The 71728-nt window shown below is 42.8% G+C and overlaps 4 protein-coding genes across 9 annotated transcripts in view; all 4 read left to right on the plus strand.

Annotated features, from left to right (window-relative positions):
• Window positions 1-4130: 4130 nt before the first annotated feature.
• Window positions 4131-9438, plus strand: LOC308125657 (cAMP-responsive element modulator-like). The gene is made up of 4 exons (XM_080489567.1): window positions 4131-4222; window positions 6252-6396; window positions 8326-8529; window positions 8679-9438. The coding sequence occupies exons 1-3, from the start codon at window positions 4192-4194 to the stop codon at window positions 8468-8470; spliced, it is 321 nt and encodes a 106-aa protein (XP_080345693.1). The 5' UTR covers window positions 4131-4191; the 3' UTR covers window positions 8471-8529; window positions 8679-9438.
• A 3679-nt stretch (window positions 9439-13117) lies between these two features.
• Window positions 13118-58945, plus strand: ccny (cyclin Y). 5 transcript variants are annotated; one of them, XM_080489464.1, is made up of 13 exons: window positions 13136-13808; window positions 38243-38317; window positions 39974-39994; window positions 41178-41212; window positions 41301-41324; window positions 41790-41890; window positions 41973-42008; window positions 42415-42472; window positions 42608-42727; window positions 46180-46346; window positions 50159-50321; window positions 51144-51309; window positions 58897-58945. In XM_080489464.1, exons 1-12 carry the CDS (start codon window positions 13655-13657, stop codon window positions 51258-51260), a joined length of 1071 nt encoding a protein of 356 aa, XP_080345590.1. In that variant the 5' UTR covers window positions 13136-13654; the 3' UTR covers window positions 51261-51309; window positions 58897-58945. The 5 variants fall into 5 exon arrangements, with proteins under 5 accessions (XP_080345593.1, XP_080345590.1, XP_080345589.1 ...); XM_080489463.1 differs by lacking the exon at window positions 58897-58945 and having other exon boundaries at window positions 51144-54319; XM_080489466.1 differs by lacking the exons at window positions 41301-41324; window positions 58897-58945 and having other exon boundaries at window positions 51144-54319.
• gjd4 (gap junction protein delta 4) lies at window positions 56142-58155 on the plus strand (the record flags this gene model as incomplete). The annotated part of the gene is made up of 2 exons (XM_080489926.1): window positions 56142-56205; window positions 56960-58155. 2 exons carry the CDS (start codon window positions 56142-56144, stop codon window positions 58153-58155), a joined length of 1260 nt encoding a protein of 419 aa, XP_080346052.1.
• Window positions 58946-69137: 10192 nt separating the features above from the next.
• cul2 (cullin 2) overlaps window positions 69138-71728 on the plus strand; it is a 13808-nt gene continuing 11217 nt past the window's right edge. For both annotated transcript variants that reach the window (XM_080489854.1, XM_080489853.1), the window contains exons 1-4: window positions 69138-69242; window positions 70566-70704; window positions 71126-71228; window positions 71333-71427. In XM_080489854.1, the coding sequence (XP_080345980.1) occupies window positions 70586-70704; window positions 71126-71228; window positions 71333-71427 (317 nt within the window). In that variant the 5' untranslated portion in view covers window positions 69138-69242; window positions 70566-70585. The remainder of the gene's footprint in view (window positions 69243-70565; window positions 70705-71125; window positions 71229-71332; window positions 71428-71728) is intronic.

The following is a 71728-nucleotide window of genomic DNA, read 5'->3' on the forward strand; positions in this document are numbered from 1 at the left end:
CACTATATTTTTCCTCTCGAGATGAACTTGGGCTGAACGAAAACATGTTCAGCGCCTCTGCAATAGGGGAAAATAAAGAGCTGCAGGATCATTTTGCATTTCTAATCAGAGGGTAAAGAGTTAAAAGAGTAAAAAAAAGCTTTAACTTGAGCAGAAACACTAATGCATGTAATTTCAAAAAAAAAAAAAAAAAAAAGCATGAAAAAACCCAAAATTTCTTTACTTGAGTGAAAGTTTAGGGCCTGAATAGTTTGTCAAAGGAAATGGAAACACACTTCTGCTTTTTATATTTACATTTAGTAAAAATTTCACTCTGGCGCCAATTAAAATATAAATTTCTTTTTCTAGGAGGTAGAAGCACAACAACTACACGATAATCTAGGGTCGTATTTTACACATGCATATGAAATATAAGTCTAATATTGACAAAGCAGTCAAAGACATTACATTGAACATATTCAGCCTTTTGATCCAAGTAAGGGAAGTGATGAAGCTGAGCTGAGGCCACATTTGATCTGTTTATTGCAGAAATGCTGCATCTTTCATGAAAGTCAATCAGTTTATACGCGAGTTTGAACACTTTTCTAACTCTGAAGTCTATAAAAGTTTGGTAATTTGGTAGGAAGTAACAACATTTGCATGTACAAGAAGGCAAAAATAGTTCAAATATGAATATGTCATAACTGATAATGATGCAGCGTAAAGTCTGAGACAGTCGTGAGTCTATTTTCTCATTTATCTGCAAGAATGAATCCTAACATGTGCGGCAATTACCTGCATCTCTCTCTCTTTCATACATATTGAATCTTATGCGAATAAGAATTAGTGAATTATACAGAGAATATGAACATTGAGTTGTCACACTCCAAAAAAAAAAGCAAAAAACTGAAATACAGCGATATAAAAGCGACGCAGACACAGAAATGAGAAGTCTTCCCGCAAATGAAGTCATCAGTACCTCAGAAAAAGTGGGAAGACATCCCATAATACATTTCGTATGGCCTAAATCTCCCGTGGTGCACCTGTAAAGTTGATGTGTGGATGTTGGTCCGGACCCGCCTGAACCTGTGCAGATCGAATCGTCTTGTTTCCCGATCGCTGCAGGAACACTCCGACTTGCTGCCTATCAAATATTAACGGGAAGGTTTGATGAAAGACGAGGCCGAGCGCCGTTACACTGGTCCTGCTTTTTGATACTATCGATCTCTCGGCTACACATGGGCGAAGTTTTTTTTAGATTCCACCCTCTTTTTAATCTCTCACTGCACGTGAGGACAGGCCGCAGCCGCACACGTCTCCTTCTTGACACACAAATCTACTCACATGCAATCTTTTTCACCAAAAAGAGCCTTTTTTCACAATTTTCCACCGATTAAAATTTGTCTGGAGCCTCAAAACATGTTAATTATCTTAAAAAAAAAAAAGCTATACATTCAAAAAATAAGGTTGCATTAACGAAGCGTCACAAGTAGAGTTTACATTCATTTTAGCACATTTTTAGTCATTGTGGACATTTTTAGAAAAACCGGACAATTTTTTATAATGGATTTTCACGCTTTAGTCATTTTATACATCTTTGCTATTTTAGACTCTTTAGCTATTTATCTGTTTAAAACCGCTTTATATTTCGCGACTCTTAGAGCAGTTCTAGCTCCACTACAATTTGTTCAGTTTTTTCTTTATTTTTCTTCTTTTTTTTCATTTGATTTCTTTTAGTTTTTTTTTTTCCCATTTTTTTCCTTTTTGCATTTTTTCCCAAAATGTTTTCCTTTTTTTTGTTTCTATTTCCCTTTTTTCTTGTTTTTACTTTTCATTGTTTCTTTTTCCTGTTGTTTTTCTTTCCTTTTTTTTTTTTTATCTTTTTCCTTTATTTTTATTTTTTCCTGTTCTTTGACTGTATCATATTAATCTTCACTTTCTTAAATGCAATTCAAAAACCTCAAAAGAAATCATTCACATTTAGAACAATTAACCTTTTTCAAGTCTTGGTTTTAAGTCAGAGGTCTTTGGTCCAGCAGCTGTTTTCAGTATCTTGCTCTTGACACTGGTTTCACATTGACACTCTGGATCAGTGTGGTGTGACATGGAGGCCGCCGGCCTGTTAATCCATCCAGGTGTCCTGCAGCTCAGGTTTCTTTTTAATTGGCGACTTCAGCTCATCTACACTGTCCCTCTGTCGCCTGGCGTCTTCCTCTCCAGCAACGGCACACAGATTCTCTGCGGGGTTCGGGCCGGGCCGACGTCCACTGCTCGGACGGTAACGCCTCAGACTGTAAAGCAGTGATGAGGAGTCATGACGCTGGTGGCAGGTGGAACAGGAAACCAGCTCGTCCGTGGACCGTGCTCACTCTCCACTCTCCTTACACATTTGAAAGCTGATTTACAAATCGGCAGCAGTGACTTTCATGTGAAAAGAGGACTTTGGTCAAGTGAGGTAAGACTGTGAACATAGTATTGCAGTATGTGAACCGCAGCACTCAGCTTCTTGCTGTCTGTAAATGTCTTTTGAACGAGTCAGCAGTTTCACTCATGATGGCATTAGAAAGTACTCAACCTATCCCAGATATGTCCATTACTCAGACTGCACATGTCTTTATTTTCTTGCATGCTCAGCATGAACCCACAAACAGTAGGAGACAGTGTTACCGAGTACTGCCTGCAGAGGGCGCCAGCGGCTGAGTACGAACTGACTCACTGCTGCTGGGAAGCGGCAAACTCATCCACACAATGACTTCATTCATTTCTGAGTTCATTTCGAAGACAAACACCGCAACCAACAAGACAAAACCAAGTTTCTGAAACGGACAAAGGCTTGTTTTTATTGTAAGATCATTTTAACATGCCACTCAACAAAACGCATTTGAACAGAGCCTGAGAATGTGTAAGAACTGGGTTTGAAGGGCTGTTCTGTGTATTTAAGAAACCACTGATCTTTTGGGATCTCTTGGATTTACAAATGGCCAAAATGCCATGTCGATACCAAAGGTCAAAGGAGAATCCCTGAAGATGATGGAGCTGCTGTTTAACCAAAATTGGACAATAGAAGATATTAAAAAAAACGCTGCCTGGTCTGATGAATCTCCATTTCTGCAGCCACATTGAAATGATAGTCAGAATTTGGCAGAAACAACACAAAAGGATGGGTCATGGGGCAAACAGATAGAGACAGACATCTGCACGCACTCACGGGCAGTTTCAGGTCACCAATTAACCCGTCATGCATGTTTTGGGATTTCTGTATAATGAATCCATGACCTTCTTGCTGCGAAGCAAGGGCTCTAACCACTGCGCCTCGTGTGAATAAATCCAATCACTTTGACGGAAACGTGTCCATATTGTAGACTTTAAGAGTTTGCTGGGGGTGCGGGGGCATTTCAATGTATTTTGCTCCAGAAGTTTTCATTGAAATTGGATTTATGTTGAGATTGTAGTCATTTTCAGCAGAAATTGTTTTGATTTTGTGAAAATATAGACATTTTCGTCACGTATACTCTGCGCCGCAACAAGGAAAAACGTTCAGGTTTAAATGTAAAGCTTATTATAGCACTATTTCACCGGTCCAGGTCACTCAAGATGAAATGGTGCTGAACTAAAAATGAGTTTGACATGTTTGGTAGAAGGTAGGCTTGCAAAACTTATGGACATCACAATGACATCAGCACAATTGTTTTTAGTTTTTAGTTTTTTTAATCATCTCACTTTTGTAAGCCGCACATGAAGAGAAAAAAAGTACATACTGTACATCAGATGCGCCAGTTAATAAATAAGTAAATCAGTGGGATAATATAGTCGCCCTGTATTATTTCTGGCCCAGATGGACTTGGGAGTATAAATTGTGGACATATAGTAGGTGATGTTTTCTTGTTCTGGGGTCCGTGTAATTGAAGCCCAACAAGACCAAACATTTCGAGCTGCAGAAGAGCCGAAGAAAATTCCTCACCAAGGACGAACAGCAGAGCCCCTGACTCATAGCACGGAGAGAGAGAGCGCGCGAGAGAGCGCGCGCGAAAGAGCGAGAGAGAGAGAGGCTGTTGACATCAGGAGGCCAGTGATGTCATGCTGATGTCAATGCCTCTAATTGTAAATTGCACACACAGCCTCGCTGTTAGCTGTGGCAACGCTTCAGAGGGAGAGAAGACTCTGGGAGGGACGGTGTCTCTTGGAAAACGCCCGGGATCCGCTGCGTACAGTATGGCTGTAACTGGGGATGAGACAGAAACAGGTACGTCTCTTTTTCTACTCCCACATCAAATTGCTCCACCTGATAACCAGACATCAGCGGCAAAACACCACAGTTGCGTCAAGATGTCGTGATTTTGGTGAGAAAGCGTGTCTGACGTCACACAGTTGCTTGTGTTCATTTGTTGTTTTTGTCTTTTGAGGGTCTCGTGTTAATATTTGTTGTCTAATAGCGTCAGTGAGTAAAAACAAAAAGTTGCTGATGATCAGAAAGAGTGTTGCTTTTCTGCGACAAGCTGAATTCTGAAACCATATCGAAGCATATTTTTTCCATCTCCTTTCTCCTCTCTCTCTCTCTCTCTCTCTCTCTCTCTCTCTCTCTCTCTCTCTCTCTCTCTCCTTGTCTCTCGCCCACTCACAGCACATAGCAGCAGTGGCTGACGTCACTGCTTTTTCCTGGAACAGACCCCCAGCAGCGACAATGTGAATGAGGCGCACATTGACGTCAGCGGCCGGTGGCGATTTACGCGCAGCTCTTTTTTTTTTTTTTTTTTTTTTTTTTTTCTGCGCGATTCCAGCATACCTCAGAAATGAATCAGCCTCCGTGTCATTACACCGAGGGGCAGCGTGACCTGCCAAAACAGAGCAAACAATCAAACCGAAAGAGACGCTGATAAGAATATCAGGTGTTTCTGTTCACAACTTTTACTTGATTTTTGGTTTTCGAAAAAGGCTTGGATGTATTTAGGAAAATATGACAAATGGTGGGGAAAAATAGGCAAAATATTATTAAATGTGACGGTGTAATTCATAGGTCAATTACCCTAAATTTAAGTCATTTCACTTTCAGTCAAGTTGAAGATACAATTTGATTCTGTTCCCCATGTATTCACAAACTTATTTAGTTATTTACCAGTTTACAGTGTTGGCATGGCAACAACAAAACAACATGGCCGCCTCCTGAGTTCAGAAGAGAGAAACAAAGTCGTTGTCCCAAATATTTCTTTTTTAATTTTATTGAGAAAAACCTTCCAAATGGATTGACACATCTCTATCTAATCTGAGACTAACAATATTTTAATGCATCTCTCAATTCTGCCAAACCCTTGTCATGTTCAATACTCTCAGAAATCTCTCTCTCATTTTCAAGTGGAAACTTTCCCAGCATCGGGTTACTTGTGAATGATCCACTTGTAAGTCAGTTTTGGTAATGGAAAGTAATTCTTGGGTGAATTTCTTGTTCCTGACAATGAAATAGAAACATGAGGTCTTCATCTCTCAGCTCCTGGTCTTCTGGGATTGGTGGCATTTTTTTTTTTTCTTTTTTAAAAGTAGTGGACTTGTTCCTACGAAAGCGTTTTAAAATTTAAGTACCACAATCCAGTTGAGCTGCTAATGAAATTAAAACGTATTTCTAAACTGTTAACCATGTTTACGAAACACATAATTCAAACAGTGTGACTTATTATACAAAAGCTGTGACCAACAGGTTAAAGATTCTTTAATACAAAGTGCTACCCCCACCTCTGCTGCCTTGAATTTGTGAAACTGCTCATTGTGTGTCTGTTGATTGGTCTCGTATCGAAGTTGCTGGAGTGGATCTGAGGCGCTTCCCACCTTGTTCTCAGCACGACTTGCAATTCAGCAGTGGGTGGAATTCGCTCAGCTTGAACACATTTTAGTTAAGAGGTTACAGTCCAATTTCGTTTGGAGTGGGTCAAACCGGTGAAACTGTGCCAAGATAACTTTAAAATTTTAACTTTAAGGTTTTTCTTTGTTGTGGCGCAGAGTGTACATGATGAGAATGTCTATATTTCCTCAACAAAACAAAAACAATTACTCCAGAAAATGACTATAATCTCAACATGAAGCCAAATTTGTTGATGCAACTGGTGCAAAATACAGTGAGATGTCAAAAAAACACTTCTCCCGTCGCTGTTGAACTGTGCATGTTTTTACAATCCCACCCTGACAGCAGCGAGGCGGCAGCTTTTCATTTCAGTCCTCAGCGTCGGTCTCAGTGTTGTGATATGCTTGGTAGAAGGTGACGTATTGTTTTGTGTCTCGCTCAGGGTCCACTGGCGACTTGGCTGTCTGGACGCTGGCCCAATCCACCTCCAGCCTCCCGCAGGGGGGAGCAGGGGACGACGCCCACGCCGCCATCCAACCCATGGAAGCAGCCTTCCAGAAGAGGCAGCTCCGCCTCATGAAGAACAGGTACACTCGACTGGTTCCCTTCAGCGTGGTGGATTACAGGCTCTGGACGACCAAGCAGTCCGGCCCGTCATTATCAGCCAATATTAGCCGATGGCATGATGCACTGATATTAGTGGGAGTACGTCTAATGGCAGTCCGGCTCCGGTGGGTATTTTCAGCACCCGCAGGATAGAGCTCTTATCTCTTCCCAGCCGTGCTGTGTAATCTGCAAACATCTAAATGACAATAGAGGACAACCGGTCCACGTAATGATATGTTTTCAAACCTTTCATCACTACGCCACATGATTCTTGTCCAGCCTGGGTATTTATTCGGCAACACGTAGGATGTCTCCTTGTTATCTGCTCTATAATGTGTGCTCAGAGTGAGGAGAGAGTCCGTTCACATGCACCAGACTTGGGAGTTTAAACATTTGGGTTATTTGAGATCTCTTTGTCTTTGCTGAAAATTATTATTTTTTTTTTTTTGTCAGTTGAGCACCAACGTTTACATTTCTTTGTTGGTGTTGTTTCCTACAAATTGGTAAAATACTGGAATCTTTTTGAAGCGATTATTATCGACATGTAAGTCACATGTACAGACAAACGCAAGTGTTTGACTCCGATACCACAAAACAAATCTGAAAGGTCTGGAGAAATTCTGGATCAGAAGAGCTTCATAATATGTTTTCTGTGAGCAGCAGGAGTGTCGCTGTCAGATGCAGGCCTTGCCTCTGGATTTTCTTTTGGAACGTCTTGTGTGTATTAAATTGACCTCCAGGTTTGCTGATGATATCCTGATTATTAGTCACTTTTACTTTATTCTGCAGGATAGTTGATTCGACTTTCTGAAGCCATCCAGGCCCACAGTGAGCAAATTAGCCTCAAACCATGATGCTCTCTCCGCCATGCTGGATGGCGTCCCCATGTTTGTAGGCAGTGCTGCAGGTCCTCCCCCGATAATTCAACCTTAATTTCATTGGTACATAAAGCATTTCTTTAGTTGTGATGTGGAGGCACAACTTTCTCTTGGGCGACCATGAACCATGTTTTTCTTCTCATGTGCTAGGCTCATGAACATAGATGTCAATGATTCCTTTGAGCCGTCAGGATTTACTTTTGGCTTCTTTTGTGCCTTTATGGTCAACTTGGCCAGGCGGTCGCTTGTAAGGGAACGCCGCCACATCACTAAACGGTCTCCTTTTGTCTGAGTACGAAAAGTCTTTGAGCTTATTCCGCCACCCCTTTCAGCCTTTCTCAGATCAGCATTTCTTGTTCAAAGGTTCTGGTTTGTTTGAGACATGGCTGACATCAGCAAATGTTTGTCGAAACTTCAAAGGTTTTTAACGTTTTCTTCAAATCAGCGTCGTCCCGGACTCGCCTCAAGTCTGTTTTCACTCGTCGCACTTGAGATCTGCTCACTTCTAACTCCAGTTATCTCTTTTTCAGATCAAAATTCAAACTTTTCAGTGAATCTCCCACTGTGAATGTTTAACGAGGACAAATGTGACTGTAATGGTTTTTCCCGCTGAATTAAGCCCTTTGCTCTTTGTCACTACTTGTGACTTAGATACAGATCGGGTCACATTTCATGACCCAAACCGAGACGTTTCGAAGGGTTTACATACTGTACATTCCTGTGACTGTGCCTTGTCTATTCACATTGTGATTTCACTGTAATCATGTAAGATTCTTCATATTTGCTTTTTTGTTTGTTTGTTTATTGCTATTTGATGTGAAGCTTCACCTCAGAGGACTGTAGTCTCTACAAAATCACTGTCATCTTAACATTCTGCACCCACACAAGAGAGTCTCGTCCTTTTTTCTTTTTTTTTTTTTAAATCAAAATATATATATATTTGACTGGAATTATCTCTCTGTTGAATCTGGGAGATTAGCCAAGGCGTTAAGGCTTCTCTTTCTTCGCATTAACTCTTGTTGTTGCTTGCAGGCAGGCTGCCAAGGAGTGCCGAAAAAAGAAGAAAGAATATGTCAAATGTCTCGAGAATCGCGTGGCCGTGCTGGAGAATCAAAACAAGACTCTGATAGAGGAGCTCAGAGTCTTGAAGGACGTCTACCGAGTCAAAACGGAGTGAATCCTGCGATAAGACGGGGGAACTCAGATTGTACAGACTGTGTTGGGTCTGTTTCTGTGGTGAGTCTCGAGGACCGGCACAAAAACAGGCCTTGTCCTCACTGTTAAATGTGTTTACACGATGATGTCAGTGTTTGATGCTCTGTATTATCCATACACCACCACCAGCCAAAAAAACAAACAAACAAAAAAACAAAACCTGTTTACAGAGAGAAACCGGGGTCCTATTGAACAGGCACACTTCCAGGGAAAGAAGAACTCACTACTACGCCTTACCGGAGATGCAGAATCAGATTGACTCGATCAACCTGGAGAAAGAAAAAAAAAAATCTAAAAATGTTCTGCCATCATCCAGACTGCACTGCGTTTGACATTCCTCTCTGATCAATTTCAGCGTCTTAGCTCTATTGAATCACTCTGAAAATGAATGATCTACGTCAGTTTGTTAAAAAAAAGAAGAAAAAAAGAGTTTATTCTGCCACAAACCAAATGTTAAATCATCAGGGCTTCATATTGTTTGATTTTACCACAAAGTTCCTTGCTGGTTATGTGTATTTTTAGATCTGTTGTGCAGCTCTATGAGGATTTCTGTGCTTCTCACTGGTGCCATTATAATTTATTTGGGAATATTTGTGTATGTTTAGCTAAATAAGAGCACACACTTTTTGTGGGAATAGTATTGAACTCTCTTCCTTTTTGTCTGTATTTGGAATATTATTTAAAGTATTTGTAATGATTCACTAGTTGCTGAATCCCATTTTTTCTCCGCACACATTCGATGTTCTCTGTAACACTGTTTCCTGTGATGGTCACACCATTTTTGAAATTATTATTTTTTTTTTTAATTGTTATTCTTTGATCTGGATGTTTTCACGCTTGAAGATGTAAGACCTCGTTATACGTTGCAGGATGTTGAGTTTCTGTGTCACTGACATACACGATAAGACAAAGGACTTCCGACGACTCGACGAAGCGCCACGTTGTCTCTTTTAGCGCCTTTATTATCATCCAACCTGAGTCTCTCAACCTTGGGTTTCTGCTCGGAACACGATGTGCTGTCCTTTCACCAATGACACATTTTCATCGCAGGGATTGCCAGCAAGTTTCTTCCCTCGATGCCGTGGACGTCGCTGGAAAAGCCACGCTGTTATTAACACAGCTAGCATTTAGGAACATTTTCCTCAAAACAACCAGTGGAATGCCGATGCGCAAAGGAAGAAGAAAAAAAAAAAAAGTGGCTTTTTTTTTGTCTTTAAAATGGCAAATTGTGTGATTCTCTTGCCAGACAGAACCCCAGAGAAAAGGTCAAATAATTCTCTCTTGCGAGAATGACCAAAAGCAGAACGACTGCAATGCCATCATTGATTGTTTTCAATGAAAACAAAACACAAGAAAAAAAATACCATTGAGAATTGCTCTGCACCTGGGCCTATTGTGAACTCCTTTTCCTGTCCGGTGCTTAAGAAAACACAGATCATTTCCACTTTGATTGGGACAAAGCTACACTGGAATGTCATGGTTGGGAAGAGGAAGTACAGTCGGTCGTGTCGTCAATCGGTACTCTACATTTCGCATTGGCAAATAAGATTATTTGATCATCGCTCTACCGGTAGACTCATAAAAAATGGTTTCATCACGGTAGAAGGTTTGGTTTTGCTTTGGTGATTCAACATAACTAGGTGAAACCACGGAAATTGGCAAAATCACCTCACACACTTGCAAAGAAACTGTAGAACCTGAATAAAAAGCCACATATACACACAAATAACATAGAAACTCCACATAGAAACCCAGGATTCAAACTGGGGATCATAAGCCACAAGTGCGAAACACTGCACCACTGGGTCGGCGGGCTGCAGGAATATCTGCAGAATTAATAAGCAAGTTGATCCACTAACAAAGGCTCATCGAGTTCTGTAATACCACCATGTGCCACAAGTCGGTACGGCGAGTCAATTTTGGGGCCAGTGGAAGTGGTGGACTAGAAGTTAGAGGGAAGAACTTGGACTCAGAAGTGTGCAGGTTCAAATTCCACTGCTGAGCAAGACTCTTTGAACCAAATTGAATGGGTTCAATATAGAGACGTTGTTTCCCAAAGGTCTTCAATAAATTATACTGTCTTCTTCTTCAGTGTCTCGTTAGCCGGTTGTACAAGAAAGGTTTAACCTAACAAGGACAGACTGGATGACAGAGTGCTTCAGCATCACCCCTATTGCATAAAGGTGGTTTGGCTGAAATCTTACAAAATCAAATCAAATCATTGAAGTAAACTTTGGATTAAGCCATTCTCTTGAGACTAGGGATTTGATCCCTGATGGGGCATTAAAGGTATCAGTCAAATCTGGGGTGCAACTCGCAATGTCTTACTGTGACAATGAATAGATTGAAGTGTGGAAATTGCATTGAAAGAGCGAAAAATAGTCAAGCTAACCATGATCCATAATTGACTAAAACTGTATTTAAAAGCTTCGTTGTTGCTCTCATTTTGGAGGTTTAATCTGTTTTGTAGACTTTTTATTCAACAAGAAGGACGCTCAAATTTCTCTTTTAGGTATATAGTTGCAGTAATAGGGTTTGGAAGCATGTAGAGAGCGTTCAGCCTTTGTCAGCAGGGATAAAGTTGTGTAGAAAAACTTGCAAATGTTCTAAAGCCTGATGCGACTTGAGTGGGTGGCCACTATCAAAATGTGCAATGCAGCTGCAGCACCAGCAGGCGGCACTGCAGCACCACGCCTGACCATCTCCACAATTGAGGAACGCTCAGAAATTCCCCATGAAGTTTCGTCACGCTCCCCTCAACATCCATGCCTGTGTGGGGCTCCAAGTACAGTTTATGCTGCCTGGCAGACCAGGGGAAGCATCTTAATGGATTGGATTCCTCAGAACTCCCCTTTGTTTACATTGACCTCCGCAAAATCCCTCTTAATCCTGCAAAGAGGTTTAGGCTGAGCAGCCATTTTCCTCTGCCACTGACAAAAGCAAAGCCCTGGTTGGATTTGTCAGTCATCAGTCAAGATCAAATAATTAACTGACACACACACACACACACACACACACACACACACACACACACACACACACACACACACACACACACACACACACACACACACACACACACACACACACACACACACACACAGATAGGGGCAGAAACAGAGAGAAAGAGAGAAACTAAAAGGCCGATGTCTCATGTTTGTATAGACAACACACCATCACCAAGGATACATGGCAGCTCACCCACTGATTGAAACTGAAGCCCTCTGATAGGCACTCGTTATTGTAACTATAATAAATGTTCATACATATTATTAATAACAATAAAAGAAATCACGCTCATCTCTCAGAAGTTCCATTCCACTCGGTTCTATGCTCTTGATGATTTATTGCAGCCCCCTAAGGCAGCACCATAATTGTCCATTTATCACACAGTTGAAGCCAAACACTTGAACCGGAACCTTTTCCACCACAGCTGCAGGACTCCACGTTTCCAAGGTGCGTTTTGGGACTCATCAGGGAAATTTCATCTGTGATACGAAGAGTGGTTCGAAAAATCCATTTATTTACCTGAAGGCAGATAAATACATACCGGTCGGCACAATTGTTAAAGATGCTCAATATTTTTAAGTAATATGTAAATTTTTAAATAGTTATTTTAGGGATTTTACTTTTGCTGCAGTTTTGCCCAAATATAATTGGTGGTGTTGTACTCGAGACCGGTCCTGGTCTAGATAGCAGTTCCCAGATCACATTTTCAAGATCTTGGTCTTGACTCAGTCTTAGTCCTCCAAAGTATTGGTCTTGGACCCTTAAGTTCTTGATCTTGTCTTTGGGATGCTGTGGTCTTTGTTTTGACAACAACAATGGCGTTTAAATGATTTAGTAACATCAAAAATGTGTTTTATAAATATTTCTTAAGCCAAAGCAACAGCATGCAAGTGCAGGAAATTCAAATAAATCAGTAATACATTAGATCAAATGCGATAAAGACCAATTAGGGCTAATTTAAAAGAAGTGAGTGTGTTTGTCCTCAGCTGGTCTGAAAATTGAATGAAAAACATTAAATGATGACAGATAATGGGTACATTAATTAAAACCAGATAGGTAAAGGGAGATATGGATGGAAGTGGACAAGAGGGTGCATGAATAGAAATATATGGGTTTTTTTATTCATCAAATCAAAAATGACCTCCAAAAAGAAAGAAAGAAAACGTTACATCTCATGCTAGAGGATTTGAATGTATACCAACACATTCAGTAAAATACAGATCCCAACTGTTTAAATTGAGTAAATTTAATGTTTTGTTTGAACTTGTTATGAAAACCAACAGATTTCTTCCAGACCCTAATTGAAAAAAAAACCGTCTGATATTGATGAAATGATTCTATTCTATTCTATTCTATTCTATTCTATTCTATTCTATTCTATTCTATTCTATTCTATTCTATTCTATTCTTTTGTATCTGTTAAGTAGGATTCATGTTCTAGCATACGGTCATTAAATTGTAAAAAAAAAACAACTCTAAAATAAAAAGTAAAATGATTTTCAATGTCAATATGAAAAAAAACACATCCCATCATTTTTTTTTTTTTCGTTTCGTGCGTAAAAAGCGTCACTCGGCGAAGCTGAAAATTCCCACACTCCTCGCGGCCCTGGAAGGCCTCACGGCAGCGGATGTAGCCGCAGCCGTCTCCAGAACATTGGCCACCATGTAGCGCAGACAGCAGACATTTCTCCCCTTCTGACGAGATAAAACTACTACTTTCTTAATTTATTTTTTTTTATACCCATGTCTGCACACATTACAGCTGCATGGATGTGTGTTAGACGCCTGGACGGGGATTAACGAGCTGCGGGAGTGGACGGTGAAGCAGGAGGAAAGGAGAAAGGGGGCGGACTGCTCGGATGTATTATTATTATTATTATTATTAGCTCTTATTGGTGTGTTTTTTCCTGACATTATGGCTCCTCTCGTCGTGTTTTAGGAGGGTTTAGGAGGGCGTGTAACGCTAACGGACACCGGGGGGAAAGGGGGGTGTGCGGCGGCGATAGTTTGCAGTGAGTATCCGCGTTACCGCCCCGTTTTTTCCTCCGTGCCTGAAAGCAAAAACCAAAAAAACCCCAAAGCGATCGGATAAAGGTTCCGGCCGAGGGGCTCGTTGGCCACACTTCCCACTGTCGCCATGGGGAACACCACCTCCTGCTGCGTGTCGTCCAGCCCCAAACACCGGAGGAGCAACCACTCCCGGCTGGAGCCGTACCGGCCGGAGCCCGAGCTGAGCCGCGAGGACACCGGCTGCAACCTCCAGCACATCAGCGACCGGGAGAACCTCGACGGTAAGGAGGGATGGAGATCGATCACTGATCGCTGGGGTTCATTATCCTGCAGTGTCGTTTCACCCACCCACCATTTAAACCAATAACTCCAGTGTCCTGTGGGTCATTGCACAGATTTCCCAGCTGGTTCCCTGGAAGATCTGACAGCTTCATCAACACTTGCATCCTTATCTGATCACACTCAAACACATTGGCACTTCTGTAGGTCGTCTATAGGTGCTTCACTTCAAGGATGGGCTAACGTGCAGGAATGTCATCCTCTTCACCAAAGGGCTTAAAATTGTGATGGAGAACATCCATCTTCTACACCGCTTCACCCTGTGCTTTCACCTAAATCGCTCTTTTCAACTGCTTCAGCAGTCCCAAGGCGCTTTGCTTCATTCATCACATTCACACGTTCACACACCAAAGCATGCAAGGCGGTCAATCCGTCCGTCCATCCATCCATCCGACACTTTTTGAACCTGCAGACCTTCCGATTCAGAGACGACTGCTCTACCGTCCAGGCAGGGTACACCCTGAACTAGTTGCCAGTCCGTCGCCGGACAACCACACGCACGCATTCACACCAGTAGCGGGGAAATTTAAGGTCACTCGTTAACCCCACATGCATGTGTTTTGATCACCGTGGATCCTGGAGGAAACACCACAAGAACATTCAAACTCCACACAAAAAGGCCCGGTCGGTATTTGAACCCAGACCTTCCCACAGTGAGATATGAGTGCAAACCACTGCGTCGCCGTGCAACACGACAGTCTATGTGAATTCTCAAAGCCAACTTAATGTAAAAGACAAATTGCCTGTTTTAATTAGTCTGTCTCTGTGCGTTTGTCCTGTGATGGCCTGTTGACCTGTCCAGACCAGAAGACGGATGGATTAAATACATGTCTTTATTTCAATGCATGCACTTGATACTTTTTTTCTTCAAAATGTAAAGATTAATACAACAATTGATCAGCTGTGAAACACATGAAATATATATTTTTTCCTGGAAACTGGCTGAAAGTTTCCTGTTCCTACTGTACGTGATGAAACAAGGTACTCAGCGTGAACTAGTTGTAAACAATCTTGCCTCAAACTGAGAATAACCCAGTTTGAGCCCTGGCTTTTGGGGCCTTCCCCTTGTTAGTGTGTGTGTGGTTTTTTTCCTGGTACTCATTTGAGTGTAACTGGTGACTGGGTCAGTGTGTTTGCCTGTTCTCTCCCTGTCCGCTGGTTTCTCCTCACACCTGAGTCGGATTGATATGAACAGTGCAACTGCAGCTTATGTTGCATTTATGAAATGAAGGAACTATTGACATTTTATTACAATCTGTCGTCTTTTCGCTTAAGGCCTATCACCGTTGTTTACAATTGAAACAATTCACTTGAATTAACTCTCAACTTTTCTGTTTTGTCACATTTCTACAATAAATTTGTCTTTTCTATCGCTACGAAGGCAGTTTCTGTGAGAGCTAAAGGAGCGGCGGTAGAGAAACTAAAGAAGCCGCTTGTTTCCCCAGAGCCGCAGGTCGCAGACCCCTGCGATCACACAGAAGGAAGCTGTGTTGAATCCGTTCGCTGTGGGGACTTTTGAATGAGTCTGATGACTTCATCTACTAGTTACGTCAGTTTTGCCGGGTGTCTGTGGGCGGGAGGCATGTGCGATCCCGGGGCAGCGAGGGGTTATTGTGCGTTTCCAGTGGGAGGCGACGTCACGGCGAGTGGTGGTCGGCGCCTGTGATGTGTTCATTCACGTCCTCTGGCGAGCTGAGTGGGACACGTCTGATGTGTCTTTAACGACCTATCAGCCGCCCCCACGACCAACGCGGTGGTTGTAGGAGAGAAAAACCCCACTTTGATCTGTTGGTACTGAGACGTATAGCTTCATCAGACCACCGTTATGACAGTTTTATTGAGGTTTTTAATGCGTCTTGTGGCCTTGACACACTAATGGACAGGAACCCCAGTGATCGGAGAGGGAAGGAAATCGTCCCAACATGCCGCTGGAGTAAAAAAAATGTGCAGTGTCCAGATCGTGAAGCTACTTGTACTTTAAGCAACTCTACTTGTAAATGAATTATCTCTTGAAAAATGCTTTGGTGGCATAGCGGATCGTATTAAAGACGTTTCACTGAGGCACAAGCTTTCTGTTCATAATCAGTGAAGCTTTACCTTCTGAACTGCTTCCTTTTTTTCTTTTCTTTTTTTTTTCAGCAGTTTAGTAAATAATAGATCAGACATCCAGCGGGTAAGATGAGAGATCACTTATGTAAGTTTTAGTAATTCGCTGAATGTTTGAATTGTAACTCAAAGGCTTGAAGGAAGCGGGATTTCTGCCCGAAGCTCATCCCAATGATAACTCTCTGACCTGGTTGTTCCCGGCTCACCAGAGCAGCCTGGCACATCTTTTAGTCCTCTTTCAGCTCCTCTTGGGGATCCCAAGGCATTCCCCGCTCAGACGGGATCTTTATTCTCAATAGCCTGCTCTCTGGCTCTGCCCAGGAGTGTCCTCCTCACTGGATGTGCCTGTATAAAGTTCACAGGGAAGCGAGCGGGTAGAATTCTAATCAGAAGTCGGCACTGCCTCAACCAGCTCCCTCCTGAAGCAACAGTCCAAGCCCCAGTGTGTGGAAACAGTTAGAGGGATGTAGAATTTTTTATTTTTTTTTAATGTCTAACGTCCAATTTCCTCCATGTAGATGGAAGAATACGCAACTTTACAAAAACACTCCTGTCTCCATGTAAACGGGGGGAAAACGCAACTTTTCTGAAACAGTCGCCATAATAACAATCCAACTTGGTCGTCTGTCCGTACGAATATCCGTGTTCTCCCGTTGTTAATGTTTGTAGCGTGCGTGCGTGCGTGCGTGTGTGTGTGTGTGTGGTTTAGTTTCAAAAACAAACAAACAGTGCCGACCCCTGGCCTGGAATGCTAACTACACCCATTTCTGTCATTTCCGTGTAAACAGACATCGTTTTTAAAATGTTCAACTACAAAGATGAAACTTTTCTGAAATGAAAACGCAACAACGATGCGTTGTCGCTCAGTCGTTTAGACACGAGTGATGGGCAGTGGAGCCTGGGAACGGCAGCGTCCAGTCTAGAACGGACACCTAAGTGAAGTCAACCTTCCCTTCCCATTTAAGATGTCTCTTGAAGTTGAACTCTTCAAGCCTGATAACTTTATCCTCCACTTATGTTGCGAAAGATCAATGCGTACTTGTATCAAAAAAGATGAAGCGCAATGTTGTGGTGGCAAAATAATCCGAGGAAGAGACGTCCTTGTTCAATTAGGAATTCTGAACCTCAGAGAAAACTGTAAAGCGACGTATTCATTCATACATACAGGTGATCCTTCAATGTGCACTGAAACGGCTACTCATTGATATCTATAAGATTTCTAAGCATAACCTCAGCATGGACATTCATAAATGTGATAAAGACACACGAAAGACCTCAACTGTCTGTCGAGTCTTGACTGGAAGAATCCAGCAACTTGAAGACTTCAAGACAGACTGGAATAATGTCTTCAATTCATACGGTTAAATATGAATCCATTAGCATTGAAACCACTGCTGTCTTCTCTCCGTTGCCACTGCATGCAAAATGCATTAGAAGTACTTAACTGTTGCCTTTTAAACAGTCGTCAAACTACAGATCAATGATCAGCAAATCCAAAGATAAAGCTTGGCTGAGAGCCCCGTTCGCCCAGACTGAAACTTAAGAGCTCAAGCAGGTCGGATGATACTCATTGTCAGTCCCGATAAGAGGTTTACGCTGTTCTGCGAGTGCTGACCCTTTTGACCCCGTCGCTGGACGGTTGATGGCATTTCCTGGTCGGGAGTCTCGTCTGCGTTTCCTGCGGAGGACGGCGGGTTCTTCTGAGCCAATGAGTAAATTTTGGAAAGTCACATATTTGGCAGGTCATGGTGCCCCGGCTTGGCTACGGTGTAATGTGGAGGACAGTGTGAAGAGTTAATTTGGAAATGTGGACCGACGTCATGTGATGCAACAAGACAGGAGTTGGGTGTTCATCTCAGTCTGCTTGACGTTTGTCATTCTCATTAATATTAAACAATCTCCAAACTGCTGACATCGCTCAATTCTCTTGTCTCCATGCTGCCGATGTTGCTGATTTCAATCAATTAGAATCGATTATTAAAATATTTGTGAACCAATCTAGTCGATTAGTTGGTTAATACATTTTCTTTACTGTAAGCAGTCTTGTTTTGTTTTCAAATTTTCATCCGATCTGTTCCAGAAGCTACCATAGTGTGGCAGTAATGAGTCGCCTGAGGCTGTAATCTACCAGCACAGCAGGAGAAGAAGCAAACAGCCAATAGTTGGACTTGTTTTGCATCGCATAAGCCACAGCGCAGTCAACGCTTAAAGCAAGATGGCGGAGGAGGCTGCCGAAAGATGCAAGAAACGAGAGAAAACGGACGAATCAAGAGAGAAAACTTAACGAAAAAAGCACTTCACACTAAATCTACAAAAAAGAGACGAGGTTGAGACAGCAATTTATATTTTTTCCAATTATTGAGCATTAATTAAGCTCATTGTGTGAGGTGTGTTTCACAGATAATATATAAATAAAATGCCCAATTCTCCTCTCTTTTTCTTTTTCTTCATGAAAATAGTTTCCACATGGCTTACCTGGGTAAACAAAAGCTAAACAAGAAGACAAAACAAATAATCGATTAATCACGAAAGTAATCTACAGATTAATCATGAAAATAATTCTACAGATTAATCGATGAGCAAAATAATCATTAGTTGCAGCCCTAGTACGAGAACCCCGTCGGTATCAGTGCATCCCTTTTGTATTTTATGTTTTCATATAACATCATGTCATGTTGGAGGCAGTGTGTGTCTCGTGCTAAATTAGTTTCCGCTCCAACAAACAACATGATTGTCCCTGCATACAGTGTGTATCTGCCTCTGTGTTGAAGTGGTGGTTGGAAAGGAAAAGGGGAAGGAATCGGCCAGAAGAACTGACCACACACACACACACACACACACACACACACACACACACACACACACACACACACACACACACACACACACACACACACACACACACACACACACACACACACACACACTCCTGGCTGAACAGCCTCCTTCTGAGTACGAGCCGGACTTTCCAGAGGCCACAATCACAGATCAGCAGCTTAATCTCATTTGCCTCAGCGATTGCTTACTGTCTTTACGTTCCACTTTTTTTTTTCTTTCTTTTCTTTCATCAACACTTACCAGTCGGAGATAAAGAGTCTGCAGACTCATGTTTCCCCTCGACTTGCTTCCAGCCCGTCACGCTCGATAGCTATTTTCTTCCCATCGCGGACAGCTGCGCCGAAGCAGGTCTCTCGGGGTCAAACCCGTCACCTGTCTCTGCCCGTGATAAAGACGTGTTGACGACTGAATACACGGGCCTGACGGGTTGTTAGGTTTTATGGTTGCAACACAGAGGTTAAGTGATCGATTCCCGACGCGAGGAAATCTCTGGTTAAATACTGCTGCAGCTCGAGCTGCTCCTCCCTGCATCTGTGGTCACCGAGATTTCACTGGCAACATGCTTTTCCAGTCCTTGAGCATTAATATGAAAAATGCAGAGCTAGTTAAGTAAAGATGCATCTTCTAAAGCCGGTAATAGGCAGCGTTTCAGATGATGTCAGCGGTGACGTGGGTGGAAAGCACCGTGAAACGTAATGCTTTTTTGTTTTTCTTTTCCTGCCGGCCTACTAGGCCTGTATATTTACCTTGGTTTGATAGAGAAATCCTTTGTTTTGGCTCCCTTCCTCATGAACTTTTTAAGGTCATTTCATTCTGTATGTGATAAATACGACAATGCAAGAGACTTCAGGTTTTTTCTTTGCAGAATATATTGAAAAATTAGAGGGTTAAAAAGTAGATACTGAAGCCACACAACGAGTAGAGAAAAAGATTCATCAACTTTTTGAAAACGGTCCGACTCTGTCTCAGGGTGAACGTGGGAAAACAACTTTTTGAAAGCATGTGGCCTCCATTTCCCGTATCCGCGACCGTAGTAAATAGTTCTTCTGCACATGCTCAGTAGATGAACAATAAGTACAGAGTGTCAGGACTCTCAGTTCTTATTCTCCTGGGACTTGGTAGTTTTATCAACTTGGTCGTCTGTTTATACAAATGTCCGTCTACTCCCATTGTTAATGTTTACAGTGAATTGCTCTCCAAACAGCACCCACTGGTGGCTCAACATGACAACTACAACGTTTTCAGCCTTTCTGTCGTTTACGTGTAAACAGACATAGTTTTTTAAACCATTCCCGTGTAAACGCGAAACATTTCTGAATCGAAATTGCAAACAGGATGCGCTTTCACAATGCTGCTGTGTAAATGGGTCCTCAGACAAAGAAAACAGCTGCTTTTTATATAAAAACAGTGGTTTCTTTCGTTGGCCCAGATGTGACAGTGTTGTAATTGAGGCTGTGGTTTGTTCCAAAGAGGAAGCAGCCAGTGTGACAGGAAGCTATACCAAGACGTGCACCCAGCATGAGTCTCTCTGACGACTCAGGGCTGAATGGTTGAACCATGGAAAGGCATGGAATGAAGCTTTTATGTCGTTTTCAGGAGGTAATACACGAGCATTAAATGTAAAATTTGCGATATTTAAATGTATCCACACCCTTATAAGATTTCGGTTAGTGCAGCATATTTTTTGTACCGTCCATAAAGGAGTTTATTTATGAACTTTTCATTCTCCTATGCCATCGTGTCAGCATCATTTGAATATTTCTTTCATATTTTTCTCATAATTTTTCTCTGAAAAAGAGCTCGATGAACACGGATTAGCATTCGATTTCAGATTAAGGTTCAAGGTTAAATATTTTCTTAATCCAAATGGCATTTTGAGGGGCGACGTTTCTCTTAATAGGCTGTGTGCAATTCCCTCAAAAAGGGAAAATCTACATATTCATGTGGACTTTGAAGAAAACAAGGAGAGGGGAGGCGGTATGAGGATTACACTTCTGCATCCATCACAGGACAACATGACTTTAATCACGTCCCTCTACAAGACAGACGTGCACTCTGCCATTTGCAGATCCTCAAAATCAACAGCTGTGCTATTTTTGGTCTCGTTTGATGGGAGCGCGCGCCGCAGCTTTAAGTAAAGGTAAAACTGGGACAGCCGTGATGGGTGGATATAAAACAGATGGATCTCTCACCCTGTTTAGGCTTTACTTAACGTAGACATCTGTAAAGAAGCTGTGGCTCCAGGCCTCACATTGGTCTCTGTCTCATCAGGGTTGAAGTTAGTAATTTCTGGAGCGCACACACACACACACACACACACACACACACACACACACACACATTGATGAGTGTTGCTCGCAGGCTAATTGAAATCTGGATATGGATTATTCATGCCTGGTTGATGAGCCCGGGGAGTCTCCTCGCGATGAACTCCAGACAAGTTGACCTACATCTTGGGGAGTACAATATTATTTTGATTGCTGGTGAGGCGAAAATTGTATTAAATTGGGTTTTTAATATACTTTGCAGTTTCCTCTAATGACGAGCGTCACATGACATCTTTAAGCTGTAACATCTTTGACCATCGTTTCAGAGATGAGAAGGGTTATGTGAATATTTTTCTTTGCTAAACAGTCTTTTTGTTTGTTTGGTTTTTTTGGCAGGCTTCAGCTACAATATATGCTAAAACCAATGATACTTGTAATTTGACCCCATATAGTCGACAACGATCTCTGGGAATGGAGTTTTTTTTGTTTTGCTTTCACATGATAATGTATTGATAATGATTGCTGGAGCCACTGAAATGGAAGAAATGCTGACAACAGTAATTTAATATTGAAATTAGATTTTTTTTTTTAAGGCAACCATATCGTCATGGAGGCAAAGCCCAATACAATGTAAACGTTCAGTCTCTTCGACTTCGCTTCTTTTCGTCGTATCGGCCCACTTAGCATCAGGTGCAGATGACAGTGTAGTAAATGTGCACTTACAACAGTGAGTGGTTCAAACACTGTGGAATCCTCCATTGTTATTCTTGTCTTATTCGCACACACAGACAAGCTAATGACGTGCAGTACTAAAAATTGTTTAAATGGATTGTGCACTTTGAAAATGTTGCACCCTCTCATTGGCACTACTGTGTGCCCCACCCTTCAGCCATTATCAGCACTCTTCAACCCAGGGAAAGAAGGAGAAAGCGTCATAGTTCAGGGACAATGGGCTGCCACACTGCGATGCCCAGAAAGCATCAGAGTCAAGGGTCTTACTCGGGGGCAGCCCAAGCACAGTGATGACCTGTCAGCAGAGGGATTCGAACCTGCAATGCTCCAACCCCAAGTCCGCTTCTGTAACCTCTCTCGTACCACTAGAGGTATAAATGATTGATGGATGGTCAAGGATCTTGTATCAGTTTCTAAAAGTGCTGGATTTTCAACTTTTGTACATTGCTAATTTTTGACTCAGCCATTTGTTGCTTATTACCAAGTTAGTTTACAAGACTAACCGGTAGTTGATGGCTTTTGGTGTCTCACCTTGAGCACGGCTTGGCCTGACTCTTCCTCTTCGTCTTTTATGCTGTGAGAAATCGCTGAGCACGAACGCTGCCGCCTGTTGCTGAAGGTGGAAACACTTTTGTCTTCGATGAATACATCGCGACCGGTGTAACCTCATTTCCTGCTCCAGCATTTGGTTCTGGTTGAAATCGTTCACAAAGAGCAGGTAGCTGTTCAAAGATGGAATCACTTTTTTACCGCACTAACAATTCACTCCGGCTTTTCTCGTGTTTATATCAGCAAATCAGGGGACATTTCCCTTGTTATCCATCCGTCCGTCACTTCTCGCCCCTAAAAGAGACGAGCACACAACTGGTGCTTAGACTGATAAGTAATAAAATTGCGTGAACTTGGTCGTCCATCTGTCAAAGCCTGTTGCTGTTAAACACGCCCGCGAACTCACAGAAACTGTTCACCCACTTCATTGCGTCTTTCCTCTCCTCTCCAAAGCCAACGCCTGCTCCCTGCAGGAATAACAAATCATTTCAGTGGAAATGGGTTTTCATTTTAAAAACAAATCAACTCATTCGCCGAGTGTTAATGAAAATGCAATTGCCTGTGACAATCTCATCCCGGCGGCTCGTTGCGGCGCTCGACTCGCGTGGGAAGACGCAGCCACTGCCCACAAATTACCTGCGTGCCCGATTCCCTCGTCGCACCGCCGTCCTCTGGGAAATTCACAATTCAATAGTGCTCTGCCAGTTCTGATGAAGACAAGAGAGGAAGCCTCCGGATGGCTGATCAGGGACACTCATTAAAATAAGAGATAGTGTCGCAGCTTGTTCCAGCCCCGGTATGAAATCTATACATCCACGGGAGCTCTGAAAGAATCAGAAGCGTACTTCTTTATCACATCTATTGTAGTGAGACGTTGCTCGAAACATGTTTTCAGCGATAAAGATCACATGCTTTTCAAAATGCCGAAATAGACAAAGAATAAAATATAAGAAACAACAAAGCATTGAGACACGTACCAGAAAAAAAAACAAAAAAAACCCAACAGCAGCAATTCCCCACCGTTTAAGCAGCACTTCAAAAAGCACATCCTATTCATCTGCACACATTATTCTGCTTTGCTGAAAGCACAGGCAGCCTCCGAGGGGAGTTTACATCCTATATAGCTTCAGAGAAGACATGATGTAGACGCGAGCAGAAACAAACGTCCTCCACTGTCCTTAATGATCCACCTCGTTGTCCAGGGAATGTTTGGTGCCTCGGCCAAGGGTTGGACAACACCAGCGTTTGACTTTTCCATCCAGAATAAATACCTTTGGGAATTATTTCACGCCGTCTCCGGCAATTTCTTGAGTTCTAATAACCTTTGCATGTCAAATCATGTCAAAGAGACACTGTAATGTGTAGACATTCTGTGCATGCTCATCAGGTGTGTGAGAACAATCATCTGCTTGTGGGCCTGAGATTTAGTCAAAATATTTCTAGAAATTTCTAATAAACAGGCACATAGGTGCTTTGTGATATTTGCAGCTTCCACTGTAAGGATTAGACTAATCCAATCCAATAGTTTTGATGTGATTGTGCACCTGAGCTAGTGAACTAGTCACTGCTTTTTCTCAGAGTCCTGTCTTTGTGTGAAAACGTTGAGACACAAGTTGGCTTGCACTTTTATTTTATCTTGATTGTGCCAGATAGAGGAATATTCCCCCCAAAATACACATCAGCTAAAACAGGATATGGTCATTATAAGGCTAGATGATCACTTCTGGTCTTTCTGTGCTGGAATATGTAGGTAATTTTAACTTTCTAGTCCAAATCTTTGTGTTAAGACCTGAATTGTGAGTTTCATAAAGGAATCAATCCTTGGGGGGTTCCTGAAATCATGCTTAATTAACAGCAGGGGGAAAAAATAAATTCTAACGTAAATAAACACCAGAAGTATATAACACATGGGAAAACATCAACACTTATTAAAGCTAATGGACATAAAACCTGTAAAAGCAGTGGATGATGTCCGACCACCTCCACGCTGAGCTATTAATAGGCTGTTTGAAGTCGGGCCTGACGTTCCCCCGAGACGACAAGGAGCTTCACAATGAGCTTTTCCCTCTGGTCTGCTCCCAGTACATTCTGATCACAGCAAGCTGATTTTGCTTGAGAGAAACAAAGAGGAGCTGAAGGATGTGTTCAGTGGAATTACTTAACCTCTGTTTGTTTTGGTGTGCGCTGTCAGTTCCCGAGCTCGGGCTCTCCGAAAGCGGCCGGGCAGCGAGGCATGGGAAACGCCAGTAGCCTCGGCGAGCCAAGTCTGCAGCGTATTCCCCCCTCAAATCAAGCTTGTTGAGAGGGTTTTTTATTTTTTTATTTTTTTATTTTTTTATTTGTGAGAGCAGGAAGAACTGAAATGTGTGGACGCCTGCAGGTTTGAGTGTGCGAGCAGATTCCCATCGGTGCTGTTGAGGGGCCTCGTCAGAAATCAGCTGGATTAATGCGATCTGTCCGTTTGCATGCAGAAGCAGAGCTTTCAGCTTCTCACACACACACACACACACACACACACACACACACACACACACACACACACACACACACACACGGTCATGAACAAGGCTGTTGGATGCGGCGTTCGGGGCGCAGCTGTCTGCAGGCCACTCGCATTAACAGCAACATTTGCAAGGATGAAAACAGGAGGGATGGCGCTTGTTCCACATGACTGCTACTTCCTCCTTGCCAGGGTTATTCTTTGTTTCCACGTTTGACCTTACCGAGCTCCTTTGGACGAGATTTCAAAGTGGAGAATTGCATTTATCTCGTCAGCTGACGAAGGCCCCGATTACATAACAACTTCAAGCGGAAAACTACAACTTTTCTAAAACATAAATGCAAAAATTATGCGTTTTTACTTGAAAATGGGGCCTGAGTCTTCCTTCACATTTTTTTTTTTTTTTAACAAGGTTTCTTAAAATGAATCATCACTGGAAGACTCCACAGTTCCACACAATTATCTACATTTTGTTATCTTTTTGTCTCCCGCTTTAGTGTTTCTACACGCCTCATTATCCGACCCTGAAATGTCCTCAAGCGATGCTTTATTTTCCAGAACAAACCTGCACATGTTCATATGTTTCTGGGGTTTTTCTTTTTTTTGGGGGGGTTCTTTTTCCAACAGAAGGAGATGATGAACCGACATTCAATCATCACTTTACTTGGGAAGATTATATAGTCACACTTATGATCATCCTTCCAGCTGCTACCAGTACACTGAAGAAGCAAATAATTAAAACATTTTTTTCCAAAGTTGTAAACTAATTCACAGGTTGAATTTCTTGATAGAATAGCTCCTCTGAAAATACCTTTGCATCAGCTCAATTCAGGGACATCAGTATCTGTTGATGCCTTTAGTCTAGGCAAATATTGCTCACATTGAGCAAATTAAAGGGAAAAAATTTGAATCACAATGAGATTAGAATTAATGCAACTTTAAGAATAAAGTGCGAAAAATATTACAATTATAAAATAACTAAGAAGTCTAGAAACAATTGTGTTGCTAAATTAGATTTTAATGTTTCAACCCTGTGATTAAAGCTGAAATTCCGTTTTAAGCTGTTGTTTACGCAGCCTTTCAATTGGAAAAAACAAAAGTTTTGTGTTTACACAGCAGCATTTTAAAAATGATTTTGATTTACACAGAAATAGCATAAACCATGGAAACAACACAGTTATCATAGCAGGCCACGAGTTGTGTGCTATTGGTTGTTTTTGTAATGTAACCACACACATGCAGAGAACAATACGTTGTAAACATGGAATTTACACAGAGACTGAGTCAGCATTTTTGAAAAGTCTGATTTGCAGTGACTTTGAGTAATCCAAAATGCAAAAAATCTTAATTTTCTACTGAAGATATTGGTTTTGTATTCTTGAAGCTCCAGCTCCAGTTCACTCACAATTTTACTTTGAACATTTTGCCTTGCCACCTGTTTGAATTACGATATATTCTAATATGTCATCTGCATTGGAACCTTTAACGCCCAGTTAAGCTTTCACACACTCGCCTATCATCTCCAACCACGCGCATGAGAATCCAGTGTGGCTGTCATGTGACTTCCCTGTGAGGAGAACTGTAATCATATGATGCTCGCCTGTGGAAAATCCACTGGGTGATGAAAGGCCGGAGCTGTGAATGGAGCCCTGCGCTTCCTCCTGTGCAGTCAGGGCTGATTAAGCCCGCTGAGGCCATCAGATGGGACTGTTGGAGTTGTTGTTGGTGATGATTTGGTGAGCAGGTGTGAGAGTAATTACACGCTGCCAGTTGGCTGCTGGAGGTTGACCCCGGCTGCCAGCGTGGTGCAGCAAGCACCTGACAATCATCGACGCATAGCCTGCCTGAGTTTTAATAGGTTACCGCCGTGATTTGGTTCAGTGGCTCTCCCAGCAGCTGTTATTCCTCACGGGGAATCTCTCTTCTTTTTTTTCTTTTTTTTTTTTGTCTGTCACTTCCAGTTACTATCCTATTTCTTTGTATAATTTCTGGGGTTTTTTTTTTTTGCAAAAATTGGAGACCGCTAACCAGATGTGCATGTTTTCCCGCATCACCAAAACACCATTGTTATTCTACCGCTCGTGATGGATCATGCACGTGTGCAAATCCTGACTGTGGGTATGCAGAAACGTCAAGTCGACCGGCAAAGCGGCTCCCTCCACGGCTCAACGCGAGGTAAACCTCACAGGCAGGGAGGAGGGGTGGAGACAGTGGATTGAGAGCAAACAAGGAGCTGTGTGTCGATGTGGGAAGTATTGAGTGATTTCAAGCTGGTGCATCCGAACTAATCCGCTTCCACCGATTGAGAAAATATTTTTATACCAAACCTTTGAGGGGGAAAAAAGGAGTCGATTACTCTATTAAAAGAGAAAATGATTAATTTTGCCCGATTTAAGTATTTTAAACGGGGGCTGTCTTGTCTGTCTGTCTGTCTGTCTGTCTGTCGAGTGGTGGGAATAGTATGGACTAACTGGAACCAGTAGTGCAACTTCACGGATGCCAACTGCTGTTGAACCCAAGTGAAGAAGAAGAAGGGAAAAAGTCCTCAGGGACGAAAAAGCTGCTAATAAGAGAGAGGGAAACCGTCATCAGGCACTACTAGAGCGGTGGGAAATAATGTAGGTAGAACCAGCAGATGGCGGTAATGCAACTTTATGTATGCAAACTGCTGTTCAACTCAGAAGAAGAAGTGTTTTAAACATTATCACCCCTATAATGCAATTTCTATACATGTTTCTTCCAGATTTAACTGGTGTGGACCAAGAGCCTATCTCAGTCCTACTACTTGGCCAGACCTGCATGTTTTTAGAGTTTCACAGGAAGGTGAAGTACCTGAGAGACTCCATGCAGAGACGGGAAGGCCCACAGTTGAGGTAAACGCTGATCCTCCGACAACAACCAAGCATCAATAGAGTATGGACCTATCAGGACTGTGTGCAGTGATTGGATGTACTGTGGAGTTGTTAAAGTACCTTTAACAAAAGGAGTGATGCAGTGAGAGTGAGCACTACATCCAGCATATAGGCCAGCTTTTATATAACCTGGATTCCTAGGTGAGCTCCCCCATGCAGGGGTTGCGTTCGTTTTTCTGTCATTTTCACAGCATCACTATAAGTCTTCCCTCTGTAATCTCATCTATCAAAATGATACACAACATTGATGCTTTAAAAAAAAAACTAACTCTGTAATCCTGACTTCTGCTCCTATGTCGGCTAATTTTCCACATCTTCCTCCGGCAGAGTGGGAGGGATGTAAGAGCGAGCAAGAGCATTGAAAAAGACGTGTAGCGTAATCGACTGTCGTGTATTAGCTCCTGGGTGGAAGTACTTCTCTGGTTTGAAACTGTTTTAATGCAGTTTGGCCTCAAACTTGCTAAAAGTGCTCATGTGTATCATCCTCCAGTGTCATGACATCCATAAAATTACATCTGTCTCGTCTGCTGCTTGCAGAGCCTTTTAGCTGGACGCCGGTACAGGTAATCACTGGGCAAACATAAACATATGGTTATGTTGCATTTTTGAACACTGCACTACATTTCTCAATGTTTCTTTTTCTTTTTTAAATTTCTCCACTCCTTTTGTTGGTAATAGGCCTTTCCTGTCCAGCGTGTCAGAAGAGGGTGTTTAAGTATGGTCACGACTGAGCTTGGTTTGTGTGGGCTCGTAATCGTCGTGAGCCCATATGAGTACTTGGCTACACGCGTCTGTTCTGAAAGACACATGAATGCCTTTAATGTTTGGACAATCCTCAGCATATTAGAAAGCAGGGATTGCTTTTTTTTCTCTCTCTCTCTCTTAATCATCTTACCTAGTGTGAGCATTTATTTCCTCCCGTTTCGCTTTAAGGCCTTTCCACTCTCGGTTGAGGACGAGAGATAAAGGACGTGAAAATGCTGAATACCTTCCTTGAAATACTTAACGTCAAAAGCACTGACAAACGTTCATTGGAAGCTTTGCTACCACTACAAACTTAACTGGAAGCTTTCAGTCTGTGGCAGGTAGCAGGTTAGTTAAGCGAACTGGGAGGATAATGGTTTGAATCCTTGGACCAGCAGATCGTGTTGGAGAAAGTAACAGCCCATTTTTCTTGTTCTCCTCATTAACTGCCGCATTTCTTAAATAAGATATGAAGATATTCCAGCACAGAATGCATGTATGGGTGAACCTTTGACAAGTAGGTAGTCAAATCTTCCACAGGGTCAGAGGCCTTGCCTTTGAGCAAAACCCCAAATAGCCTAGAGTACTACTTGGGTACTGGATAGTGGCTACTGACTGCTCCTTCAGGATGGGTTGAAGGCAGAGAACTCACCGTATTTCTGTGTACATGTGATGAACAAAGTACTTATTTTCTTACGTCTGTGAGAACATCCTTTGGTTAAACCCGGACTTTTGACACTGAACCGACCATAGTGTCACTGCCAGGGTTTATAGGCGTAGACGTCCTGCTCCTCTTTGAGTTTGTGAGTCATCAGCTTTGGACAAATTCCCAGCCAAATCGTGTTCAATCAATTTCAGGCAACATGCATGCCTTTCTTCCCTCCTTTCTATGGTGCGCAGGTTGTCATGACATCACGTTTGAGGCAAAACATTGAGGTCAAGGAAGTGTCTCAGATGATCCCCGTAACTTGATGACAAATCTCCTGCCAGCAGAAAGTCTCTCATCCTTTGTCTTTATTGCCATTCTTCCAGAATGTTCCATGTGAGAGAGGCCTTCCATCACTTGATGACAGCACATTATAATGTATTTTTGAGGATGCCATTGCGCTGCATTGACATTGACTGTTAGTTTTCATCGTGGCCTTTTGACGTTTGATATTTTAGTTGAACAGAGTCACTCTGTTCTTGTGATTGAAATACAGCAGCATTTTTTTACTTGTACTTTGACATTTGACGTGCCCGTCCTGCTTTCTGACTTCAACCAGCTTTTATGTGACGTCATTCTGAGTTGGGGATTGTGATTCCTGAACTAAGTCAAAGGCAGCATTACGTCAGCCATTGTAGCCAACATGGCTCCCTTCTTGCTGTGAGTATGTTCTAGCAGTGTGACATGTAATTTACACCCTCTGGTATTCGCCCACCGTTGGCCCCGTCATGAGGACAAGATGTAAAACTGTGCATAATGTGCAAAAGGGCAGAGTACTCGCAATTTGTGTCCCCAACAACATCGAGCGATTCGAGCAGCGTACAGTACAAGCAGGTGGTCGACGCAGAGGGATAGCGATGGAGTTGTTAAAAGGCAGAAAAAGGCAGCGTCTGTCTGTCTTGGCATTTGATGGGGCCTGCCTGTGATTTGCTTGAAGCCAGCCGTTGCCTGGTTACAAGCGAGCAGAGGATGCAAGGGCTGGGGGAGGAAAGCAAGCAGGAGGGAGGGTTTACAGCTCTCAGCTGGGTGCAGGGTAAATTAGAGCTCTCTCTGCCCATGGACTCGTCAACCCCTAACATCTCCGACTTGTTTGGAACATCTCAGTCCTGCCGTCTTTTCTTCTCCCTGTGTCTTTGTCACAAACGCACAAATAATGATCTCTCTCCCCTGCATGTGTTTCCAGGTCAGAGAGTTTGAAGACAAGTTTGGTCAACAATCATGAACCTTATAGTTATAAAATCTGAGTTCGATGTGTGCTATCATGTCCAGTTGTAATGATTGGGGGCGGCTGTGGATCAGTGGGTAGAGCGGGTTCTCTCAATCGGAAGGTTGCAGGTTCAATCCCTGTTGCAGGTTCAAACTGTTCCCAGTGGATGGACTGAGCGCCTTGCATGGCAGCCGCCTCCATTGGAACACTTTAATGCTCAAGAATTGAAAGGGATGCCATTTAGGCCCCATTTGCACAACATTGTCAAGTGAAAATGCAAAACTTTCAATGTGTCTTTCAACAGTACTCTGAGCCACTGAAAATTCCACTTTTTGAAAACGGTCCATGTTCTCCTCAGGCCTGGTAGTTTTGTAGTTGAGTCACCTGTAATAGTAATCTAACTTTGTTGTCTGTCCATACGAGTATCCTTGTACTCACCATTGGTAATGGTAATAGCATATTGTTGTCTCCATGCAGATGTTTGTAGTTTCATTGCAAAAAACAAACAGCAGCAGCCACTAGAGGTCGAACATGAAAACTACATTGTTTTCAGCGTTTCTGCCGTTTCTGTGTAAAAGCACATCGTTTTCCAAACTTTGATCTGGAAGCGTCAAACTTTCCTTTAACGAATTTGCAAGAAACTTTGCATTTTCACTTGAAACGTTGCGTAAACGGCACCTTAATTTTATAGTAATTATAGTTAATAAGTGAGACCTAGTTTCTTCATGGTTAGTTCAGGTTGGTCTTGAAACTCAAAACAAAAACTTGATACTGTGCTATGTTTGTTATATCGATCAATGTGTAAAACTATAAGACAGTCAATATTGTTGCCACACCACCCAGCCACCGTAGAAGGTAAAGCAAAACAGTTGTGCTTTAACCAGCCTTTGCCTTGATGTGCGTCTCCTTTAAACCAGGGGTCTATTTTCTGGTGAGCTCAGATAAATTTCCCCCCAACCTGTGCTCCCTTCATCATCTTGTCGCTGTTGGCTTGTCTTTGATGAAATATCAGCGGTCTCTTCTGTGATGAATCTGCATCACTGCAGAGCTTTGGTTAGATGTCGGAGATCAATGTCACAAGCTCCAGGCTGCTTGGAGATCTTAGAAAGAGCCGAGAAGGCGCTGCCGGGGGTTTGTGCCATTGTTTGTATGTGCGCTTTCATTTGTGTGTAGACAAAGAGGAAACTGACTCACTGAACATTTGTCTCTCATCCATTCATTCAGCCTCTCGAACAGACAGTAACTTAGCACCGGAGGACGTCGATTTTTGCCAATTCAGCTGGGTTGACCAACTGTTTCAGCGGACAAAATGACACAAATTACCATTGATTCATATTTTCATCGGTTCTTCGAGGAATTCTCACTGTAACTATACCAGACGCCAGAGTCAGAGTGTGTGTGGGATAAGGCTAATCGGGTTAAAAGAAGTGTTATCACACTCAGCAGTGCATTACTAATAATATACGTATGCAGATCACTTATGGTCTATGAAACCACATCTACTGTCCTTATCTTCCCTTGGGTCGGCCAAGCATTACTCAGAGGTTAGAGCTTGTTAGCAGACAAGGTGAGCCCTTATAAGTTATTCTCTAACGATGCTTGATGATTCTTTTGTTGACTGCGTCCTCCTATTTTCATTTTTTTGTTGCCAAAGTCAAGCAGCTCTCAGCATCATGGTGTGCAGCGCTCATAAAGTCTGCTCCGCGGTGGCTGTCGGAGGAATTATGGTTTTACCTTGCTGCCCCAAATTGCACTCAAGAGGCTGTTTTACACCAGAAAATTGGAAAAGGGGATTGGAGAGGAAAGAGTGAACCTACAGTCAAATGAGGTGCTTCTATTGTTTGGGGCTGAGCCGGCTCTTTTGCATTGAAGAAAATTACCAGCGAATCACTGATAAAACCCCCTTTGTAGGCAGATTGGTGTGCAACGTGACAAACTATTTTGTACAAGTGATCCCGGCAGCTTGCAGATTTTTATTTTTCAAACAACACGCTCAGAATTGTGAGCTACTAAAATAGCATCGTTTTTACCGCATCTATTTCCAAGTCCCAGCCACACGTCTCGCGCGTGCCTCCTTAACACTTCAATACGTGATGGTCCCTGCGCCTCCCGCTCTAGCGGTGTGGGTGTACTGTTTGAGAACCAGCTGTCGACAGCTGGAGGCTGCTGGTTAACTTCGACAGGGCAGCCCACGGCGAGCAGGGGGCCTTTTGTGCCTGCATCAAGTTTGTGCAGGATTTTTCTTGGTTCCAAATGGGTCACAGGTGGTACTGAACTTTGATCTCCCGTACACTCGCTGGGTTTTTTGCACACAATGAAACGGTCATTAAGTCTCAGTTTTCAGTTTCACTTCCGCCAAATTAAATATCCTATCTGTTTTCTCCAGATTCTCTTGGCTTCTTCCTTCTCTGGATGATGTAGCTGTACAACATTGTGGATCTAAATCCTCATTTACACGACAACTCAAAAGTGAAAACCCATTGTTTTTGCACTTTGCAAAAGACAAAGATTTGGAACGACGTCTGTCTCCACCGAAATGACAGAAATGCTGAAAACGATGTAGTTAGCGTGCATTGCCGGTTGTTTTGATGAAGAAACCACATAAACATGCACGCGAAGAGCAATACATTATGAACATTAACAATGGAAGTACACGGGCGTATAGACAGACGGCGAAGTTGACTATAAAGAAATTTGTCTCGCCATAAAAGTTGCATTTCCTCCTTTGACACCCAGACAGAGTTGGCAAATTTCCGAAAAATTCCATCTTCACTGAAAAACGTTGCGTAGACGCGGCCTGAATGTGTGCGATGAGGCCGTATCAGAACTGGCAAACGATTAAGGCCGATGATGATAAGCGTTCACCTTTTAAGTTCAAGAACTTCCACATGAGTGAAAAGGTTACACGCTTACCGGCTGGACAGCTTTCATTCTGAGTAAAAGACTCTGGCACCTGTCCAAACATGTCGATGTATGTATTGATTGACAGCAATGTCTTCCATTGGGATTCTACAGAAAGTCTGCAATTTGACCAAACCTTCCTACTTCACATGCGTTTGATCTTCGATTTGTAACCATGGGCTTCCCTTGAAATGCAGGAGAGGTGATTCTGCTCTGCTCTGATTTCACGCGGTAAAGAGTTTTGTGTGCTCGGCTGTTGAAGAAGCCTTGATTGTCATGAGCACAGGAATCAATTGACCCGCTCACGATGACGGTTGATCCAGATCCTGTGTGAGAGAAAGTATCACATTGCTGTGGTGGTTTGAATAAACTGTTAAAGCTCACTGATATATGCACTCGGGGCTATTTAGATAAACTGAAATAAAAAAATTTAAAAAGTCAAAAAATGAGCTATGACTGACCTTGAGTTTCTTCTGACGTCATAATAATCTTCAAATTGACGTCTTCAGCAACAAAATACATATTATTCTTGAACAGTATGTTGAAAAGAATATGGTACTAACTGTATCTGCCAGATTGCAAAGCTCTCGTTGGACATTTATTGAGGATAGTAAATGGATATTCACTTTTGATAATATTTCTTGAAGAGCCACAGATGTCTGAAGTTAAACTTGATGCCAGTGTTATAAATAAGCAAAGTAATGTGTGTGAGCCTATTCAGAGCCCTTCATCATCGTGATGCGGAAATTGTGTGATCAGAGTTGCTTTGATAAAACTGCAGAGATACTTCATGCTCTAAACACCAGCCTCCGGGGACCATCGATGTCTCTGTTAAAAAAAAAAAAAAACGCCCTTTAAACAACAGTTAAATTTCACAGCTCATCGAGTGAGCTGCTGGCTGACACACAGACTTGAGAAACCGGCACACTCACACATGTGAGGCATTTCTTCCAGCTTGTAAAGGTCAGTGTTTCAGCGAACAGCTTGCTTTAAGAACCAGCAGAATTACATCCACACGTTGTAGCAGGAGGAACATTTCATGTCGCGATTACCATAAGCTGAATTATTACGCACACAAACAAGGAAGAACAGTTTGATTGTGATACAGAAGTCCGCGACTAAACCAGGTTTGATATGTTTTTTTTTAATTCAAAGCAAGCACTTTTACTTCTTAATCGATACAAGATTTAAGGTTTGTGATGCGGTTTTATTCATTGCTATATTTGGAGTTATGGGTGTCAGAAATCATCCTCCGGTGAAACACTGGACTGGCAATGGTTCTCAAAGAAAGTTGGGTTTTGAATTAAAGATGATGGCAGACATGCTTTGATTTTTTTTTGTCATGTGACCAACATAGGTGTCATAAAATTGATAGAAAATGTTCTGATACTATACTTAATGATAGTGTGTCCATTCACCAAGAATATGACATAACAAATAATGTTATTGATATCTGGATGTGTCCAGATTAAAGAGACACATCTCCCTTTATCTAAGCCCTGGTTTACACGTTTTTAAGTCAAAACCAAAAACTTTCGTTGTGTTTTGGGGATCCGTTTAACGACGGCGGTGCTGGGAGCCACTGAAAATGCAACTTTTTGGAACAGAGTCCCAAGGTTGAACTTTTAGAAAAAGGTCAGATGCTCTATTTGTGGAAACGGGGGGGGGGGGGGCTTTTTGAAAACGTTGCTCCTAAGAATGCGTACTATGACCTGAGAAAATGGTTCTTCTGCACATGAGCGAGTCGCTAGACAATAACAACAATGGCAACAGCAAACATCAATACCCACGAGTCCACCAACACGCTTCGTGTAAACGGACATAGTTTTCAAAACGTTGCCGTGTGAACACAAAACTTTTTGAAGCAAAAACTTAAAAAATGAAGCGTTTTAACTCGAAATGCCGTCAATATTGTGACGCTATAGGAAGTGGAAGTGTATTCCTTTCACACAACGGTAATACAGATGTCCTATTGATTGGCTGGACTTGTGTTCACAGTGTGAAATTATGAGATTCAGCTGCTTGCTTGCCTTGTGGTGTTTATGCTGCAGAATTTCTCTTTTTCCAAAATATTGTAAGTATATCAAGCAGTTTTGTTCTCCATACTAGCCAGTACATACGCTCAAACAATAATTCCCATCCTGCACTCTGACTCCTTTAGGAAAGCCACATGGTAGCCCAAGGCTTTGCCTGCTCTGGAAGTGTCAAAAATTGTATTTGCGTACGTTGAGTAAAACCTCAATAAGTCACTTTCTAGAATCTAAAGGAGACCGTAGAAACTTAGAGGGGACCTGTGTCGTGACAAAGTCTTTGGTGGGAAAAACTTGTGTGTTTATAAAGATTAAAAGTATGACCGTATCACTTCAACCAAACCCTCTCCTTTATCTATTACCTTCTCCTTGCAATGCTCTTGCAGACCACTAAAGCGTCCTGTGGTCCCCCTGTCGCCCATGTCTGCACTGACCTGTCCCCTACACTCTTTGTTCATGCATTAACAATGTGGAGCCGACACCCCATGGCTTCATATCCTCTCCACCTCATATCCTGAAACTCCGGATGTTGGGTGCTTGCGTCCCGTCCTAACCCCCCCCCCACACACACACACACACACACACACAAAAATGGTAGAAGAAAAGAAAAACGATGGAGTGGAGAGTGGGCGGAGCTACACCAGAGGTCGCTGACATCGGGCAGGGAGGTGGACACACCCTCCGCCTGAAACTGGGCCTGTAGCTATACAGTGATATCCTGTTGTAAAATATGATGACAGCTTCAAGGAAAGAAGAGAGATTCATATATAGATCACACACACACACACACACACACACACACACTGTGCACAGCATCATTAGCCCACCTTCAGCTCTCCTCCAGTGCTCTTTGCTTCTTCCCACACACCCATCTTTTATTCAGCACTATGTGGCACTTCCTCCTCCGTCACAGCTGTGTGTGTGTCTGTGTGTGTGTGTGTGTCTGTCTGTCTGTCTGTCTGTCCTTTGAGGCTTTTTAAGTGGCTCTCCCGCACAAAAAGACAGCTGTTCAAAAGAGTTTGGAGACAATGGCAGCGGCTGAAAGAGGCCCTGTGATCTCAGGTATGCTCTGTAGTTCCCATCACGCGCTGCGTTTTAATCACCAACCAAAGTCGCACATCAACCGGGCTCGTGTCCGCCGTGTTCTCCACTCTGCGAGCCAGCATCCTCACCTTCGCTCCCATCCCATTTTCATTACCCACATCCTCCCTCAACCCTCCTATTTCCTTCACTCTTTTATCGTTTTCCCCCTTCTTACCCGGCTGTCTCTCTCGCTGACAGTCAGGTTTGAGATCAGTTATTGCCCTCCTCACCCTCCTTATCCACCACATTCACACAATCGTTGACACACTCACACAGCAGTGAAGACGGCTTCATGTAAGGTTGTGCACCACTGGGAGAACCTCAACCCTCCATTACTTTACAGTCAGGCTGTTTGCACACAGTAAAAAGTTTGAGAATCGCTGTTCTGGTAGAAAACTAGTCGTCCTCCATCGACACAGATGCTTCACCTTGTGTTACGGTAAATGGACGTTCACCAGTGGTTTTGATGTTTCGTCCCATCACACTGTTCTGCAGCTCTGTTTATTCAGTTTATAGTCCCTCCTGATGGCGTCTGGGATCCTTGTGTCAATATCTTCCAGTGTCCACTGTGTTTGTTGGACTTCAGACTCAGACTTTACAAATATTTAGCTCTCTCTCCATGTTCACGGCCAAGTCCTACCCTGTTTCTATGGAAACCTGTACAGTGTCAGGGCACAGCAATGCCTCACATTTCCCCCCTAAGGACATTTAGGAATTAAATTTTAGCGAATCAGTGTGCCGACACAATTTGAAGTCAGGTTTTTCGGGAAATCACCCCCAAAAAAACTCATGTTAATTAATCATCAAAGATTTGAAACGGTCAGTCAACTAATCAGGTTTTATCAATTATGTTTTAATTACTGATAAAGAAAATAAAAAATCTCATATTGCCATAAAAATGTCTCGTTTAAAAACAAGCAATCCAATTGTTCAACTTTATTTTTTTAATATTTTAGATTTATTCCATGATAATCCGTTCAAACTGATCATTTTACTTCTTCACAAATTGAGGTGGAAGATGTTTTAAAGTGTATGCCAGTGCATTAGTTGCTGCCACAAGGATGTATGTAATTTGATTATCGTGACTGTCTTTTTACCACATTTCTTTCTGGTGTTGCACCCATTTCACTATCAATCTGTTGAGTCTACACCACAAACAGTTTTTAGTTGATCTTGTTTATAATTCAACAATTAAAAGCCATGTTTCATCATGTCTTGGCTTGTGGGACTTAATCAGGTCAAAGAAGTGGGACACTGGAATGATGTATTCAGATTTTATACCGATGCAGCATGCTGGAGCGACAGGGTCGTTGGTGTTTACGAATCTATTTACAGCCCCCTTGTGGCAGGTTGCTGTCGCTGCAGACGCGCGTACAAAGCAGCCGAGCGCTTCAGAGGCAAAGGACCGTCTGCTGGTCGTTTCCCACTGCTTTCCCCGCCGGCTGCTCTCCGATCGCTTGTTTCCAGGTGGCAGATTTAACGCAGGTCCATACCGTTCTGCTGCGTTTGCTAAATGCATCGATTTCCAAACGCTTTTTCGCGGCTGACAGATGGTTTCCCTATCAGCTCTGAGAGACGGTTAACCTTTATCGCCAAACCCACAGAAGATCTCATCTTTAGATGTTGATCATCTCTCTGCGGCTCCCATCTGGGATCTCCAGTACAGAATACACGGTCCACATGCTTGACTTGGACCAAGTTACATGTTTCCGTGGCTTGCTTACCTGCTGTCCACCACTAAGTCTCGGTCTGTTTGGCATCGAACCCTGTGAGACTCATGCTTTCTCTCGTTTCTCTCCAGATCTTCCCATGGAGTACAATCCATCAGATCATCCTCGGGCCAGCACCATCTTCCTCAGCAAGTCGCAGACGGACGGTGAGCATTGCTTCACGAATTCCTCCTTCTGCATGACAGCGATTAGCGTTTCTCTTCAAGTATTTCTCTGAGATGAACTCTAACTAACTAACTTCACATGGTGAAAGAAGAGAAGGAGGTTGTAGTTTCATGAGATGAGTATTTATGTGGCTCCTCTCATGCTTCACAGATAATGACAAAAGACAAGTAAAACGGTTTATGTGAAATAGAACTGGATTCAAATATTTTCAACAAGATTAAATATATCAACGAGAAATCATGGTGTTACTTCTCCACGAGTGTGTTAAGACGACCATTTTAATAATATTATCGCCCTAGAACATATTATGTGGACCATCTGCAGGTACAGGTTCTCAATGTTTCGCCAATTAAGGAACCCAACATTGGACTGAGAGCTGCCAGGAAAAAAAAAAAAAAGAAGGAAAACAAATCCCATTTGTAATCATTTTAATTACGAGGTTGCATCTCTACGATTTACATTTATTGGTCTGCATTCAGTAATGTGCATTAAATACATTTTAAATAATGAATGAGACTAGACCTGGCAAAACTTGAGAAAGATTGTAATTCACTATGAGAACGCCGTTTCGAGTTAGTGCACCGTTTTTGGCCGATCCACAATTCATTTCTTAAAATAATTTTATCAACTTAATGTAAAAATTTTTTACAAAAGTTTAACAAAAAAATGTATATTTATCCTTTGTGTAAACGGAGTGTTTTAAAAAAGTAGCATTTTCTCCCCCATCTCCGTGGAAATGTGGGAAAAAAAATTACACTTTTCGCTCCGACTCCATCTTATTTTAAACTGGGTAAAACACAACTTTTCTGAAAAGTTGCTACTACTCATCCGAAGTAACAGATTTATAGTTGAGTCACCCGGAGTAGAAATCCAACTTGGTCGCGTGCATGTGTGCATGTGCTTTCAATACAGAAACCGACCAACTCATGGCCTGGCGTGCCAACGACGTCGTTGTTCATCGTTTCTGCCATTTCCGTGTGAACGGACATCGTTTTCAAAACCTCAACGCAAAACTTCTTTGAAACCAAAATGCAAAAACGTTGAATTTCCTGGCAACCTGTGGCTCTGAACCACGCGACGAGCGCCGCCGCCGCCGCACGCGGCAGATTGCACATCAAGCTTAAGAAGCTCATTTCAAAGTATTCTTTCAAACTCGATCAACTCAAACGACATGTGGCGCGCTTTGTTTGGGAATCCGATGCAGTCAAACTGACACAAGGGGGGGGGGGCAAGAAAAGGTAGGTGTGACCGGCGCGCTTTCATCCATCATGAAGGCCCCAAACAGAAACTTGTGAAACCTTCATCCCAGCTGTCTCAGTGTCTGGTTTCCGCAGATCGTTGGTTTTGATCATCTCTGGCGTGCAGAGAGGAGGACTGATCCACACATCAGCTAAAATGTGAAGTTAGTTTCATAAGAATATTTCCAGTTGAAGAAGTGATCTCGGGGAGTTTACAGCCCGAAGGCTGACGTATTGATCTGGACTCAGGCTTTTCCTTCTTTTATTAGCTCTGTGAACGTCTGATCGATGAGGTTCTCAGCAGACATTTACACACTTCAGATTTCCTGCTCAATTTCTTGCACTGTGAATGACACTGTTATATACAAATAGAGCCAACTTGGACTTCTGTTTTTTCAGTTGCCGTCCCCAACAAGAGAGGTAAGCCTGTAAGGGGCAGGTAAAATGATAAGAACGTGTGTGTTAAAGGGCCGCACGCCGTTTTTGAGGCTCGTCTGTGTGGTCTCACGATCTGTGTGTCGTCTTCTGTTAGCAGGTTACCTGCTTTCGCTGGTCAGCTGCTGCTGATGTTCTCTGTGTGTGTGTGTGTGTGTGTGTGTGTTTCTTTCTCTGTTACACGTTTCAAGTCTGTAAGCTGCAACGTGATGAATCTGACTGCATGACCATGAAACAGTGTTTTGCAACGTGGCAGTTAATTGTGTTTGATATAAAAGCTGAATTCCGTCCGTTTGTCCACATAAAGCCAAATTCTTGCACTTGCATGTTGTCGGCCATCTTCCGCGCGACACTGGAGTCGATGTTGGAGTCCAACCCAGATAAGCTTGAGAGAGGTCTGTCACATGATTAACAGAGAGAGAGAAAGATGGTGGATTCAGATGTGGGATTACTTTACTTTAACTGTAAGGCGATACTGTTAACCACCTTCTGCATCATATTTTGCAAGCAATGAATTCATTATACTTCATAGTCAAAACTACCTAAAAAAAACCATACATATTATCCACTTAAGTTGAAGTCAAAAAGATCGAAAGTCGAAAGCTTCTTGTTCCCGTGATAAAGTCTAATGCAGCACAGGCTTGAGGCTGAGAGGAAACCAGTCCAACGACGTCATTCTACCATTTTAATTTGCATCACTTCACCCAGAGGAACCCCCCCCCCCCCACACACACACACACACACACACACACACACACACACACACACATACACACTTACACACACCAAAACATCCCTGTTGCCATATACAGAGTGATGGAAGCACAGCAGAGGGTGACGCCAAATCACAACGTCCCAACATTTCAAGTCGCCACATTTGTATTGAAGAGAACATGAAGACGCAGAAATAAAACTGAATGATGAATTAATCTGAACAACCTTTCACATGCTGTGTGTTCATGTAAAAAAAAAAAAAAAAAAATGCAATTTTTCCGAAGCTGCTTCCCTGTGGTTTAAAGAGGAAGATTAGCAGCTTTCTGGCTTTAAATGTGTATTAGTGTGGAAGTTGTGAACCCTGGATGAATGCTGCCCCCTGTCTGCGGGGGCGGTGTACTGCACCAGCACCCATTCTAAAGTTGAAACCTGTTCTGTCATCTTCTTGTTGCAGTCCGAGAAAAGCGGAAGAGCCTCTACATCAACCATGTAAGTGACGTGAAGGCGTCTTAACAGCGAGGAGATTTCTCGTGTCCGTTATTGATAGTAACTGTCTTACTTTGTATTTCTTTGCAAGTTCACGCACATTTCGGAGAGCAAGGTAAACGACATTTTCCAAGTAACCCAAACCTTTTATCACCGTCCTGTCGGATTCCACTGACATGCAGCCTTTAGCAGTAGTTTCTCACTGGTTTCTGTAGACAGAGCAATTCCATCCCATTGCATTAGAGTGTCTCTGTCATCGCTGTCTCAGCCCTGAGGGAACAAACTCCTGACTTTTTATTTGTTTGTTTGTTCTTAACAGAAATATTGTAATTGCACTACTCGCCTCAGGGGAGGGATTTATTATGAATTCCTTTGGGGGGAAAAAAAAACCTGACTTGTCCGTGTCAGTCTGTGTTTCATCTAAAGATAAACTCCACCATGTATGTATGTATTCAGCCTCCGACAGGGAAAGTAACACTAGTTTCTCCCTGTGGCTGCTCCGACTGTAACTTAGATATTGACGTTTAGGTGTGCATTTGTGTGTGTGTGTGTTTTCTGTGTGAATGCGTTTGGACTCCAGCACCATCCGGGCCAGGTGAGACGGAAGTACAGCTCCTGCTCCACCATATTCCTCGACGACAGCACCGTCAGTCAGCCCAACCTCAAGTACACCATCAAGTGGTAAGCGGTCGTCTTTCACACACCTCGTCCAGCGTCACACGGTCCCCTGTTGACCTTTTGACGTCTCCTCTTGTGTTTACAGCGTAGCCCTGGCAATATACTACCACATAAAAAACAGGTAGGCTGAATGGCTTTATTGTTTGTATTGCAACAGGTCACGTGCAGCGTTTGGATAGCTGATGGTGTTAATGCTGATTTACCTTCAGTTTGGAGTTTTATTTTACGCGATTCAGCAGAGTAAAGTGTAAAAAGTCAATATTCGGCAAACTTATGCAGCAGTTTTTAATACTAGTAAACTTTTTAAAAAAAAAAAATCTCTCAGCAGATCACTAGGACTACTAGTTTTAGGAGTTTTATAAATGGTTTAGTACCATTGATCATTTATTTATTTGTATATGTTTTCAATAAATCAATGGATTATCCAATCAGATTATTTTTAATGGCTGCATGCCATAGGTTTTCTTTTTCGTTTCTTTTTTTTTTACGATATTCTGACTCTCCTTCTTGCTTCCGTGTGATTTCAGAGACGTCGACGGAAGAATGTTGTCAGACATTTTCGATGAGAAGCTGCATCCGCTCTCGGTAAGGCCTTCACCTGGAGCCGTTGGGGGGGCGGGGGGGGCGGGGGGGGGATTCGTCGGCAAGACAATCGGAGATGTTTCCTCGGTGGAGCCAGTTGGACGACGGGTTCTTTCATAACTTCCTTGTCGTTTGCAGAAGTCCGAGATTCCCGCCGATTACGACAAACACGACCCGGAGCAGAAGCAGATCTACCGCTTTGTCCGGACGCTGTTCAGCGCCGCACAGCTCACCGCCGAGTGTGCCATCGTCACTCTGGTGAGCGCCCGTCTCTCTGTCTGTGTGCGCTTCTGCGCCGACTCCAGGAGGCAGCGCTGCTTCCTCACGCTCTTCTTTGACCCTTTTATACTTTCACGTGGTCACGTGAGACCTCGATGTCTTTGTGGAGAATTTTGCCATTTATAACAACTTTTCTTTGTATGAACACGGCACCTTTTGATGCGATGAATCAAGTTTGAGTCAATCACACATATTCACATTTATACATTCAGTAAATATCAGGGAAACTATTTAACCTTAAATGTTTTTAGACTGTGAGAAGAAACTGAGAGAAATCTCAAGCATGCCCAGGTAGAAAATGCAAAGTTCTCCCAGAAAGGCCTTCAAGTCTAAGATATTGTCACTCTGAGTCGAGAAGATTAACCCCTTCAGCGCCGTGCAGCCCAGATCCATTTATCTATTTAGATGAACAAATGCCTTTATATGTCATCAGACAAGTTGCATGATGGAAATGAATCAGGCTCCACTGGACAGTGCTAAAAACGCTAAGTTTAAAATAGGCATGATCATAAAATACATTTAACCAAACGGTGGAGAAGAAATGAATTAGAGTGAAAAAAAATTTGAATATGTGGATCGAGTATCAAAGATGAAATATGGAGAAGAAAAAAGTGAGGTGTGTGTGTGTGTGTGTGTGTGTGTGTGTGTGTGTGTGTGTGTGTGTGTGTGTGTGTGTGTGTGTGTGTGTGTGTGTGTGTGTGTGTGTGTGTGTGTGTGTGTGTGTGTGTGTGTGTGTGTGTGTGTGTGTGTGTGTGTGTGTGTGTGTGTGTGTGTGTGTGTGTGTGTGTGTGTGTGTGTGTGTGTGTGTGTGTGTGTCTTTATATATATATTCAGGACTCAACATGCTGAAATAATAAATACAAAAAAAAATTTGAAAATAAATACGCCATTAAATAATTACTTAAATGTTTCATTAATTATTTAAATTGATTAATTGGCATTTAATATATAAATGTGTGATTAGGTGTGCTGTTTTTCATGTTGTGTTAAGCCAACTTTATAGAGCGCTTTAAAACAACTGCAGCTGAAGCCAAAGTGCTTCACATAAATAGGCAATCTAAATAAAAAAAAAAAAGAGTGAGCAATTAAACAATAAAATACAGTAAGACAATAAAAATAAAACAATGAAAATGTGCAGCAATAAAAACGGGTGCAGACTCTAAAACATGGCAAAAGCCTGAGAATAAAAGTGGGTCTCAAGATTGGTTTTACAACATTAAAAAAACATAGTTATTTCACTATTTAATTATTTCATGGTCCGGTGTTACTCCGCTTCATGAATTTTATTTTAGCTTTCGAACTCGCCCATCAAAGTCAGTGGGTTGGTTCCCCTGCACGTCAAGTCAAGGCCGATCGATCCCAGATAATGGATTGGTACAGAGTTAGTGAACATATTCCAATTCTGTTCATTACACGTCTTGTTTCCACCAAACGGGGTGCATAACTTTCATTCCTTAACTTCTGCATGCAAGGTTCCATGCAGCCTGGTCGGGTATCCCAGGCGTCACACAAGAACACGCCTGCTGTTGACGGATGACGTCACGTAATACTCGCCAAGCTAGTATAACTTATTAACGGTGTCCTGGTTTTTCAGTTGTCCACTCACGTTCTGCATCATCTGCAAATGTAAAGAACCTCGACGATGCATATAGAATATAGTGGCATTCATTCGTCATAGTTTTGTTTGATCAGGGTGGCTTCTTCCTGAAAACGATGCCCCTCCAGTACATAGTGTCAGCGCGGGCTGCAGCTATCATTTTCTACGAGCTGTTTTCCACCTGCTGCCAGATCTGAGCCACAGCTGAGATGGGAGAACATCGCCTGCAGGCAGAAACTCACCCAATTAACCACCTCAGCCTTGTTGAAACAGCACAATGAAACCTATTATTTTTTTTTTCCGATCTGTTTCACATCCTCTTGTTATTAGTCCGACGTTAAAACAGCCATTAAAAGTCTACGTGGTGTTTTGGGGAGTCGGGATCATGACAGTGACGGCTCTTCTGCCCACAATATTCTCTCCTGTTCTTTTAAAAAAAAAAAATAATAATAAAAATGTCTGCAAACTCGTCTGAGAGCTGGCAGATTTCAGAGCTTGAAGCAGCAATAACGGGTCTGAGTTTCGCTGAGTGTGCAGGAAATGCTCTTCATGGAGAAGTGCGATCCTGTCAAGAGAGGAAAGCAGCAAACATGAGACCGACCGACACTGATGTTGCCGGCGTGCTGGTTAAAATTATTACATTTACCGCTCAAGGAAAGCAGGCACTCGTGTTTGCAAGCTTTTATGGAATTAAAAAGTGCTTCAGTTGTCAACGCACAGCCAATTACAACTTGCCCCGAGCCGTTGGGAGCAGAAGAATGGCTCCTCTCACAAACGCCAACAACGTGACGATCAGTGGATCTTCCAGCTCCTGGTTGCCTCCAGGCTGCGTGAGCTCAGCTCGGTGAGGTGTGGACGGAATGAAGGGCTTCTCTGTTGGCATGGATATTTCATGAGGAAGCTCCAGGGAGGCCGGATTTCTTCACAGTGCGATCTGTTTGGGGAGGAGGAGGAGGAGGAGGAGGAGGAGGAGGAGGAGGAAGTGATGGGAGAAAACAAAGGATTCACATCAGACATGTTGAATTTGTAAGCGTTATAACCCCAAAAATATAATCTGCATTCAGGTTGTTTTTTTAATTAAGTGTATTGTAAAGCTAAATCTTCCAAACGAGGTCTTCAGTCATGTTTTCTTTTGCCTGTTATGTCTATGGCTGCTTGTATTTATATATTTATTGGTTTGTTTCTATTTTACCAACTGTTCGCAAAAACTAATAACCCGAAATTTTCAGGGATGATTCGTCATCACCCAAGAACTAATCGAGTTTATTTTGAGAGCAATTGGGTCAAACGTCAAGGTCGAGGTCTCGAAAAGGTCAAAAACGTATTTTCGTCATAACGCGGTCCGTTTTAATCTGATTGATGTCAAACTGACGCCAAAATGTTCCGTTTTTATTTCCCTGTATTCTGATATGCCATGTGATGCAGGGACGTTTTCACCCTGGTTAGCGGGTGGGGGTCAGTGGTCAGTGGGACGGGGTCACATGGGAATTGTAAAATGTGTGTAAATGTGTGTCAAACAGTGATTACATGAAGCGATTCAAACGACCATGACAAATGGAAGGAGTGGTGTCTTGGATCAAATTTCCTCGTAACCCATCGTTTTCAATGGTCACAGATGTGTCGTTGGCGAAGGTATGCGCTCTACTGAGTGCCCGTTCTAGTTCTTGGAGTGGTTTTGGCCCAGATGGTGCGGTGGGTCAACTTCTTGGCGTTCTTCTTTATGGTTTGATGTTCGACTCCGTCCACAATCTGACCCGAGACTTCAAACTGCCAAAGCGATGAAAATGAAACAAAGGCGCGTGTAACTCATTCGTCGCACGTCTCTCGGTCACAGGTGTACCTGGAGAGGCTCCTGACGTACGCCGAGATCAACATTTGCCCCGCCAACTGGAAGCGCATCGTGCTGGGAGCCATCCTTCTGGCCTCCAAAGTCTGGGACGACCAGGCGGTCTGGAACGTCGACTACTGCCAAATTCTCAAGGACATCACGGTGGAGGACATGTGAGTTTCTGGAAAAAGAAACCTCAGCGTGTTGGCAGAAGAGTGTATTTTGTATACTGTATTTTGCACCAGAAGGTTTCATCAAAATGGGCTTTATGTCCAGATTGTTGTCATTTTCTGCATCAATTGTTTGGTTTTGCGAAATCAAATCCATCTTCTTAGCTTGCCGGAGGGGGAAAAAAAAATAAATCACACATGGAGAATATCCAAACTTTTTGGCACCCCCAAAAACAAATCCAGTCATTTTTTTAATTTATTTAATTTTTTGCAGCCTTAACCAAAGAGACAGCACACACAACTGGCAGACACCTCGTCGGGAGCATCGGACCAATTTCCTGGTCGCCTCAGGATGTTTTGACCATTTTCTGTCAATTTGACCAGTGATAATATACCAAGCCGAAGTGAACTGCAGTATCAGTGCCTGCGGATCGACGGGTTATTGCTTATCAGCTCTGTTCTTAGTACAGGTTGTGTCTTTCAGCCTTATGTCTCAAGTCGGTGCGGCCCAATTTCATCCTGAGTGGGTAAAATAGTGCCATTATAAGCTTTGAATTGAACTTTTTCTTTATCGCGGCGCAGAGTATACGTGATGGAAATGTCTACATTTTCACAAAACTACTGCCAAACATGACTGCAGTCTCAACATAAAGGCCGTTTTAATGAAACCTTCTTGTGTTAAATACAGTGAAATGTCCAGAACACTTCTCCTGTAGTTGTTGCATTATGTACGTTAGCTTTGAGGCTGATATTAGTTTTGCTCGCAATGATCTCAAGGCCTCAGTGTTGTTTTCCGCTACTCGTAAGAATTTTTTCTTTTTTAAATTCCATATTTTCTTTTAAATTTTGACCGTTTCCTCTGTGGTTTGGCTGAATTTGGCCCGCGGGCCTTATGTTTGACACCCCTGCTCTATGACCTTGGGTCTGTAAATGTGATCGTGACACATCATAAATTATAAAGCAAATTAGGACTGCTATAATACTAACTGTGCACTGCTCTCTCCGGTCAATTCACTTCCATCAACAGTTTTATCTGCACAAGATGCTTCCTTAAAAATCAGTGATTTACAGATACATTATGTTGAGCTTTGCTTTAGACTTAAAGTTTGCAATCAATACAGATTGACTACAGTTCAATAAGGGTTGCATGCCAACACTTTCATACAATTTCCTCATTTAATTTCCACACACAATACCTAATATTCCTAGTTACAGAGCTTTAAATGGTCCCTTTGCGCTACACGAGCTCCAGAAATGACTCAGACAGTTAAAATAGTTTAAATGATCCGTGCTTGGGAAACATCTTCAGCTGTTGTCGTAAACATTTCCTCTTTGCTGGTGTATCTTTCGACCCCCCCCACCACCACCACCACCACACACACCCCACCCCACCCACTCTGTTCCCAGCAGGCTGAGAATAGACTGCGATTGTGAAGCCCTTCGAGAGGTGTTGAGCGTCGCATAGACGGTGGCCTGGACGTGCTCGGTGTGACCTCTGCACACTTTGTCACACACCCTTCAAGGCTTTTCGTTGTGATTCTGACTTCAGGAACAATATTTAGAAGAGAGGCAGTGAGCTCGCATCACCTCCCACCCCTTCGCTTCGTCACCTTTTCCTTCTCGATCAGGGGTGTGGAGCTCATTTGAGCTCAGTTTTCATCGCTTGTTCTTTTTTTAATTTAACCAGGAAAAACCTCGGTGAGATTGAAAATCTCTTTTTCAAGTGTCCTGGCCAAGATGGGCAAAAAAAAAACCAAAAAACATCAGGCATAACAGGAAATTCTACACACACACACACACACAAGAAAATATCAACTCATTAAGCGACACAGAAGCAAAGAAAGACTTAAAATAAAAAGTAGATCATTTAAAACATCTGCAGACAGATGTGTCCGTCTCCAAGTCGCGAAGCAACTTCTTAAAGAGTCCAGTGAAACCAGGTTTTGAAGTTTCAAGTCTTTGTTGTATCCACGACTCTTAAGAAATCTGTTAAAGAAAATGTTTGTTGTTTTTTTTTTTTTTTTTTTACATTTTGCTTGGTGGTTTGGCCGGATTGGCGCCTCCTTCTGGTCATCTTTGGCCCACGGTCCTTATGTTTGACACCCCGGTTCTAGATAAATGCGTCGACTTGTCGACAGTCCAGAATTAAGCCTGGCTTTTCCCAGTTCCTCCAAACCATAATACTTATTCTCGCTGCATTCATGAAAGCCACTCATGTGACCCATATACCACATCGGACCGACGAAGACGGGAATCTCTGCGGGATCATCCCGAGGAGCAACACGACGCTGACCCTCACTGCCTTCACACGCCGACGCACCAGTGCCTCTCTATTCTTGTCCTGTGGGCTCACACTCCTGGGGCGGCTTTTGTGGGATCCACCTGTTCGGTGACGCTTTCCAGCGTGTACCGTCGCCAGACAGTGACTCGGGATTTGACCAGAATTTCCTGCCAAGTCGTTCAAGTGTTTTCAAGCCTCCGATTCCCTGAAAGTGAAGTGACATGATGGAGAAAGTCGTAGGAGCTGATTATGATTTTTTTTTTTTCCATGAGGATAAATATCTATACATCACCAACCAGCACTACATCAATCCTCTAGATCAGGGGTGTCAAATATAATTCAGCTGAGCCACATAACAATGATTTCATCTTGAGTGGGCCAGACTGGACTAAAATAGTGCCATAATAACCTTTTGAATTGAAACTTTTAAGTTTTCTTTTGTTGTGGCGCAGAGTACACGTGTTAAAACGTCTTTATTTTTCCAAAAACCTAACAATTGTGACCGAAAATGACAAAATTCTCAACATTAAGTCATTTTTACTGAAACCCTCTGGTGCAAAATGCAGTGAAATTTTTACAGTTTGCTTGGTAGTTTGGTCGGATTGGAGCCTGCTGCAAGCCTTATGTTTGACAAACACATCTTTTTTAGACCGTAAGAGTAAACCAGTGGAGAAAACTTAAACCAATTCAGACAGAAACCCCATATAGAGAGGATTTAAAACCCAAACTGTTCTTGGGATCACTCTTAATCTTTGACATAATACTAAAAAAAAACCTATTAAGTTATAATTGCTTATAAATATTGGCTGAAATTTTGGGATATTTTCCCCAAAAAAATGAATACTCACGAAAATGACTCCGATCTCCACAAAGTCCATTTTGATGAAACCTTCTGGTGCAAAATACAGTGAAATGTCTCAACATTAAAAAAACTGTTGCATTATTACATTTTTTCACAAACACACTGACAGCATGGCTTTGAGGCGAATGCGAGTTTGTTCACAATGATCTCGCCGTGTCGTGTTGTCCGCTGAGGAAGAGAAATCCACGAAAAGGTGAACGGGTGCGGGAGAAATAACACACGGCGATATTAGTTTGGCTGCGTCTAAATTTAGCCCGTCTGTTGCCGCATGCCTGTAAATGTGCGCCGGCGAGAAACAAAAGGCGCGGGAGAGAAGACGGATCGCGGCTGCGACGCAAAGTGAATCGGCGGTGACTGAAGAGAAGCAGATGAAAGCGTCTGTCGCCGCGCACGAGGCCATGCATGACAATAGGCATCTTCAGGATGCGGGATTGAAGCTCTTTCTTACACATAATGCTGGGAGATTAGGTCGCGCTCCCTTTCTCTGTGCGGAGAGGCTTATGCACGTGGGTGCACTAGAGATCGGCACCCTACATGTGTGAGGTTATAGATCTGCCAGGAGAAAACATCCCATGTGTATGAAGCCTTTCCAGTTGCGCTCGTCATGGACTCAGGCTCACGTCTTTCTGCTCTCTCGTTTGTCATTTCTTTTTTTTCTTTTTCTTTTTAAAGGAACGAGTTGGAGCGGCAGTTTCTGGAGCTGCTGCAGTTCAACATCAACGTGCCGTCCAGCGTCTACGCCAAGTATTACTTCGACCTGCGCTCGCTGGCCGAGGCCAACAACCTGAGCCTGCCGCTGGAGCCGCTCAGCAGGGACAAGGCTCAGAAACTAGAGGTGAGGAAGACCCGCCGCGACAGGGACACTGAGCGAGACGTCGGTCCTTGTTTCTGCAGCCACATACACACCATGCTGTGATGCACGGTGATTTCTGACACTTTTCTGTTGGAGATAGTATTAGAATCTGAATCAGTTCACCTGTGACCCACGACATTTTCTACTTTTGATAGACCAGGAACAGCCGACATGAGCAGAAGTTATTGAAATGCTCTTGGCCCAGTTGTTTATTTACCAATTTACAAAACTTTTAGATTCTCAATTTTTCAGCTGATCAATTTTAAAGTTACTCTACCAGAAAGTTCGGGGGTTTAGCCAATCCCAATCAAGGTCGGCCCTCCCTTTGATTCTTCCCACAATTAGGCAGCTCTGCTCTGGCACATGGCACCACGAGAGGAAGTACTTCCTCCTCTTCCCAAGATGGGCATTTGTAGGCGGAGCCAGTCCAGCTCTGCCCCGGGGGACGTGTTTGTCTGAGTGTAATGATGAGTTCTAGTACATCAACAACTAAAACTGGGTCCTGAATTTAAAAAATTTGTCGTGTGGATTCTGGTAGAGGAGCTTTAATGACATAATAATAGGTTTTCCCTGTTGTGTCCCGCTAACTAAAAAGGCTGTGTGATCCACTCCGCCTGGTTCTAATCTTAAGACTGTAAATTAGTTTAAATTGTAAATTGGACCACATCTGAAACCAGTTGGGGATTTATGGATTTTCATTCAGACACACGTCACAGAAATCTTCTGGATTATCGAACCAGAGCGGCCATTACTAACGTGGCCATGCAGTTTCACAGTCTCATTCGTGCCGTTTGGTTTCCTCAGGCGATCTCGCGGCTGTGCGACGACAAGTACAAGGACCTGAGGAAGTTGGCCAAGAAGCGCTCGGTGAGCTCCGACAACCTGGTGGTGGTGCGGTGGTGTCCGGCCATCGTCTCCTAACAGCCGCTGGGGGAAGGTAGAGGTCAGACCTGTGCCGTACTCCTGCCCGGTGAGCAAGCAGTCATATCACACACACACACTTCCACCCAACCAGGCACTTTAACCGGTGCGACGGCGCCCTCTCTGGTGGTTGTACATAGAAGAAAGTCCTGCCGGCCGCCCGCACTGAACCAAACGGACCCGAGCTCAAGCAAACTGCAGCCGCTGGGAGGAAAGACTGTGAAAAGGACACGATGAGAGCAGCGTCCCTCCGTCTCGCCACGGACGATGGAGGCGACGGAGGGAGGCCGTGTGCACTCCGTCTACTTTTCATCTTCCGTTTCAGCCGCCGATGCGCGAGATGAGAGTTTGGCCGCTTGTAGGCACACTGCACATCCTGAAAGCTCAGACCTTCAGACCTCCTCCTGTTTTCTTTCTTTCTTTCTTTTTGTTTTTTTTTGTTTTTTTGCATTCCTCCACTCGCCGAAAAGACTCGTACATTCCACTGGCGAAAAGTCACAACCAATCCACACAGAGCAACGCATGGCTTCGTATCCACAGACTGGAGGACAGACGTGAGACATACTGTAGACTTCCTTCACTGCCATCGTCCTGACCCGCGGTGCCTGTAATAAGCTTGTTTGACTCCTCCGAACAAGGAACCCTACGCTCTTTACTCGTCTTCGTTTGGGACTTTTTGTACGCTCGTCCTCGCCCGCGGGTAGAAAAACAGCACAAACGTTCCAGAAGCCACTCGATTCCCGCAAAAAGGACAGAAAACGGAGACGACAGGAAGGGGAGATTGTATATGTTGTTTTTTTTGCTAAATCCTCTTTGTATAGTGTGAATACGGCAGCATCTGTAGGCTGAGGTGTAAAAAGACCGAAAAACAAGAGCAGAGTGACGTTAGACTATTTATATTGGAGGAGTTTTTAACCGAGGGGACAGAAAACATGTGATCCTACGACAAATCAAGAGAATGGTAAAGTATTAAATGGGAGACACCACTAATTCTTTTTTTTTCTTCTTCTTCTTCTTCTTCTTCTTCTCAACATTGTCGCGCCGCAGAAAAAGCCAATTTTATGTGTTCCAATACTGTATGTGATGAATAATTAAGATTCAAGCTCTTTCTGTTGTTCTTTTAGATTTTTTCTTTTACCCTCGCTTTGTAAACACGCCATGTTTGAAGCGATTTGCTGCCATGGAAACGGCATAAAAGCTTATCAGACGTTTTATACTTTAATTTAAGGCGCTGTAGTTTTTCAATAGCCTTGACTCAGCTGACAAAACATGGTATTTTTGTATTGTTGGGGTTTTTTTTCCGCCATTCTTCTGCCTATTCGAGTGGTTGCTCTCAGTCTTCATGACTCCAACCGTCCAGTAATTCAGCTCTGAATGTTTTAATGCAACATTATGCAGTCCATTCCAAAACTCTCAGCTTATTTCTTTTGGGGGTTTGTTTGCCAAGTTTTCGCAATTTAAGTTCATTTTGTTCGATGAATTTGAGAGAAATCGAAGCTATTTAAAATCATTTTTGATATTTTCACAACTACTGCCTCTCAAAATGAGTTATTTAGTCACTTTTTAGGTTTATAACTTGAATCAAACTCCTGATCAGTTTAATTTTGCCTCTCCAAAAACCACAAAGAAAACCCTGACTGGATTCAGACTAAACAGACACCGTAAAACTATATTTTCTGACACCTCGCCTGAGACATTACTTCTGAGAGCTTTTTTCATTCTTTACAACTGTGTGGCACAATGTGACGACTTCTGATCATTCCGATTCATGCGTTTATTGATCTGATGAGTATTATTGGGATATGGAGGGGCTGCATGTTGGTGCTTTATTTTACCAACAAAATCCTGATAACTTTTTCATCGTGTTTTTTTTTTAATTTTTTCATTCCTGGTTCACTCTTATTTTCTGGACCTTTCTTATAGAGGAAATAGAAAACATCTGAGACTCTACACCGAACGTAGAGTCAACTCACTCTCACTTTACAGGGATTAGCAAATTAAAAGTTTTTTTTTTTTTACATATTTTGACTTTATAAAAGGGGTTGTTTTGCTTTATGTTCTGCTGGATTCACTGTAGACGGTCATGTGGTTGGGTAAAGCAGTGCTCTAAAACCCTGATCATGAAGATTTCTCCTGCTACAATACCCGGAATAGAGAAAAGCATCCAAACTGGGAATATGGGAACTTTTTGAAAAGCTCCCAGAAACTAATGTGTCATTCAACGTGGCATCGTTACATTAAAAATATGGAATAACAAAACCCACTGCAGGTTAAAGTGTGAAACACAGTATTTCTATCCATTAACTTTTTCTTAAACACTCCCAACTCAGAAGTCGGAATTTCCCAGAGAGGGATTTTTTTTTCCCATTTTCTTGCCGTCCGCTTGCATCTCTTCTGTAAAATCAAGCGTAGGGTGACGTCTAAATCCACACACAGAAGCTCCCCAGGACCAGAGGTGGAAACCACCTGCAGGATTTCGATTCGTTTTATTTCACGTTCCAGTTTCTATGTCGGCGGTTTGCGTGTTTTACTGGCAACTTGCGCCACCGAGTTCGGTTCATTTGTTCGCGTCGCCGCTGGAGAAGGGATCGGATGTAGAACCAAAGCGGAGGAGACGTGACGGACGATCCTGGAGTCACGAAGAAGAGAGTCGGGTGTTGGAAAGAGAAGCCAGAAAGCTGTTGGAGGTGTTCAACGATTGTATGTCTTATTTATTGTGTGTGTGGGTGCGTGTATGTGTATGTGTGTGTGTGTGTGTCTCATAGCACTGAACTCTACCTCTGCATAGAGTTTTACTTTAGTCTCAACTTCTCTGAATCCCAAACTGACTTCTGTCTGGCCCTCTTTTCCTCTTTCCATATTTCTGTCTTCAAGCAGTCGTACCGTACTCATTTCTATGATTTTGTCTCGTTCGTTCCTGTTCTCAGTTTGCCAAACTCCGTCTTCTTCTTCTGTATGATTTTGAAGTCCCGCTCCCGTTTCTCTTCTGAAACAATGTTTAGGAAAACAAAACAAAAAAAAGAATTGTGCAAGAATTAAAGTCTTAAAACCTCGCTACCAACAGTGTGTGTTTTATTCCATTTCATGTGACATAAATTATCAAACTACACTATTATCTACAAGAGAATGAAGCTGTTAAAGCAAAAACAAAAACCTGTCTAACCTCGGTGACCTCGAGGTTAGACAAAACAAGCACTTGACGGGTTGAATATAATGGCTATAAATGCAAATAAAGCAAAAATGATAAAACCAATTTCAAAGTTAAAGCTCGCGCTTCAGCGTGTTGGGCTGCTGCTATTTGCTGCTTGTCTTGTAGGTTTAAACCAGGTTCAAGGTTACTTTGTTAGTACCCGTGGGGAGATTTGTTTTTCCCTGATTTTTCGGATGCATTTGGCACGTCGTAAACAAATAAAGACACTCAATGAACCCGACAAGCAGATAATTGGTCGAGCGACGGAACAGCACAGCTTGTGCCAATGATGTCATTCGGGCCACTTAATTTACCACATTTACCCCGCGAGCCTCAGCAAAAGCAGACGAGGCATAAGAAGGTGCCAGTGACTGTCAGAAAATCTTCTTCTCGAAAGAGATCCTTCAGCATTTCCTCACTTTTTGAAAGAAGGAGCGCAGATATTTCACGGAAACTTGACTGGGGTTTATTATTGGTGTTTAGACGTGACTCTTCCTGCAGGTTGCTGCAGATCTTCTGCTCAGTAACTGAAAACAGGTGTGCATTGTTCCCCGCTCGGCTCGCCGTGGACTCTCCCAGAAATGTTTCCATTAGGTCACACCGTGCTCGAAAATGAGATGATTTTCAAACACAAGTCGTTTCTGCGTATCGCCTCCAGCTGAATTTTGCTGTATCATCACGTTGCCTGCATGTCATGAGTCTCCACCACATTTCCCTGAGCCCACGGTGCGTCCCCCCCGTTTACTCCTCTGTGGCGTCTGTAAGGGTTTCAGTAGTGAAACTGAACTGTGCCCAATGTGCTCAACATGCAGCACGCACCATTTTTAAATAAATACGTCGACGTTATATCGTTGTGAGAAGTTCAGCTCATTTCCTGTTTCAAGCATATTCAAGTGTAGCTGTCTAGTCTAACTGTTCTTCATGGGGGATTCTTGTTTCTTTAATCCGACTGGGGAGTGCTAATGAGCCCTGATTTACAGTGGTTATAAGTGGAGCCGTGACCTTCTAAAAATCATGAATGTTGGGAAAGAAAATCTGATTTATCTGTAGAATCCAACTTTGATCTACACCTCAGATTTCTCTCCATATCACGTGACAACACAGTAAATCCTCGTCACTCAGAGAGCAAAATCCCTCATATCTCCATATTATCTCAGTTCATCGCTCGTATTTCTTTACGGAGCAGCCAGTTAAAACGCGCTCGCCACTGTACCGCAGAACTTAACGCTCGGGGTCAGAGTGAGCGGGCCAGGAGAGGCTCGTTCCTCTCCTGCAAGGACGACCGGCAGCACTAAAATATCTCTGCAATGCCAGGACGGCGACGTGCCTTTGGAAGTGTGTTAAGAATAGACCCACAATGGGGCTCGCTCCCGTCTTCTGTTGTCTGAGGACAGACGGTTTGTCTGCAGGGGACAGAGGAGGAGGAGGCAAGACGGGACTCTGGTTTAGCTCGTTTCTTCTCCCCGGAGGTCGGATCAGATTGGACTTTTAACGCTTCTGGATCCGGACACGTGTTTCCTCTCCTTGAGGCGGATTGTTTCGGCCCGATGACGAACCCGGGGGTCACCGCTGTGCCTTCCGGAGACGCCGTGAAGCCAGATAGATGAGATAGTGGACAGATAATTGAGCGTGGGGATAAAGGTCTCGGGCCTCGTGGGCCGGAAGTGGAGAGTTTGGAGGGATTTGGAAGCATGGCGGGATCGAGTGCCTTCGACGTCCTCTTCATCGCTGTCAATCACAGCATCACTCTGATGGGTGAGTCGACGTCACTGGTGAAATGAGGCTTGAAATCTACGGCTCCGTTTATTTCAAGTGGGGAAAAAAACACATCGTTTTAACATTTTCATTTCCGAAAAGTTTTGCATTCACACGTCACATTTACATTACGGCGTTTCAGAAGCCAGAGAGACTAATGCTGCGTTGACACACAGCCAAGGTGCTTTACAAATATCATTTTTCAGTCATTAGTGACACATTCCTAACATTGTTAATGTGGCGTTCAGATGCATAATGTCACATTAAGAATGTTAGGAATGAGCCACGAATGAGGGGAAAATTATATTTATGAAGCATCTTGCCTGTGTGTGAACGCAGCATAAGAAGATTCTTCCCGAAACAATAGACTCAACAAACTGCCTTGTACATATACGTTTTGTATTATTTGACACTTTAATTTTACCTCGCTTATTTTCCACATGTTTATAAATATACATATTTATCTGTTATGTGCTCTAATTGTCATTATTATTATCATAACTGTGTTTTAGATATTTATTCTTCTACTATTTTAGTGTTTGGAACAAGTACTAAAAACACATCACAGCACATTGTACTGCAAATGATTGTGACAAATAAAGAGCTTGACTTGACCGAGTCGTACAGTTTTCAAAAACCTGCATTTCCAGTGACTCCGAGGAACGTCGTCTTGTAAACTGAACCCCCGAAACGCAGTCTTAAGTCTTTATGACATTTGATTTTTATGTTGTTTTCTTTTCAAAATTATTGACAGGAAAAGTGTGGCTCATTGTCATGATCTTCCTCCGCCTCCTCATCCTCGTCTTCGCCGGCTACCCGCTCTACCAGGACGAGCAGGAGAGGTTCGTGTGCAACACCATCCAGCCGGGCTGCGCCAACGTCTGCTACGACCTGTTCACCCCCATCTCGCTGTTCCGCTTCTGGCTGGTGCAGCTCGTCACCCTGTGCCTCCCCTCCGTCGTCTTCATCATCTACGTGATCCACAAGGTGTCCAACGCCCTCACGGTGGACCTGAACGCCAAAGCCTTCCGGCTGTTTAGGATCCGCTGGGAGACGTCCGCAGGCAAGGAGGCGCCACTGCTGGTGGAGCAGGGGGCGTTAGCCCGGTGCTTCACCGGAGCCTACATCGTCCAGCTGACGTTCAGGACGCTGCTGGAGGCCGGGTTCGGAGCGGCTCACTACTACCTGTTCGGTTTCTACATCCCCAGGAGGTTTCTGTGCCAGAACACCCCGTGCACCACGCAGGTGGACTGCTACATCTCCAGGCCCACCGAGAAGACGGTGATGCTCAACTTCATGCTGGGCGTGGGCGCCCTGGCCCTCCTCCTGAACATGCTGGACTTCATCTGGGCCGTCAAGCGCTCGCTGAGGCAGACGAGCAAGAGGAAGATGATGGTGGAGAAACTCTTTGCAGAGGAGGAGCGGTGTTTTCTCACAGCGAGACAAACGTCGACGGGGACCGAGCCCGGCAACCCCGTCGCCCAGCAGGATGTGGAGGCGGCGCTCGGTCGAATGGAGAGTTTCCGGAAGAGGCAAGGCAGCAAGGGTTCGACTGCAGGGGGGGCGCTTGATTTAGGTCAGGAGCTGCCGCCGCTGGAGCGCTGCTCTCCGAGACCCCCGGGTTCTAATGCCAATGGGAACAACGGCTACTTTTCCCGAGAGGGTTCCCTGGAGAGGGACGGCAGCGAGGTGGCGCTCTGCCCTCAGGAGCTGCTGGGGACGCCCCGATCCATCCGGGTCAGCAAGCGCAGCAAACTCAAACCTCCGCCGCCGCCCAGACGGACTCTTGGATTACCATCCGGGGCGACGGCAGCCCCGGGCGCGGACGTCTCCACGACAACGGCGATCTGTACCCGGAGGGTGGGTCAGTACACGTTGGTGGAGCTGGGCGGTGGTGCGGAGCCACTGACGAATGAGGACGGGCAGGAGAAGAGATCGGAGTGGGTGTGACATCGAGCGGTGGTTGCGATTGACAAACGGTTGTGGTCTGATGTTCTCACGTGAACCGTCATCAGTAAAGACGGTGTTTCCGCTCCGGTTTCCATCACGGCGGCGGGACCACGTCTCCTCCGAAGGGAAGCTTCGCTCCGGTGATGAAAAAGTGACAAGACTCCAACGCGCCCTCCAAACAAAAGCAGACATGAATGACGGGACTCTCAGGCCTCAAGTGTCCTTCAGGCGAAACCTCAACCTTGAAAGAAATCTGAACGAGTGCCGGCCACCTGTTCCACTCACGGGGTGTTTTACTGCCCCGAAATGCCGTCGGTGAACAAAGGCAAGGCCTTGAACTGTCCTAAACACGCAACCCTCCCACCTCGGATTCTCTATATGACACCTCTTCCCTCTTGTGTGTGTGTGTGGGGGGGGGGGGGGGGGGGGGTCACCGGGGTCAGAGTGGACACGGGCAGCCTCGAGGTGTTTGGATGACCTTTTGGAATGAAAAAGGGTCAAGTCAAAATGAAAAGCTTGCGACGGTGGCTATTACCAGAGAGGAAGCATAGAAAAGGATTCCTCCTCAAAAGGACACGGCGAAGGCCCTTCAAAGCTGACAAGGGATCACAAAGCAATTACACACACACACACACACACACACACACACACACACACACACACACACACACACACACACACACACACACACACACAGAGGGGGCTCAGTATTTATGGAGACGGCTTGTCACTCTATTTCAGGGCCTCATGGAGCTTAGGAGGAATACAAACCTTAACGCACTGTGACACTGGAAATAGAGCGCGGTGGAGGAACGCAGCCTGTTGCCCTTCAGGATATCTGCAGCTTTGCTTCACCTCCGCCCACGTCAACAAGTGGACCGTCTGATTTACGCCCGTCTGCTGAAATGTGTCCCGCGTCATCCGTGCAGACCCTCAGCCCAGATTTGCAGACCATACGGACTAATTGACCCCCCCCCACACACACACACACACACAATAAATCAGCCTCATCACTCTCGTTGTCTGTCACCGTGTATCCGAAGGCGCCGGCCTCAGTGTAAAGGTATAACTCTTGATCTTCGTGCCTCTTGTGGTGTTTTTTCTTTTTTTCTTTTTTTGAAGATGACTACTAAAGCTTGCAGCCTCGTATATCACCCAGCTACACAGTGCGGCCCCCTGGGGGGGCTTACGCCATGTAGTTTGTCATTTATACATGCAAATGTTTTTTTTTTGTTTTTTATTTTACAATTTTAACTGGAAGGAAATTACTTCATGCAAACTCAAAACATTCACTGTTTTGTTTTTTAAAATTTTGGAAAGCTGTCTTATTCAATAAATGAATTTAAAATAACCTGAAAATGTATACATGATTCATTGTTATGCCTTTTTTTTTTTTTTGCTTATACTGCTGTTTCCCAGTAATTCTATAGTAATTCATATATTCTATTTGTATAAAACATATACAGCTTCTCATAAGGATAAAGTAACTTTTTTAAAGCATTTCACTTAAGTTTGTGTGTGTCTCTGTGCTTTGTGTTTATGTCTCATCCACGCTGCAGGCTGAGTTCCTGCTGCCCTCCAGTGACACACAACATGAAGTACTGCCTCGTGTTGAAACACACACTCAGCAGCTTTCTGGGACTGTGGTTGTTCATTTTTACACGCTTCAAGCTTCAAAATATACCGAAAAGCGAAATGTCATATTAGTCGATCGATGCATTAAAAAAAATTAAATAACTAATGAAAAACAAGATTTGTTTCCCCCTTCAGGACACTTCAGAATCATAAGGAAGCTGCAGAGAGCATCAGAAATTGCAGTAATATCCTCTGTATTTTTTGTATTTTGTGAAATCATTTCACATTTGTTTGGTACAGAAGCAGTTCTGCAGTTAATTAATCTAACTGGTGTCTATAGTATTTACACCTTTTTGACTCGAGTGCCATTTAAAACCTAGAATTGACAGAAAACTACTAATCTTTAGTATTAATGAACCCTGTGTAAAGTCTACTTGTGTATCTTCAGTATTGTGTCTCAGTGTCCACAATGGTTCCGGTTCCTGGTCCTGCTTTAGAATAATCTCTCCCTCCAATGCACCATTGCCTCTCACCCAGGGTCTTTCCAGGAAAAGGCCCAGCCGGTGGACGACTCCAGCTGGAGGGAGAATCGTCGCCGCTTCGCTCGGCTGACCTACAGGAATGCTGGTCTGGAGAAGCAGTGCACAGAGCAGAGAGGATTGTGGGAGAAAAACCTGGTAACGAGTTTGACGTGCCTCTTGTGTCTACTACAGGGAGAGTAGGTGTCATGGAAATATCTATATTTTTGCAGAAAAGTACCAATTACCAACGGAAGTGACTGTAATCTCAACATAAAGTCCATTTTAATGAAATTCTCTTGTGCAAAATGCGGTGAAATGTCCAAAACAATCAGTTTCCTTTTAAGTTTTTAGCATTTGCTTGGTGGTTTGGTCAGATTGAACCTGTCGGGAGCCAGTTTTGCCCCGTGAGCCCTATGTTTGATACTCCGTCTCACTGATGAGCTTCAAGCAATCAGTGAAATAATAATAATAATACAATTTGTAATGCACTTTACATTCAAGCAATCTCAAAGTGCTTCAGATGTAAAAAAAAAATTAAAAGAGATAAAGAAGTAAAAGGTAGGTTAAGAAAAAGTTAGAATTTAAAAGAATATCGGGTTCATTGAGCGACTAAAAGAAAACCATAAAGGACAACATTTGTTGGGCTTCTCTGTAAGAGTGCCCTGAAATGACGGTTGTATTTCACTATAAATAAAGTTGAATTGACTTCTTTTTTTTTTTTTAAATGTAAGTTCTTAGGTTTTGTTTATTTCTAATCTTCGACACAATACTAAAAAAAAAAACAACATTACGTTGTAATGTTCTAGAAATATTAGCTCAAATTTGTCTTTAGGTTCTTCACTGTTATTCCGTCACCATCCACACGAGAACATTTGTTTGATGGCTCCCTCAAGTGGACGAACCGTGGTATTACATCTGGATGAACACTTCTTTCACCTCTGAGCGCATATCTACTCATATCTGCTTGATGCTGTAGTTAGAATTTAAGTAATGACTGGAAGGAAAAATACATGCAAGCATGTAGAGATTGGTATGGGGTGGTGCTGAAATTCTCCTTTCTTATAATACTCTTTTTATTTTAGGTGAGGCAGATTTATTTCTACAGAACAACAGTGTAATTCAAAGTGTTTTACATGAACAAATATGTACATTTGGCAAAAAAAACTAAAGATTAAGTGAAATATAAAATATCAAAGCAATAAAAAGAAAATAACGCAACTTTATTTCTTGAAACAACCATGAACAGACATAAAAATCGAAAAACAATTTTTTACAAATTTTGATTTTAGAAATACAATAATATGGCAACAAATAAAACGGGAGCAGAGTCTCGAGCTGTGTCACTGTAAGGACTACGAAACCACAGAGGCCATGCTGGCGTGCCAATGGCAAGTCGGCCATATATGCTGACAAAACCGCAGCTTTTATTTTACAAACTGCACGAGACACGTAACTTTAATTTCAATGTTTGGCCTCCATGACCTTAAACCCGAACGGAGGGAAGAAAAAGAAGCTGGAGCTCCTTTACCGGCCCTCTTAAATCCACTTTTATAGGATGAAATGCAACAACTTTCCCGACTCCCACGTCTCCCTGAGAAACTGTAACCTGACGGAGCTCCGGAGGCCGAGGCCTTTTTACTTTCCAACATCTGGCGTCTCCAGCGGCCGGCTGGGAATAAGAGCGCCGGAGCTGGAGGTTTAGGAGTTTCGACATTAATCTCAGTGGGTCACCGAGAGCCGAGGTCACCGTCAGAAGACTCATGGAAACTCTGCAGGGCTTTACTTCTATTGTTCATCTAAAGGGAAATCAAACGACTGGAACCGGCTGCAGATCATCACACACATGAAAACGATTTAAACTGGAGTTGGATTCCAAACAGGACAGGAGTTTTTCTTACCGGGTGCCGCATGTGGCTCTTCTGATGCCTTTATCTTAATAAATCGTGTCTTTCTTAATCGTATCTCATATTCTTAAGCGCTTAAAATTAGTCGCCTTTGATTCTTTGTGTAACACCGTTAATATATTTGCCTCGCATATAATTGGTGTGACCATCACAGGAAAACAGTGTTGTGGAGGAGAACGTCGAATGTGTGTGAAAAAATAGTTAAATGGAATTCAGCAACAAATGAATCATTACAAATACTTTAAATAATATTCCAAATACAGCCAAAAAGGAAGAGAGTTCAATACTATTCCCACAAAAAGAAATAGTAAATCCTCAGAGACAGATCCAAAGATACAAATAACCAACAAGGAACTTTGTGATAAAATCATACAATGATTGAACATTTGGTTTGTGGCAGAATAAACCTTTCTATATAGAGCTAAGACGCTGAAATTTATCAGAGATGAATGTCAAACGCAGTGCAGACTGGATGATGGCAGAACATTTATTTATTCAATTTTTCCCTCCAGGTTGATCGAGTCAATTTGATTCTGCATCTCCGGTAAGGCGTAGTAGTGAGTTCTTCTTTCCCTGGAAGTGTGCCTGTTCAATGGGACCCCGGTTTCTCTCTGTAAACAGGTTTTTGTTTTGTTGTTTCTTTTGTTTTTATTGTTTTTGTTTCGTCAGTCTGTACAATCTGAGTTCCCCCGTCTTATCGCAGGATTCACTTCGCTTCGACTCGGTAGACGTCCTTCAAGACTCTGAGCTCCTCCATCAGACTCCTGTTTTGATTCTCCAGCAAAGCCGCGTGACATTCGAGGCATTTGATGTATTCTTTCTTCTTTTGTCTGTACCTCTTGGCAGCCTGCCTGCAAGCAACGACAAGAGTTAATGCGAAGAGAGAGAAGCCTTAACGCCTTGGCTAATCTCCCAGATTCAACAGAGAGATAATTCCAGTCAAATATATATATATTTTGATTTAAAAAAAAAAAAAAAGAAAAAAAGACGAGACTCTCTTGTGTGGGTGCAGAATGTTAAGATGACAGTGATTTTGTAGAGACTACAGTCCTCTGAGGTGAAGCTTCACATCAAATAGCAATAAACAAACAAAAAAGCAAATATGAAGAATCTTACATGATTACAGTGAAATCACAATGTGAATAGACAAGGCACAGTCACAGGAATGTACAGTATGTAAACCCTTCGAAACGTCTCGGTTTGGGTCATGAAATGTGACCCGATCTGTATCTAAGTCACAAGTAGTGACAAAGAGCAAAGGGCTTAATTCAGCGGGAAAAACAATTACAGTCACATTTGTCCTCGTTAAACATTCACAGTGGGAGATTCACTGAAAGGTTTGAATTTTGATCTGAAAAAGAGATAACTGGAGTTAGAAGTGAGCAGATCTCAAGTGCGACGAGTGAAAACAGACTTGAGGCGAGTCCGGGACGACGCTGATTTGAAGAAAACGTTAAAAACCTTTGAAGTTTCGACAAACATTTGCTGATGTCAGCCATGTCTCAAACAAACCAGAACCTTTGAACAAGAAATGCTGATCTGAGAAAGGCTGAAAGGGGTGGCGGAATAAGCTCAAAGACTTCTCGTACTCAGACAAAAGGAGACCATTTAGTGATGTGGCGGCGTTCCCTTACAAGCGACCGCCTGGCCAAGTTGACCATAAAGGCACAAAAGAAGCCAAAAGTAAATCCTGACGGCTCAAAGGAATCATTGACATCTATGTTCATGAGCCTAGCACATGAGAAGAAAAACATGGTTCATGGTCGCCCAAGAGAAAGTTGTGCCTCCACAATACAACTAAAGAAATGCTTTATGCACCAATGAAATTAAGGTTGAATTATCGGGGGAGGACCTGCAGCACTGCCTACAAACATGGGGACGCCATGGCGGAGGCAGCATCATGGTTTGAGGCTAATTTGCTCACTGGGGGCCTGGATGGCTTCAGAAAGTCGAATCAACTATCCTGCAGAATAAAGTAAAAGTGACTAATAATCAGGATATCATCAGCAAACCTGGAGGTCAATTTAATACACACAAGACGTTCCAAAAGAAAATCCAGAGGCAAGGCCTGCATCTGACAGCGACACTCCTGCGGGTGCTGAAAATACCCACTGGAGCCGGACTGCACTGGACGCACTCCCACTAATATCAGTGCATCATGCCATCGGCTAATATTGGCTGATAATGACGGGCCGGACTGCTTGATCGTCCAGAGCCTGTAATCCACCACGCTGAAGGGAACCAGTCGAGTGTACCTGTTATTGATGCGGCGGAGCTGCTGCTCCTCGAAGGCTTCTTGCATGGAGGCGTGGGCGTCGTCCCGTGCTCCCCCCTGCGGGAGGCTGGAGGTGGATTGGTCCAGCGTCCAGACAGCCAAGTCGCCAGTGGACCCTGAGCGAGACACAAAACAATACGTCACCTTCTGGGATTATGCTTTCACCTGCTAACTTTCTTTTTTTTTTCCTTTTTTCTTTACGACAGTTATGTGGGAAGGCCATTCCAAGTATTTTACAGTGGGAGTCAGAGTTGTCAACCATATGGGCCGTGGGCCAAAGCCGGCCCTCAAGAGGCAGAAGTCCGGCCAAACCACCAAGCAAAGTGTAAGAATTTCAAAGACAATCACAACACTGAGACCGAAGCTGAGGACTGAAATGAAAAGTAGCTGCCTCGTTGCTGTCAGGGTGGGATTGTAAAAACATGCACAGTTCAACAGCGACGGGAGAAGTGTGTTGTTGTTGTTTTTTTAATGATATCTCACTTTATTTTGTACCAGTTGCATCAATAGATTTGGCTTCATGTTGACATTATAGTCATTTTCTGGAGTAATTGTTTTTGTTTTGTTGAGACAATGTAGACATTCTCATCACGTATACTCTGCGCTACAACAAAGAAAAACTTTAAAGTTTAATTTTTAAAAGTTTATCGAGGCACAATTTTACCGGTTTGTCCCGCTCAAAACAAAATCCCCCAAACCTCCTCCTGAACAGCAGAAAGTCTCGTCCTCTGAGCCTGGTTCTGTCAAAAGTCTGGTTCTGCAGAAAGTCTCCAAGTCTGTATGCAAACTTTTTGCACTAATTTGCCACATTTCAATTTTTACCTTTATGCTGTTATTAAAAAAATTGTCATTTCGGTGTGGAACAAGTACTTAAACGTCGTACTGTGTAAAACTGTTTGTGACAAATGAAGGACTTGACTTGAGCCTGGTTCTGCAGGTTACTTCCTGTTAAACGTACCTTTTGTCTTGAAATGACTGAGTTGTATTCGTTGTAATCAGAAGAAAATGGAATTGAATTGAGGTTAACAACCACATCAGTGCTTATTTACAGCCGGCAGCTTATAGCCGTTCCCCAAGAATCAACATTCGCGCTGCTCTTGGACGTTCCCAGCCACGGCGTATTTATTTCTTTCCAGATCCAGAATCCAATCCATCCTGTTCGCAGTGACAGTGTATTCAGAAGGTCATACTTGTTACCACGTTAACTCACCGTACTGCTGCGCCCAATCCAGAACACCAATGTTGGGGCCCGGGGGTTCTGCTGGAGGTTGTTGTGCATAGTTTTGCATGAAGTGGCCATCTTGGGGGGAAAAAAACCAAAAGATTTAAATAAGCTGAAACGCACTGACAAGGCTATATTGAAATAGATATCTACAGTATATAGTGGAGTAGGAGAATGTCTATCAATCAGTGTGTAAATCCTAAACCCAAGAAAGCAGAAAGAGATTATAAATCTAAATCTAACCACCATGAAGATCCATCAAATCTAAATTTTTACTTGGACTGAGTGGAACCAATAAGTTCACCCGTGCTTTATGAAGAGGGACACAGAAACAACTGATGGGCAGAGATAAACATTTCAACAGACAACCATAGCTTTAAAATCAACACAGATCTGTATAAAGAAAAAAATAAAAAAAGTGTTTGCTTTGTTGAGAAAGTTCACCATTTTCCTGCTTGACACCCGGAAGACACTGGACAAAGAGCGGTGTCTGTGTGGCCGGCGTGGTCTGGGTCCCAATGAACTTATGTCCTTGAAGGAAATCTGCTAGAAATATGAAAATGTAAAGAAGAATGGGTCAAATGGGAATGGCTTGAGCACCGCAAACATTAGTGTGAGAGTAAAAGAGATGGAATAAAGCTTTTCTGATCAAGGTTGTCTGACACTCCAGATTGAATTATTTAGATCGGGGGAGGCAAAATACGGTGAAATATCCCAAAAAACTTCTCTTATAGCTGTTGCATTATGGGTGTTTTCACAAACTCTCCCTGACAGCATGGCTCTAAGGCTGATTTAATAGCAACGAGGAAGCGAACTTTAATGGCAGCATCAGTGATATCGCAGCTCGGGGCTCAGTGTTGTGTTATGCCTGCTACTTTTAGGAATCTTGTTAAAAAATGTACATTTTATTTTAAAAAAAATGACCATGGGTATTGGGTTTGATGGGCCAGATTAGAGCCTCTTGTTGGCGAGTGTTGTAAAACAGAGTTTGTAAAAAATACTGCAAAATGCCAGAGCTAAAGAAGAAGAAGTTATTTGGACATTTCCTCGTACGTTACATTAGAAATAACATTAAAATGAGCTTTATGTTGAGATTAGAGTCATTTTTGGGTGTGTGAAAATATGTAAAATTTTAACACAATTACTATATGCCACAAGAACAACAACAAAACAATTGAAAGTTTAAAATGTAAAGGCTATTGTGGCACTGTTTTAGCGGTCCAACACACTCAAGATGAAATTGGGCTGCATGGGGCCCGCTGACCTAAAACATGTTCGACACCGCTGATGTACATCATAGAGCATCTTCCTCTAAATAAATCATATAAACCTAAGTTGAGCAGAATTAGTGATTTGTGCATTAGACTCACAAACACCGGAGATATTTCAAAGAAAGAAACAAGTAACTGTGATCAATGACATTTGTTTCAGCAAATTGCTTGGCACTGTATGTCAACATGTGGGCTGTGGTGACGGTTGGACCACCATTGACAGTCGGACATGCTTACTGCACATGGGGAAGCCGGCTTGATTTCTGTCGGAGGCCTGGTTCTGGTTCATGGTGACAGGCCGTTGATCCAGACGACTGTGTGCCTGTTATTGCAGACATATACACTGTTAATGAACCGACACGGCTGAAAAGAGTGCCAATGATACGAACAGTACCAAATATCAAAAGGGGTGGTGACTTTTGACCGATAAATGACAGAAAAAGCTTCCCGACATGTGATCCATGCTGTTTTGTTTGGCGTTCACTCCCACCAATAAGTAAGCATGTATTTGTGGTGAACTTTGGTGCCAGCTGCTGGAAAGTATGTGTGGGACTAAAAGAACATGACCTTGCTTCATCTTTGTTGCAAAGAGACGTATCCGCCCAAATACAAGATGTGAGGAGGTGAAATGGGAACGTTACATCAGGCTTTTCTTTACTGCGCACCCTTCTTTTCATTATCTCACTATTTTGTGTCAAATATTGCTCATTTGTAAATCTGCATGCAACTTTTGAATGTCATTTAAATAATCAAATATCAAGAAATACTTTTTTCTTATTTGTTTAGATGGTTTATTTTTAAGGCGCCATCTACTGACCAATCAGGTCTCTTGGAAAACGACCGGCCTATTTTTACAATATTCTGAATGGTGCACGGATTGTCACGCTCACTTGGAATACTAGATCTTTATAACGTCATAAAACAAATCCTTGTTTGTTTGTTTGTTTGTTTGTTTGTTCAAAGTTTGAAGGATGTTTATGTTCTTGTTCTTGACTAGATCCAAGTCTGTTTACCTCCATGAGGGTTTATCTGTAATAATGAGGTTAATACTAATGATCACGTCTGATATAACCGCAGAAACATGAATTTATGGCGCACACATCTACTCTGCCTTCAGGGTGATGAATTAATATCCCAACACAAGATGCATTCACACCGGGGAAACGGCCTCAAACGAAACTGAAGGAAAATATACAGTTAAAGAAGAGCAGTGAGGAATAATAAAGTGAAACTGAGTGAATATAGTGCCATGCAGGTCCGCTTATATTGTCCAATGCTTTCATACCGGCACACATGACGCGACACACCGTGCTGCTCGGCTCCTCTATAGGAGCAGAACACACACTGCAGGATTTCTCATTGAAAATATTTAACATGTTCTTTATCGCCGATCTCTCCTTCCGTGACCTTCCGAGCGGATCAGACTCAACAAAATCTCTCTTCACACACCCCACACCACAGGAAAATCAGACAGGCACCCTATAATAAAGAGATATAGGCTATATCTCTTTAAGTATCTCACAGATAGTTTAAACAAAGTGTGAAAAAATGTTATCACTTCCATCAAGTCCTTATATAATTGACATAAAATAATAGTTGCTTACTTGAAGAAGATGAAATGTTTGCTTTCCCCTCAATTTAAAATGCGGTTATAGTTTGATAAACGACTCTGATTGGTTCATCCCAATCGGTTGTCAAGGAAACGCCAAGTCGATGCCTTTATATTGACAACCAATAGTTAAATAAAACAGACGTCTCCGGTTCATACCATATAATAATCAAGAATTGCATTAGTTAAGTGTCTTTATCCACAGGTTTAATCATGCAGGGACAATTTTATACAATTTAAAAAATAGTCAGCTTCGTATGAAACGTACACCCCACAACACCAAAGATCTATTACATATGTATTTTAACTTATAATGCATATTCAAAAATAAAACACGTGAAAGAAAAACGTTTCTGTGGTTATGTTCGCAATCATTTATAAACGATATTCGGCTCCTTATGGGCTTCTGTAGTTTTGGGCGATACCACTATAACACGGGGGTTCTTTTGCCTTGTCTTTTGCCTGTATTGTTTATCTCCAGTTCACATGAACATACTTGTTAGATATTCTGAATGGATAAAAACCTGTGTAAATCTTTATCGTAGTAGAATACAACGTATAACACATGTTTGAATCTAATATTTTTATTACACAAACCCATCCATGACTTTGGTACGTTCCGAGAGGTAGGGAAGACCTGTAAGTGAGACAAATCAAGCCTGTGACAGCGGAGAAACCTGACTTTTACAACAAGTAGCTACTTTACGGAGGTACGTACTAGTAACACGCTTCATCTCAGTACCCCGTTCAGTTCAACGCCGGTGCCACGTTTCGCCGAGCTGTCAGTGCCCCATGTGGGGAAATTGTGAAGAGAGGATGAGAATTTGCTACCGCTGGCTACATGCTAAGCGGCTAAGCGGTTAGCTCCAGCCTTTAAAGCGGACGGGGAACTGAACAGGAAGAGGTAGCATCATGCTAACTTACGCTAGTTAGCCTGTTAGCTCGCCCTCCTATTTTGGGATTGGCATTCCGCTAGCTGGTAACCTCAACTCATGCTGCCTTTAACTGCGATCTGCATTGAGTGAGAAGAAGCTCCGTTTTTAATGGAGGTCGAACGCCGGCTTGCGGGATTCAACGGAAACGTCATGATGATGTTGCAATGTTTTCAGTGAGGTGAAATCAACTGGTTTGAATGACGAGAAACAACACGGCCTAGTAGTTCCCCTCACTTGGCAGGTGATCTATGATTTATTCTGGCACGACTCCCAACGAGTTGCTGTTATTATTTGCGGCGGTGTCATTTGGTAGATTGCATAGATTGCGTCCATACGAGGTGGTTATCCATGTTGCCGATCGTCCGGGAACACAGTGTTTGACTCATCTGTTGCTGCCACAGTAACATGAGCAGATGTTGGTAAGCAGGATAGTTCTGTTATGATCGTTCGTGTTGATGCACTCAAACACGTTGACCCGCGTCCTTGACAGCAATTGTGATTTGTCTTTCAAATAAGGACGTTCATGAGTTGACTAAGCTTTATCATTTTAGAAGAAACAAGGTAAAGCAACTTTTAGTTCCTACGCTCCTCACCTGTGCAACAATCTTACTAACACACTCACTTTTTGAAAATCTGGATTTATGACATTTTTATTTGCTCAGGATTTCTAATAAATAGTACATTTCCCATGCCTTTATCTTAATAAATCTTTCTTTCATGATTGTTTTGTTTTAATGTATTTCATATTCTTAAACGCTTAAAATTAAGATTCTTAATCACCTTCATTTCCTTGTGTAACACCGTGAATGGATTTGTGTATGAATGGTGCTATATATATATATATGAATATATTTGCCTTGCGTAAAATTTAAAAAAGGGACAGGTTAGTAGTTGGGTCATTACTATTTATTTATATCCTAAGCATTGTATGAATGACTTTCTACTATTTTAGTCTCTGTGTTTACTCTCCCACTTGGCACAGATGCATTTTACATGTCTTGCCAATTTAGCCTGGTTTGATCTTACTGCTGCAAACAAGCCAAACTTCTGAATGAACTTCTTATCGCCGTGTCCATGTGTTGCCCTTTCTTCAATCAGGCTGGAAGAGAGACTGTACGATGTCCTTAAAGCCACGGGTGGTGGATTTTGACGAGACATGGAACAAGTTACTGACGACAATCAAGGCTGTTGTGATGCTCGACTACGTGGAGAGAGCCACATGGAACGACCGGTTCTCGTATCTTTTGCTCACCACAACCTGTTCATGAACTTTAAGTCACACAGGTGCTCAAGTACAGCAAATCCCCCCAATCCAAATCATTTAGTAAAGATGTAATAACTGATCCTGCTTTTCACCACTCTGGATCATGTGATCTGCATGTTTCAATTTTTTTTTTTTTTAACTGATGCAACATGAGCGGTTGGAGGTAAATCGACCCACAGTGGTGACCTGTCGGCAGCAGGATTCAAAACCAGCAAATGTCTGGTTACAAACCTGTAGCATCCTGTTATAAGACATTAATAATTATTTATTTTCAAATTGATCAAGCCTTTCATATTTCTAGTGTGTTCATTTTCAGTGTCATTATTAAGTTAGATATTAGAAGTATATTAACTGCATATAAAGTCATGGTATTCATCCTGACCTTTGACACCAGTGACATTTATGCCCTGTGCGTGGCATATCCAGAGCCTCTTGGGGAAAAATTATACACAGAGACCAAGATTTTTCTCGAGAATCATGTTCGGCAGTTGTACAAGGTGGGTACTCTCAAATACTCTCTCTCTCAAAAAAAAAAAGATTTATTCCTGCATATTGCTGTTTTCTGTAATAGCTCATGTTTTTGTGTGTGTTCTGTTTTTAGAAAGTTCTGGATTCGGAGGAGAAGGTTTTAGTCATGTATCACAGATACTGGGACGAGTACAGCAAAGGAGCTGACTACATGGATTGCTTGTACAGGTAATGCCCCCCCCCCTTTAAATCTGTGGTATCAAATATATATTTGTTCAAGGGCCACGTGCAGCCAGATTTCATATTTGACCAGTAAAATAGTGCTGTAATAATCTTTAAATTTACACTTAAAAATCTTTTTCTGTTGTGGCGCTGAGTACACGTGATGAAAACTAAACAATTACTATGGAAAATGATTAAAAACTTCAACATGAAGCCAATTTTGTTGATACTTTCTGGTGTAAAATAAAGTTAAATGTCCAAAAAGAACGTGTCCTATAGCTGTTGCATAATGCACTTTTTTTACAAA

The sequence above is a fragment of the Lipophrys pholis genome (assembly GCF_963383615.2).
Source record: "Lipophrys pholis genome assembly, chromosome: 20".
Lineage (NCBI taxonomy): Eukaryota > Metazoa > Chordata > Actinopteri > Blenniiformes > Blenniidae > Lipophrys > Lipophrys pholis.

Excerpts from the sequence above, each read along its gene's own strand:
- ccny (XM_080489464.1), top strand. The coding sequence starts at position 13,655 with ATGGGGAACACCACCTCCTGCTGCGTGTCGTCCAGCCCCAAACACCGG. Across the intron at positions 13,809-38,242 it reads CGACCGGGAGAACCTCGACG|ATCTTCCCATGGAGTACAAT; the intron begins GTAAGGAGGGAT and ends GTTTCTCTCCAG. Across the intron at positions 38,318-39,973 it reads CAGCAAGTCGCAGACGGACG|TTGCCGTCCCCAACAAGAGA; the intron begins GTGAGCATTGCT and ends CTGTTTTTTCAG.
- LOC308125657 (XM_080489567.1), top strand. The coding sequence starts at position 4,192 with ATGGCTGTAACTGGGGATGAGACAGAAACAG. Across the intron at positions 4,223-6,251 it reads TGGGGATGAGACAGAAACAG|GGTCCACTGGCGACTTGGCT; the intron begins GTACGTCTCTTT and ends TGTCTCGCTCAG. Across the intron at positions 6,397-8,325 it reads CTCCGCCTCATGAAGAACAG|GCAGGCTGCCAAGGAGTGCC; the intron begins GTACACTCGACT and ends TGTTGCTTGCAG.